The sequence below is a fragment of the Acanthaster planci genome, linkage group LG20 (assembly GCF_054643075.1).
Source record: "Acanthaster planci isolate LZ-2023a linkage group LG20, COTS_SCS, whole genome shotgun sequence".
NCBI classification, from domain to species: domain Eukaryota; kingdom Metazoa; phylum Echinodermata; class Asteroidea; order Valvatida; family Acanthasteridae; genus Acanthaster; species Acanthaster planci.
Window position 1 is genome coordinate 1,465,288 of NC_141796.1, and position 72,089 is coordinate 1,537,376.

The following is a 72,089-nucleotide window of genomic DNA, read 5'->3' on the forward strand; positions in this document are numbered from 1 at the left end:
TATGAATGACCCAAAAGCTAATAATATTGTATCACTGTTACAAGATTTCAGAGAAAATGGTAGCTAGCGTCTGCCCCTACGAATCGAAAACATCAACTATTTTTTTCTATTGTGATTCGAGTTAAAACGATCATTAAAATCTGAACTTCGACTTGTTTGCATTCTCCTTGATGCATTCCATTGAAACTGGGCATTTAACACAGAAAAATCACTTGTTAACGATAGCACAAGTAGCAAGATATTTCAAAATTCGTTTGAGAAAGCAGTTTCGACTTTTTTCAAAATTTTAACATAAATACATCAACATCAATGAATAACTTACAGTTCACCTTCTCGTCCTTCACTTTAATAGAGTCTTCGTCCAACGCCTGGTCTAGAATTTCTCCACACAGCTTAGAATGCCAAAACTGACACAAAAGGCACAAACTTTCACAGAGAAATTTGGCCACCATCGATGCCCAGCACGAACTTGAATTCCGATCAGGGGTCAACTTTACAAAATCAGAGCACAAAGCTCTGCCAGCATAAAGCATCAGCCGCCATGGAACACAGGCAACTAAAGACAGGGCAGTCGGATCCCACACCTCTGGTGTCTAGTAGTGTTCTTCTGGTGCCCCAGATTGCATTATGTACAACCCTAGAGACAAAGCATACCTTGCATTCAACTATACATTGCCTAGTCCCCTAGATTCCCAAATTTACAAGTCTCTTCAACTTTCTACACCAAAATCTAGATAACTCAGCTGGGAAAAAACAGACTAGCACCAAAATAAAGCCATCACATGATTCAACAAAGGAAAAGTTTAAGGGAAAAAAGAATATGTCCATGACACAATTCCATGTGGAAAGGAACAAAGGTAAGATGAATATAAAAATAATCTTTGGAATAACAAGCACAACAAATGTGGTACTGAAAGCCTTTTTGGGGTGGAATGCTAATGGATGGAAGGTGTTTTGGGGTAAAAGAATAAAAGATGGTTTGGGCTCATATCTTGTATTTTGGTTTTAATCAAAAGAGGTATTCTGCCTGATAATTAGATCCTTATTATAAATGTGCCAAAGCTGGGTTGCAAAGTGTTATCTTGGCAGCAACAAATTAAATAAACAAGATTGTTTGGCAATGGTTTGAACTTTTTCACTAAAAATTATTATCAATAGGTGTTTTAAAGTAAGCAGTTAGCAATACGTATGAATTGCTACAGTTGTATCCAATTTGATTAAATCTGTATTGAGTGCAAGGATATGCAGATTACCCCAAAAACCTTTACATGCATGCCCACTTTTCAGACTGGCTCCTTCCTGGAAGCAAGATGGCCAATAAAGGGCCTTTTCAACGCTACACACACCAAACGTAACTGTAGAAATGAGGTATATAGCATGCTTAAGTTTCTACCCCTTACCAGATCCTGCTGCGCACACGCTGCACTTTGCTGTGATCTCTACGGGCATGAAGGACAAATAAAGGAGCAAGAAGAGGACAAAGCTCAGGCTACCGGGGCCTCCATAGAGTGAAGGAGAACCGCCCTTGGTGTACTGAGGCTGCTTCTCAGCTACACTGACACACACATCACACGCTACTTGGTCAAAAAACGAGGTAGTGTTGGAAAACACTACTTTATTTTTGTCCTTTAACATATTCTTACCGAGACAAAAACACAATAACGAAGCTAAAAGTCAAATTTATGTTCTCCACAATGAAAGCACACATAGGCCTACTCTGAATTTTTACACAGCGTTAAAATCATGTGACTATAAAGGTCATCAAGGTCAATTTCCGTATTGTGTCCTTGTCCTTGATGACGTACGAATGACCCAAAAGAGAGACACGAGGGTGGTAATGTTCCAATGGAATTATCATACAAGGAACAAAAATTAAGAAGTGTATAATTTGGGATATCATGCACAAACGAAGATAACATTGTGATTATTAATATAGATGATCTGGTGATCTAGCTACATTTACGGGACTAGGCCTATCCAGTCGCGTATTCATCCGCGTGTTTACCAGACTGAAGAGAGCCCGGAATTCAGATTCGGCCAACGATTCAACAGTGCTCAAAATCCATGAATTGCGGGCTAGATTCAGAACGGTGCTAGTAAATCGATGATTTTCTGAGGGGTAATCCTTTGGTTGAACTAAGTGAAAAAACCCACAAAATATAGTTAATCCTATTAATCGAGATTTGTTCCAAGACAACATTAATGTATTTTTGACGTTAGGCCCAATGATGTTTTCTTTGAAGAAAAATGTCGAAAAGGTCAAGCACGACATGTAGTAAAAATAAATAATAATACAGAAAATCATTGCATTCGAAAACATCGCTCTATTTGACATGTTTAGCTCTTAGTGAAATGGTGCCTTATGCGTGCTTGACAAGGCCCAAATTGAATTAGACTTCAGAACCCCAAAATTGTTTTATTTTTTTCTGTTTTTACAAAATGTATTAATATAGCCATCAGGTGCGTCTCTGCTGGTACCCTACACATATCACTTTCACTTACCCCTTAAGATTTCATGCCATAACCTCCACAAAACTAGTACCGACAGGACTTTCAAAATATAGGGATCAAATACTAATAGCAACTTTGTTCGACTTACGATTGCCGGGGAGACATCTTTGCTGCTTGTTCCCAATTAACCCAAGTTGTGGTTGTTGGAATGGGTCGGATTTTGTGCCGTCAGCGCGCGTAGCCCGGGGGAAACAGCCGTGTGCCGCTGGTACAGTGATGACTGTACATAACAATCTTCACCTTATATCGCCTTCATGTCCAAATCTACTAAAATGGATTAGTAGAGTCCTCATTGCATTGCATTGATGCAAGGTACATGTACGTGGAGCCACATTCATCTGTGCTTTTTCAACATGCAGTAGAAGCCCTGCTCATTTCCTTCAACGTTGATTGTCAAAAATAAAATCAAATCGTCATCCAAAACAATTGCTGACCGACACGGATGATGGACATGAAATGGAGAAAGGGCCTAAATTACAAATATTTTATGTACTTAAATATGCTTCTAGTTCTAACTTCTAGCCCATTATTATTCCTGTCTTAATATTATGGTCTTATTAGTTGTTCTAACCAACTATGCTTAGAAAAAGTAATGACCTTTTACCCCACCAAAAATTCTAAAAAAAAACCCGATTTTATTCTTCCAATATTTTTATTGCTCCACATCACTCCAAAATTTGACCAACACAAGTTAACAGAGGAAATCACCACAAACACATTCCCCGATTTTCGGCAGTTGGAATGCCTCGGAAAGGCCACTTAATTTCATAAATATGGATTCATATTCTTCATAATTCCCCAATCATCCCAACAACGAAATTGTGACGAAACTTACCGATGGAAAGTTGGATTTTGACGATCAAAACATCAATCGTTTCAGAATTTTTCGGAGAATCACATAGAATACACTGCGCACGCAATATGGTGTGAAAAATGCTTCTGCGCATGCGTCTTAGTGATCGATCACGTGCATTTGTTTGTGCATAGTTTGTGAACTCCAATGATTTTGAAGCACGAACGTCTTCTGTGTGACCGTGAAGCGGCAAGACACACTGTGAGCAAAGGACCTTATCAGGGTCGTAAATCTGTCTCGCGCCCTAGGAGGTCTCCATGCCTTTTGCCCTGGTAGGCCAGCTTGCTAATTGGTTGCAAATTACCTCAGCGGGGGTTAAGCGGCCTGTTCGAACTCCTTGTGTTCCTTCCTCCATGGTTGAATGCACCAACGATTTTTATGTTTTAATTTAATCCATGACATACCAGCTTAGCCTATATTCTTATAGTAATGACGAGTTTTGTGGATTTTTATAGAAAACCCAAGAAAAAATTGTTCGCAGCCTGCGCCGCCTACACCTCCGGCAGCAACTAAAGAAAGCTGCGCATTTACATGCATACACAAGTTAATTCTGAACGAATAACTGAATGTATTTGTATGAATGAAGGGGGCAACGGACAGAAACCGTTCCCCCAGGAGCTAAAAAAATAACTCATAAAAGAAATGCAATTCTTTACTTTATCTTGTTTCTGCTGTTCTTCAAATCATGTATAAAAGCCACAAAATCCTATCAAAGTTTGCTTCTCAGCTGGATTCGCCCTGAATAACAAGCTGTTTGTTTGGGGTTTTTTTTCTACTTGGCCTAAATTTGCGCATCACATGCATCTACCTCCATGATTTGACGTAAAGATTTGGGATAGGCACAGTTACAGCTACAGCAAAACGCAGGGAGCTCAGACCTTGCAGGTCGATTATCCGGATCTACTTGTAATCAAATTAATTAACACCTCCCCGACAGTTTCTTATAATTTCTGTTGGTGTTTTGAGGCTGGAACCCAGCCGAGTTTCCAATAAAAAATCTTCGCCACTTACATTCAGAATAGGGAGGCCTCATCACTTGGCGATAAATATCAGGCGATCCATAGTTACTCCTGCAAGGCTGTGCCTCCAATCCGTTTCCTGCTGTACAAGTCAAAATCCAATAGAGCTTGAGAGGTAACTACAGGTCGTGCTCTCATAATATGACAGTCAGTTCCGGTTAAATGACACAAAAGACAGCACTCGTCTTGTGAAGCTATGTCCCTGGTGTGGGTATAATAATTATGTAGGTTGTGCGACCGCATACAGCACTGCGTGATTTTGGAGTGCATTCACGTGAATCTTGACCAGTTGTGTTTACAATGAGAAACATACAGGCTTTACACGAAGTACGAAAGTACTTTGTTCTGACAAACCACACGCGCCAGTACTTGCTACTTGGCATTGTAATGTATTGGAATGCGAGCAGGTGTTCGTCACGTGACAAGCTAAAGGGTTTGTTTACCCTCCATTCACTGGGTCATTGGTGATATACCCGCAGCAAGAAACGAGACCGAGGGGTATCCCCCAACTTGTCCAGTCGCACACTCCAGAATATTGTTACTATATAACACATCCCCCCCTTGTCTGAAAGAATTCCTCAGATTCCAGTAAAACAGTGACCAACACAAAGCAGGGGGGGGGTCTCTTCGTCTTACATCTTGCCTCAAATGACTGGCGAGGGAAAAGGAAAACTTTTTGAAAAAGAAACATGATAGAAAGCTTCTTATTTCATAATTCGTAAACTCAAACGGAATGAATTATTTCCAACTATGCTTAAGGTCATACCTGCAATACGGGGAGCAAGGTTCTTCGACGAGGAGCCTACGAACCCGTACTCCTGGTCAAGGATTAAGGAGCGGGTAAACGCCGTTCGTTTGTTTGTTTGGGATTTTTTTATATGTTTATTTATTTTTTTAATATTTTTTTCAAGTTAATCTGCACCCACGATCAGAATTCCTAAGTGGCAATTCTCTAAGAATTGAACATGTTTGTATATAACTGAATCGACTTAGCGAGTATTCACGAAACAAGTGGGGCATCTTAATCTAATAAATCAGGAGGTAGGCCTAACCGATATAATCCAAGGATACTAGAAACTCGTAGTTGACACCGCAAACTTTCTCTGGCGTACCTGTCTTTTGAAGAGTTTGACTTCGAATGACCTTTTTTATCCAAACGGTCTGGGATACAGCAGCTGTTGCTGGCGACGCGCCGCCAGCCTGTAGGCTATGTAGCCAAACTTGGTGTCATCCTCACCCGGGCCAATGGCCCAAAGTGCACCCTTCAGAATATTTCAAGTGGGGAAAGATAACTGTCCTTTTTTGGGTACATAAGAGTGCGACCTTTTCTTAAACCTTAGTGGTTTAGACGGATAGTTTTCTGAAGTAACAGCAGTACACCCTGCGATGCATGTACAAATTTCACATATCGAATGGAGAAGTATCCAAATCCAGTGGCACATTCCCGATACTGATATGTCTCGTTCGTTATTCACGACTAAGCACAGTGCTTTTTTTCCAAATATGACTATTTCCTCTGTCCAAAATTATGACTTAAAAATGAGAATGTATTTTAGACTTCAATTAACGTACCAATGTAGACGCGAAAGTGTCGTCATATCAAGCATAATGACGCACGCCCATCTATGTAATAATATACAGGACCGTATATCTCTGTCACCTTACGGGTACAGGTTGACTGCAATATTAAAGGTTACTGCTCGATGAAGTTTCCTGCCATGAATTATCAGTGTTACATAAGATGCACAGGTAAATTTACTGAGTATTTTTGTTTGTTTTTTTTCATTTTAAGGGGCTATAGAACACAGGCGTGCAGTGGACCTCGCAAGAGCGTTGTGTGCTCACCCAGAATTCCCTGTAGATCGTCGATTTTGCGCAAAATAAATTTTTAATTTGATGACCATTGACAAGGCTGCTATGTTTTCTTTGATTTTATGAAAGCACAGACCAAACGTGAAACAAGTAAATGAAAGCTGCGATTAATTTCACACCCCTTAATTTGTCAATTTCGAACGGTTGTAAGTCGAGTACTTTTTCCTAGTACTTAAATTGCTGAGTATAGTCCGAGTACTTTACCTGCCAAGTACAAAAACTAATTTTCAAGTACAAGCGCTTGTATCTCAGAGTACGAGTTCGACCAAGAGTGCTTCTAATTACAAGTAAAAGTTAGAGTACCTTAAATCTAGGTAAATAGTCAAACTTGTGTGTCAAAATTTTCAAATGGATGTGAACAATGGATCTACAAACATTTTAGCAACTGATTTTTTTATTTGAATCTGAGAATATGAACTACAATATGCCCAAGGACAACTGTTCCACAGATTCCTAGCTTCCCGCTCTCCTGATCGAGGACCATCAGTCACCTACACTCTTTCCTATTAACCAACTACATTGCCCACATCACCTACAATAACTTGCATCAACTACAAAGCCAGTATGCAAAGGCCAGTCTTCAGCCACTAAGTACTGATCATATCCACCAACAAAAACTATACAGGACCTGTTCAGATGTTCAATTGTCACAATAATGTTTACCGCTCTGGACTCTATCCATAAAATAATACAGCATAAAATCATATACACGTATCAATTAAAAAATAGGCCCAAGGGGAAATAGAAAATATCACTTTAACTTAAAAATAAAAATTGTTTAGCCCTGACATAATTTGTGACCAGCGGTAGGGTAGTTATCTGTATACCTACATTTCAAGTCAACCTGAACAACTTGTTTCAGATTTCGTTTTTTCTACATTTCTTTATGACCTGATATTGTGAGAAATTAATTAGCAATCTCCAGTCAAGAAAAAGTTTCCTGCTAAATTACTAAGAAACACATGGTTTTGGGTATCGACCACTTTAATGTAACGAATCAAATCGGGTCACTTTATCGCGTTTAAGCAACAAATGGGGTGGGGTTGTTGTTGCATCAAACCTGCAAGTTTGAAAAGTTATTGTGTTGGTAATTCCGGAAAATCTATTAGAGAAAGTCACCCCTTTCTGCAGCACTGGGAGAGGAAAGACTTGGCAATTTTTAAAGGTGTTACTTTCACTCAAAAATGAACACAACGACGCACTATTAATAAACTGCTCGGCAAAAACACTTCTGTTGAGAAGTTTTAAGTTTCACGAATGAAAAGTCAACACAAATTCCCAAGGAGTCACAAGTTTTACATTTAAATACGGTATTTGTAGTTGTACTTTGTGTCAGGTAGACAGAGTGGAATAAATACTATGAAAGTTAGGAACCTTTGACTGTTCCTGGGAATTCCTAAGAATATTGAAAAACAGTCTAATTGTGAGAGAGTTCTAAAGTTTATAGCAGGTTGAAAGAATTGTTGTGACAAAAGTCATTTTGACACTTCAATAAATAGGTAGGCCTATGATGGGAACACTGACGAAAGTGTGCATATAGTGATTTCCACTTACATGTACATGTATGTTTGGAATAAGAGTTCTTGAGAAAAACAGATGCTGCATAAATGTGCAGGGGTGAAAGCAATTTGATTAAATCTGTATTAGGTGCAAGGATATGCAGATTACCCCAAAAACCTTAACATGCATGCCCACTTTTCAGACTGGCTCCTTCCTGGAAGCAAGATGGCCAATAAAGGGCCTTTTCAACGCTACACACACCAAACTTAACTGTAGAAATGAGGTATATAGCATGCTTAAGTTTCTACCCCTTACCAGATCCCGCTGGGCACACGCTGCACTTTGCTGTGATCTCTACGGGCATGAAGGACAAATAAAGGAGCAAGAAGAGGACAAAGCTCAGGCTACCGGGGCCTCCATAGAGTGAAGGAGAGCCGCCCTTGGTGTACTGAGGCTGCTTCTCAGCTACACTGACACACACATCACACGCTACTTGGTCAAAAAACGAGGTAGTGTTGGAAAACACTACTTTATTTTTGTCCTTTAACATATTCTTACCGAGACAAAAACACAAAACGAAGCTAAAAGTCTAATTTATGTTCTCCACAATGAAAGCAAACATAGGCCTTCTCTGAATTTTTACACAGCGTTAACACCATGTGACTATAAAGGTCATCAAGGTCAATTTCCGTATTGTGTCCTTGTCCTTGATGACGTACGAATGACCCAAAAGAGAGACACGAGGGTGGTAATGTTCCAATGGAATTATCATACAAGGAACAAAAATTAAAAAGTGCATAATTCGGGATATCATGCACAAACGAAGATAACATTGTGATTATTAATATAGATGATCTGGTGATCTAGCTACATTTACGGGACTAGGCCTATCCAGTCGCGTATTCATCCGCGTGTTTACCAGACTGAGGAGAGCCCGGAATTCAGATTCGGCCAACGATTCAACAGTGCTCAAAATCCATGAATTGCGGGCTAGATTCAGAACGGTGCTAGTAAATCGATGATTTTCTGAGGGGTAATCCTTTGGTTGAACTAAGTGAAAAAAGCCACAAAATATAGTTAATCCTATTAATCGAGATTTGTTCCAAGACAACATTAATGTATTTTTGACGTTAGGCCCAATGATGTTTTCTTTGAAGAAAAATGTCGAAAAGGTCAAGCACGACATGTAGTAAAAAAAAAAAAATTCAGAAAATGATTGCATTCGAAAACATCGCTCTATTTGACATGTTTAGCTCTTTGTGAAATGGTGACAATATGCGTCTAATTATGAGAGAGTTCTAAAGTTTATAGCAGGTTGAAAGAATTGCTGTGACAAAAGTCATTTTGACACTTCAACAAATAGGTAGGCCTATGATGGAAACACTGACGAAAGTGTGCATATAGTGATTTCCACTTACATGTACATGTATGTTTGGAATAAGAGTTCTTGAGAAAAACAGATGCTGCGTAAATGTGCAGGGGTGAAAGCAAGATCAGACCTTTCACCCCAAGAGGGACGTTGCCTTGAATATGACCCTTAGGGCAACATATTTTGAGATTTCTACTTGCTGTTAGAATTAAAATAGCATAAACAAATCTACCACTGGATCTACCGTTATACGTATACGCACTTGATCATTAAAAGACAACGAAACAATTACAAGTAATAAACACCTTGCAACCTGGAATCATCTGCACCTCAGAAATGTCTTACGCTACAGAGAGCTGAAATTGTTAATCTAGGGTGCCTGTTTGATTCTCAGCAAAATATTTCCCAAGAGGGGAAAAATGTCTGATGCAATGTGTCACAGTTCAGAACTGGACAACTGGGACAATTTACAAACAATCGAGGACAACAAATCATATTACTCTCTTTGTATGGTTTATTGTTTACAACTTGTTTCCAAAGTTTTTACAAATATATTCCAAACCTAAAAATGTAAAATAAAATGAGAGGTTTCAATAGTCAGATTTCAAGTTTAGAAAATGTTCGGTTGAAATGTTCAATATCTTCTGATCACAAATACCTATCATTGGCAGGACATATTTGCGTTTTTACTGAATACTAGATGGTTATCGCCAGGTCGATCTTGGTCTTAAGCAATCTAAACTCCCCAATGATTTTAGAGTTTAAAATTGTCACATTTGATCTTTCTTATCCACAATTTGAATAAACCAGCAAGGACTTCAACACAAAATGTTTGCTAAAATGTCTCTACAATTTCCACGGTTAGAACTTTTCTGTACATTTACACTGAAATATAGCAAAAACAGCCTTATGAAAGTAGTCTTGTGTACCAAATTTATGTTGATTCATGCTACAGCGGAAACTGTAATTTACAATGCTTGTTACGAGGTTCTGTGGTAAGTCAAAAAAAATCACTGTAGAATCACAAAGTGTGTCTGCTGCAAAGATTCTCTGTAAAGTACTAATAGATTTTACAGAAACCCCCACGATTTTTAAGAGTGTAACTCCAACCGGTCTTTGGCAAACGAGGTCTTGGAGAACCACTGCTAGCCTAGCTGTGGACAGTCTCTAAAGAAGTTCTGCTTTGGTCCATTATCAAAGTGATAGGTAGCTCTGACCGGTCCTTGGCAAACGAGGTCTTGGAGAACAAGGTAGCCTGGCTGTGGACAGTCTCTAAAGTAGTTCAGCTTTGGTCCATTATCAAAGTGATAGGTAGCTCTGACCGGTTCTTGGCAAACGAGGTCTTGGAGAAGCAGGTAGCCTGGCTGTGGACAGTCTCTAAAGTAGTTCAGCTTTGGTCCATTATCAAAGTGATAGGTAGCTCTGACCGGTCCTTGGCAAACGAGGTCTTGGAGAACCAGGTAGCCTGCGGTCAGTCTCTACAGTAGTTCTGCTTTGGTTGACACTCAGTCCAGACTTTCAATACCAGGTAGTCATAGGGTGTCTTCAATACCCAAAGTGGTGACCATCTAAACATAAAGACATATGAATGACCCAAAAGCTAATAATATTGTATCACTGTTACAAGATTTCAGAGAAAATGGTAGGTAGCGTCTGCCCCTACGAATCGAAAACATCAGCTATTTTTTTCTATTGTGATTCGAGTTAAATCGATCATTAAAATCTGAACTTCGACTTGTTTGTATTCTCCTTGATGCATTCCATTGAAACTGGACATTTAACACAGAAAAATCACTTGTTAACTCTAGCACAAGTAGCAAGATATTTCAAAATTCGTTTGAGAAAGCAGTTTCGACTTTTTCCAAAATTTCAACATAAATACATCAACATCAATGAATAACTTACAGTTCACCTTCTCGTCCTTCACTTTAATAGAGTCTTCGTCCAACGCCTGGTCTAGAATTTCTCCACACAGCTTAGAATGCCAAAACTGACACAAAAGGCACAAACTTTCACAGAGAAATTTGGCCACCATCGATGCCCAGCACGAACTTGAATTCCGATCAGGGGTCAACTTTACAAAATCAGAGCACAAAGCTCTGCCAGCATAAAGCATCAGCTGCCATGGAACACAGGCAACTAAAGACAGGGCAGTCGGATCCCACACCTCTAGTGTCTAGTAGTGTTCTTCTGGTGCCCCAGATTGCATCATGTACAACCCTAGAGACAAAGCATACCTTCCATTCAACTATACATTGCCTAGTCCCCTAGATTCCCAAATTTACAAGTCTCTTCAACTTTTTACACCAAAATCTAGATAACTCAGCTGGGAAAAAACAGACTAGCACCAAAATAAAGCCATCACATGATTCAACAAAGGAAAAGTTTAAGGGAAAAAAGAATATGTCCGTGACACAATTCCATGTGGAAAGGAACAAAGGTAAGATGAATATAAAAATAATCTTTGGAATAACAAGCACAACAAATGTGGTACTGAAAGCCTTTTTGGGGTGGAATGCTAATGGATGGAAGGTGTTTTGGGGTAAAAGAATAAAAGATAGTTTGGGCTCATATCTTGTATTTTGGTTTTAATCAAAAGAGGTATTCTGCCTGATAATTAGATCCTTATTATACATGTGCCAAAGCTGGGTTGCAAAGTGTTATCTTGGCAGCAACAAATTAAATAAACAAGATTGTTTGGCAATGGTTTGAACTTTTTCACTAAAAATTATTATCAATAGGTGTTTTAAAGTAAGCAGTTAGCAATACGTATGAATTGCTACAGTTGTATCCAATTTGATTAAATCTGTATTGAGTGCAAGGATATGCAGATTACCCCAAAAACCTTTACATGCATGCCCACTTTTCAGACTGGCTCCTTCCTGGAAGCAAGATGGCCAATAAAGGGCCTTTTCAACGCTACACACACCAAACGTAACTGTAGAAATGAGGTATATAGCATGCTTAAGTTTCTACCCCTTACCAGATCCTGCTGCGCACACGCTGCACTTTGCTGTGATCTCTACGGGCATGAAGGACAAATAAAGGAGCAAGAAGAGGACAAAGCTCAGGCTACCGGGGCCTCCATAGAGTGAAGGAGAGCCGCCCTTGGTGTACTGAGGCTGCTTCTCAGCTACACTGACACACACATCACACGCTACTTGGTCAAAAAACGAGGTGTTGTTGGAAAATACTACTTTATTTTTGCCCTTTAACATATTCTTACCGAGACAAAAACACAATAACGAAGCTAAAAGTCAAATTTATGTTCTCCACAATGAAAGCACACATAGGCCTTCTCTGAATTTTTACACAGCGTTAACACCATGTGACTATAAAGGTCATCAAGGTCAATTTCCGTATTGTGTCCTTGTCCTTGATGACGTACGAATGACCCAAAAGAGAGACACGAGGGTGGTAATGTTCCAATGGAATTATCATACAAGGAACAAAAATTAAGAAGTGCATAATTCGGGATATTATGCACAAACGAAGATAACATTGTGATTATTAATATAGATGATCTGGTGATCCAGCTACATTTACGGGACTAGGCCTATCTAGTCGCGTATTCATCCGCGTGTTTACCAGACTGAAGAGAGCCCGGAATTCAGATTCGGCCAACGATTCAACAGTGCTCAAAATCCATGAATTGCGGGCTAGATTCAGAACGGTGCTAGTAAATCGATGATTTTCTGAGGGGTAATCCTTTGGTTGAACTAAGTGAAAAAAACCCACAAAATATAGTTAATCCTATTAATCGAGATTTGTTCCAAGACAACATTAATGTATATTTGACGTTAGGCCCAATGATGTTTTCTTTGAAGAAAAATGTCGAAAAGGTCAAGCACGACATGTAGTAAAAAATAAATAATAATACAGAAAATTATTGCATTCGAAAACATCGCTCTAGTTGACATGTTTAGCTCTTTGTGAAATGGTGACAATATGCGTGCTTGACAAGGCCCAAATTGAATTAAACTTCAGAACCCCAAAATTGTTTTATTTTTTTCTGTTTTACAAAATGTATTAATATAGCCATCAGGTGCGTCTCTGCTAGTACCCTACACATATCACTTTCACTTACCCCTAGTGCCGCGGCCATGAATACCTTAAGATTTCATGCCATAACCTCCACAAAACTAGTACCGACAGGACTTTCAAAATATAGGGATCAAATACTAATAGCAACTTTGTTCGACTTACGATTGCAGGGGAGACATCTTTGCTGCTTGTTCCCAATTAACCCAAGTTGTGGTTGTTGGAATGGGTCGGATTTTGTGCCGTCAGCGCGCGTACTTTTAGCCCGGGGGAGACGGTGCCGCTGGTACAGTGATGACTGTACATAACAATCTTCACCTTATATCGCCTTCATGTCCAAATCTACTAAAATGGACTAGTAGAGTCCTCATTGCATTGCATTGATGCAAGGTACATGTACGTGGAGCCACATTCATCTGTGCTTTTTCAACATGCAGTAGAAGCCCTGCTCATTTCCTTCAACGTTGATTGTCAAAAATAAAATCAAATCGTCATCCAAAACAATTGCTGACCGACACGGATGATGGACATGAAATGAGAAAGGGCCTAAATTACAAATATTTTATGTACTTAAATATGCTTCTAGTTCTAACCTCTAGCCCATTATTATTCCTGTCTTAATATTATGGTCTTATTAGTTGTTCTAACCAACTATGCTTAGAAAAAGTAATGACCTTTTACCCCACCAAAAATTCTAAAAAAACCCGATTTTATTCTTCCAATATTTTTATTGCTCCACATCGCTCCAAAATTTGACCAACACAAGTTAACAAAGGAAATCACCACAAACACATTCCCCGATTTTCGGCAGTTGGAATGCCTCGGAAAGGCCACTTAATTTCATAAATATGGATTCATATTTATAAGACTTAAAGGTTTCATGGTGAAAGAAACTAGATCTATAGTAAAGATTGCGGTAACACCATGTATTTATCTCTTCTTTGAGTATGTGTGGTTCTGAGAAGAACCGGGGAATAACTCGACGTTTCGAACAGTGTACTCTGTCCGTCTTCAGGAGACTGCAGGATTCTAACTGGGAGTGGAGCTTATATGGTGTAGAGAGGGATCCAGATGTAGGGATTAGCTCGGTGAGGTACAGGTATCTCCACAATACTTCCTTCCACCACCCCAAGATTAAGTCATCCGTCAACCAGGCCCTGGTCCGCAGGGCATACAACATCTGCGACAAAGAATTCCTCGGTCAAGAACTCCACCACATCACTGCAGCGCTGCAACGTAACGGATACAAGCCAAGCCAAGTCAAGACCCAAGATCCCAGATCCACCCCCAGCTGAAGGGTCTCCTATACCCAAAGCCAACTAGTTAGGGCCCCTAGTTCCATTACCCTCCCCTACTTAGGCAACACCTCCCACCACATCCAGCGGATTCTCCACAAGCACGGTATTAAAGTTTTTCACACAGCCCCACTTCAGTTGCATCACCTGCTTACTTCACACAAGGACCGACAGGACCCCCAGCGCAGACCGGGGGTGTACAGAATTCCTTGCCAATGCGGCAAAGTGTACATCGGCGAGACGGGCAGGGACCTCCCTACCCGAATCAACGAGCACAAAGCCCATGGTAGGAAGGGAGAGCTGGAAAAGTCATCAATAATTAAGCACTCCCACACTGAAGACCATCAAATCAACTGGAGCCAAGCTGAACTTATCACCAGCATCGAACGATGGTATCCCCGCCGCATTAGAGAAGCCATGGAAATCATCAAGCACGACACAGTTCCCCAAGACATCGGCTTCAACATCAGCGATATCTGGCGCCCCATCCTCACATCCCAGTCCAATGGGTCTCCTATACCCTAGGACTCCCTAGTTAGGTTTCCCCCTCAGTCAGCCTATGGGTCTTCTATACCCCTTGGCACCCAGCTATTCACTCTCCCACTGCCAACTCCAACTGACACGCTCCGATAAACACACATACAGGGCATGCAGCCCCAGGATCCAGTGCAGCATCCATTGTTCCCGCCATCACTGTTCCTGCCTTAATGCCTCACCGAGCTAATCCCTACATCTGGATCCCTCTCTACACCATATAAGCTCCACTTCCAGTTAGAATCCTGCAGTCTCCTGAAGACGGACAGAGTACACTGTTCGAAACGTCGAGTTATTCCCCGGTTCTTCTCAGAACCACACATACTCAAAGAAGAGATAAATACATGGTGTTACCGCAATCTTTACTATAGATCTGGATTCATATTCTTCATAATTCCCCAATCATCCGAACAACGAAATTGTGACGAAACTTACCGATGGAAAGTTGGATTTTGACGATCGAAACATCAATCGTTTCAGAATTTTTCGGAGAATCACATGAAATACACTGCGCACGCTATATGGTGTAAAAAATGCTTCTGCGCATGCGTCTTAGTGATCCATTACGTGCATTTGTTTGTGCATAGTTTGTGAACTCCAACGATTTTGAAGCACGAACGTCTTCTGTGTGACCGTGAAGCGGCAAGACACACTGTGAGCAAAGGACCTTATCAGGATCGTAAATCTGTCTCGCGCCCTAGGAGGTCTCCATGCCTTTTGCCCTGGTAGGCCAGCTTGCTAATTGGTTGCAAATTACCTCTGCGGGGGTTAAGCGGCCTGTTCGAACTCCTTGTGTTCCTTCGTCCATGCTGCAAATGAGACTTTGTCGACAACTTTACCTTGCGGGGCACGACGAAAAGGCTAGTCTGGTTCCCTGACCGTGTCCGAAACGGGCTTCCAGAGCTACGGCTAGGTCTATTGTCCACGCATTTCCAATGGACCTAGACCTAGCTCTAGACAAGAGATTGACTCCCGGACAAATCCTGATAAAATCGGGTATCGCCTACAGATATAAATAGATCATGACGCAAAACATGCAGGATGTGTTGGCACGAAGGTGCAGTCTACTAATTCATGAAGTGAGAATTTCTGGCCAGCTCATTAGCATTAAAAGTGCCCCACAGTATCTTTTGAAAAAAAAAAGAAATAATTGTTTGGCCCCCGAAATGGTGAGGCTGTGTAGATCTTTGCCAGGATCAATCCCTGAGTCTTTGAGCTTTCAGAGAGCAAAATGGCTAAAAACTACGGTTGAAAAATGGTCCTAGTGCCCGAAAAAGTCGAGGGTTGCCACTTAAAAATGGCTGCAATCAGACTTCGCAAAATCACCCTTTGGGGGTTAATTTTGTTTTGTGGGAACAGTTAAAAGTGTAATTGGTTAACCCACAGAAAATTGAAAAGAAATTGAAAGTTTAGTGACCAGGCAAGAATTTCATTTGTGTTTGAGAAATCTAAGGGATGATGTTGGCGTGCATGTTATTGGGCCCTGAACGGTGCTAATTTTACACCGTTTTTCAATGGGGCTTGAACTTACATGTACGTGAGTGATCAAACACTGTAAAACCACATTGCATGGGGGCTTGGATCCCAAACAAGGTTTGGTTTTCAAACAAAAATCAAATCTTTTCTGGAGTTGTAAATTTAATGTTTTCAATATTCGTTTTTGCCCTTCAGACATCATGGCACCGGATCCGAACAACGTACCAGAATGTGAGCATCATTCGACCAGAGCTCGATGACAACTGACGGATCCAAAGATCTCAAGTAAATCTCGGGTTTAAGTCACTTGGATTATGCTTAGTATCAATGCTTAATGGTTGAGCATTTATGGTACCTTGTCCAAACACAAGGGATCTCAATAATTAGTTTTTCTAGGCAGGGTTACGATCGAGGCGCCATTTTTTGTTGGTCCTTTTTCAAGGGTCAACACTTAGCAGATGTTTTAGCACTCATCCTCTGTCAACTTCCCACATGTCAATCTTTCCTCTAACTGATTCTGTTTTCTTGATGAACTCTGCTGCACGAGGTTCAGTTAAGTAATAATAAATATATTATAAAAATACCCAGTGACACAGTATACCGGAAGTTCAGTGTCTCAACTTACTCAGCAAAGTATATCTAGGCCTATTGAAAGTGTTTGTAGAGATATTTTGTATGTATACGCAATATAAGCTTTCACTGCGAACTTGACATGTATAATAGAAGCTACCGCCACCAACATTTACGTTTATATCAGAAAGCAGGGCACAGGATGTTGTTTTCCTGTTTATTACACTTCTCTTGCATAGCCAGCTTTTTGGTTGTTAGAATTTGTAGCCTAGCAATCTTATACTGATGGGGGTGGGTTGATAAGGGTATCTCTCGTAAAAGGTAAGCAGGGGTTTATTCACTGGTTCCCCAACACAGGCACGTAGGAAAATAATTTTTCCTGGGGGACCAGAAATCTTTCTACAATTTCTATTTTTCGAATGTGATCTGACTAAAATTACCATACACTGCTACAAATACTCCCCACTCCGAGAATTCAAATTACACAACTTGTGGGGGGGGGCTACGGGCCCCCGGTTCCTACGTGCATGCCTTCCCCAATATCCATAAAATCGAAAACGAGGCAAAGGGGTAAGAGTGCTGTTCAACGTGGAATGATATGCTACACAATATTGACAACCGTCTGTGTGGGAATACAACATTAGTGAATGGCAAAAGGGGCACTTTGGAATAGGCGGACGTAGGCCTATACGGGGTAAAAATGCTTGTTACCAGATATTTAGGGGAACCCCTTCCCCCAAGGTATGCTCAGGCTACTCCACTGATAATTGTACAAACACGTTGGACAACACTTGTGTAAATAGAAATTGACTTAACGGCATACAATTAACATTTTAAAAAAGTATTTTATTTTAAGCATTCAAACACCACAATTAAAGCACACTGAAAATTAAAATTACAAAATTAGACCCAAAAAGCGGGCTAATGTAGGCTAAAACGTCTGGGCCCTGCAGAAAATAAATAGAATGCAGAAAATAAATAGAATGATAGGCCTCTACAAAAAAATAAATGGAATGCCAACAGAAAAGTAATATCAAGTAGTATAATTCCATGCGCAATATTAGCACAATAACGGACAGCTTTGCCTAGGTTACCAACACACTTTGTTGTTCGTGGATCGCGCTCGAACGCCAGGAACAAACAACCGGTTATCGCTGGTAGTTAGTGACAAGCAGCATGCAACATGGCGGCGCCCATGTAGGCTACGTTTATTATTCGAGAGTTAATGTTTGGATGGGCTGAATTCTTTTCTATTTATAGAGAAACAGTCATTTCTGTGTGATGGAAAATAACCAATATTAATTTTGCAAAACTTCCAATTATCTCTGGCTTTGGAAGCCATCTCTCTAATTGTTGCCGTTCAAAAACCAAACTCTCACGAGTTTTCCCGTGTTTTCCTGTGTAACTCTGATGAGGAGGAGGTGTGTGATCCTGTTCCGAGAACAGTGTTCTTGAGTCGTGTTCCCGCCATTCGAGCGCGAGAACAAGAAACCCGTGTCAAGAATAGGCCTCCCAAACTCAGCCTTGGAGAAGGCTTCAACGAGGCTGGCATACACAATCTTCACTTTGTGTGTGGATAACCTTTCCTGTGTTCACAGGTCCACATTATAGGTATGTAAGACACTAACCTATTATAAAAAGAAAGAAAGAAATTGACTGGACTAGCGCCCCCCCCGAACGGAGACATTGACAAACGGGAAGAGCCTCAAATGTAGGGCTGGATAGCGCAGTTGGAAGAGCACTAGTGCGATGCTCCAGAGGTCGCAGGTTCGAATCCTACTCCAGTCAATTTCTTTGTTCATCTTAACAAAACAGTAAAATTAAAAAAGAAATAGTTTTTGAATAAAATTCTCAGATATGTCTGTATGTGTCGACTAATACGTAGGCAGATTAATGATACAGATACATATGTACGTAGGACCTCTACATGTACATGCCAGGTAGTATTAATGCAAGTTAATTAAAGCACAATAACCTGTATATGTATAATGTTACAGCTCTAAACGCAGTTTACTAAAAAAACAAAAAAAAAAAAAACAAAGCACGTCACAGTGTTTATAAAGTGTTACGTTTTTGCGTTTATATTAGTGTTTAGATTCTAAGCTCATGGTTTTACTTTGTATCGCCCATACAGCCGCGGGAACTGCTCTGCACAAATTCAGTTCGTGACAAGCCATCCGATTAAACTACTTTATACAAATTTGCTAAAGAACATAAATTCAGGAAACGCATGCGTGCGTAGCACTGTGCACATTTTAACTCAAATTCACCAAAAAAGGACCTTTTTTGCCCTCCTGATAACGACTGTTTTAACCTTCTCCAGTCATTCCATAAAACCCTCAACTCAGGCCTGTTATTGTATTGTTACTACATAAACAGCTGTATAATCGCCAAGCTAGCGCTTGGAGGATACCATATCTACCCCGTTGGAAGGGACATATAAAGCAAGATGTGAGACGCAGAGCACCACCCCCTTGCTTTATGTTGTTTCTGTGGAATCTGAGGAATGCTTTTCAGACATTTAGGAGTATGTGTCAGGTATAGGTATCAATAATCCACAGTGTTCAGTTCACTTTTCAAAAAAGATGTCAAACACTCTTCATACACTGGAGAAGAATACAGAGATACACAAAAAGTGATAATTCATTTCCTGGTTCCTTTGAACGATTGGAATTTCGTTCAGAAATAAAATAAAATAAAATACTTTATCATAATTAATCGACTTAAGGCTTAGTTTTCATCTCACAAAAATGTCCGATTGTCTTTTTTACATTATTATAGGCCTTCTATTGGCAACAATTTTACGGAATATTTATTTGATATAATAAGCAATACATGTATTTTTAATCGCTACCGATCTCCACTTTGTTGAGGTACAATACAATTTTTTTGTTGATAACAGCAATAACAAAATCAGTATACTCGAACAACATAGTAACATGCCTGTCCATATAATCATAATAATATGAACATAAAACTCATTTTCATTGGCGTCTGATTAAAATAGGTTTAAAGCAACATTTTCTGTTGACAGTACCCACCCAAATGTTACTGTCTTTCAAATCCTTCCACGATACTAAATCTCTACCACGTGCAAGAAAATGGCTATGCATGCTAAGACTTCTAAGCTGTAAATCAGTTCTACAAGTTTATAACATAAACGTGTGCAGTGTTCACACTGAACGCGAATTCACTTCAAATTTTGACACATACTAGGCCGACTGACTTCGCTACACAGAACGCCAATACAATACCTACCGGCAAATACATTGCACAGATATACCAATACTGTCTGGAATACGGGCGATTCACAATAGTGCACCAACAAGAGTTTGCAATGCGTTGGCCAATCATAACGCGCAAAATTTGTCGACCCTTTCCAACCGCGCAATGGGTCGACAAATTTCGCGCATTGTGATTGGCTAACGCGTTGCAAACTCTTGGTGGCGCACTATTGTGAAATGGCCGTATTGTGAAGCACATTCAACCTAATCCATAGACACAGACACTGTGCTACATGATATCAAGTTTGCCACAAATTAGCACACATCCGGGCAATTCACGAAACCGTATTAATGGCACACAATCAAGAGACTAGTGTGTGATCCCAATAAAGACAAAGAAACATGGAGTCCTCCAGAGAAGGCGAAGATTATTTGAACTCCCAGTTTTTTAGGATGCCCAGGAAGATGTGTCTTTGGACGACCCGGCACCTTCCAAAATGACTAGTAACTGGGTGTAATTTACCTACTTTCTGAGCAGCTGTGTGGAGCTGTCAAAAGAAACGACAGGGGAAGTTGACAAAAGTTGTCTTCTTTCACCACGACAATAATCGACACAAACAGAGGGAGCTGATTGAAGTGGGCGAAGTTTGAGCAAACAGAAAATAGATTACCCAAACCAGAAAGCCCTCCTATTTTGTCTGCCACATTTCAGATGGGCTAATCATAAATTGCGTTTTGCAATTTTTATTGAGTACAGTATTAACCACACACTAAACCGTACTTTGAAAACGCTACGATTATTATTTTACAAGCATGCATTAGAAAAGCCTTGAGAGGTTAAATACACAGAAAAGTCCCCCATGGGTGCCAAAAATGGAAGTATAAAATTGCACATCTAAGTAGCATATTTCTGTATAATTTCTGTTGATTTCAAGTTTGATGGTGTCTAACACCGACTACAGTTTGAAAAAAATAAAGCTGCCTTTAAGGCATGTTAAACAATTTGTGTCTTACAAAAAACTGCATAAACATTTGATGTGGATAATTGCAGGAAAACTATTTTGAACATTTTCGAAAGTTGTCCATTTGTTGCCATCTTGAAATACTCATTAGAAATGTACAAATGTAAAGAATGGAGTTGAAATGAACATATCTTAATGTCCCTAGTTATCCTTGTTTCATTTTAATTTTGAAATTCAATGGTAATGGACAACAAGTTTGGAAAACCCTGCAATTCACGTATATAATGAGTCAAAAACAGAAGAGATGAATTTCATACACCTGATGATAATGGCAAGAAGTTGTGAGAAACCATAAAGTTTGTAATGAGTCAAAAATGGAACATGGAAATTTAAAACATTTACTCATTAGAAATGTACAAAAATATAGAATGAAGTTGAAATGAACATATCTTAATGTACCTAGTTTCCCTTGTTCCTATTCATTTTAATTTTGAAATTCAATGATAATGGGCAAGAAGATGGGAAAAACATAAATTCCTGTTTATAATTAAGCTAAAATAGAAGAGGTACATTTCAAACACCTGTTCAGAGGTTTAAATAAACGTCTACCGCAATCCCACAATCGGACGTTGTGTTCACAACAATTTTGTTGTAAACAAGGGCAATATATCCGATTAAAATACTTTATCGATTTGTTTGATTACAACTTTTTTAGTTATGACGAGCAACAAGTTAATAAAAAGAAGCAAACAACCTTAAACCCTGAAGGACCTCCAAAGTGAAACCAGTACCAAATGACACGTCAACTGTTTTCAAGTAAAGTCTATGTAATTGTCCATGCACAACTAAAAATTGTCAACCACTTGTGATAATAGCTGCAAACTTTTTTTTGGGGGGGGGCCTTTTCTTCTTTTTTTTGCCACTGTTCTTATTTGATTAGGGGCTCTGTTTATTACTATCATTATTTTACAACTTTCCTACTGCTTCCATTTTGACACAGACAACTGAACAGTTTCCCTGCGATTGGTTTAAAAACCTACCGCTATGACGTAACAGGGGCAAGGTTAATAGGAGGAGTGGTCCCAGACGGAGTGGGGGTGTAGCCATGATGCTGTCTTCGCTCCCTGACAACCACAGCGGCAAGAAGCAGCAAGAAACAAACAATAGTACAGACGACGATGATGGCAAAGGCGGCCTCAGTGATGAACGGCTCACATGGACAGCTCACAGGGGTCGGCACTATAGTTGACGCTTTGGGAAAAAACATACAAAAACGTGAGTTGGGTAATCTGATCAGTGTTAGCTGAAAATAGGTGTATGACGACCGAAGTCCGTATTCTAAGGACGTGTCCGAAATGGGCTTCCCACATGCAGCAAGGTATGAGACGGAGAGAACCCCCCTGCTTTGTGTTGGTCATTGTCTCGCAGGAATCTGGGGAATTCCTTTCAGACATCTTTGGGGGATGTGTTAAGTAACAATAGTCTGGAATGTGTATAGGGATTGGACATGTTGGGGGGGGTACCCTTCGGTCTCATTTCTTGCTGGGTATAGGGCTTCCAGAGCTCCAGCTAGGTCTAGTGTCTGCGCGTCTCGCCGCATATTTCCAATAGCATGAAGACCTAGAGCTAGCTCTGGACAACAGGTTCGAATGCAGCCTTAATTGCTTGACCACACCACACACCAATTGCTCCCACCACATAAAAAAGAAAACACAGGGAATTTCGGATCTGACACTATGAACTTTCAACACCGTGAAGATGCAGTTTTACCATTAAATCACCGTGAAATTTTTGTCAAGGCAATGTAAGCCCGTTTTCACGGTGGAAAGTTGATCAGCTTGGGAGTGGATTAGCCTTTTCACATCAACATCTTGGTAGCTGATGGTCCTATTGTTATTCATAACGTACACCGGTCCAGCTTCCCACCGTGGAAGGTGTGAAAATAGCGGATTAACTGTCGAAGCGTAATAAAAGATTAGTGTGATAGACAGCCAGGAATTAGCGAAGCAGTTACCAACAAAAGGAGCGATTGAATACCCACAACCGGGATTTTTTTCACGGTGTTTTCACCATGTGAACTGCCATGAAGTTGCAGTGAAAAAACAATTTCACAATGAAACTACAAATTAACTGCAAATTCATGGTGCTGAAATTCATAGTGTGAGGGACTGCAAAAGGTTTTTTCACCCACTTTTACTTCCACCAGAATAAATTAACAACGGACGCAATAGTCGTCGAGGGTGAAGTGTACAGTGCGAATCTTAAAAACCACAAAGTGCAGTAAGTTGATGAAAAATGAATGAATGGCACGTTTAGGGCTTCAGGCTAACTGGAAGATGGTTTTATTGTAGAGGGAGAATATATAAAGCAGGGAGCGACAGGGAACAATGAAATGTGGTTTAAATTGGAAGGATTTGTAAATTAAAATGAGGTGACATAATATCTGGGGGAATGAAGATGGGAAGATAAAACGTAAAGTACAAATGGGTGCCTTATGGAAGGTTGATAGAGAAGGAGAATATGTCAACGACTGTTGTTTAATCAATTGAAGTACATACTCCTAATGTTCTTAAAAATAAATCAATAGCTGCTTACGTTCAGCCAAATAACTTTTCACGTCCACATAGGACCGAAGTAAAACCCCCTCCTCTGTGAAAATATGACACCAGTATCTCATGTCACCGTATCTGCTATAATTGCCCACTTGAAGGAATCCCTCTGGGGATATGCTGAAGGAGCCTGCGGATTCCGCACCGTCAGACATCGTCTTTGAACGCCCGGGTAGGGTCAGTGTACCAATCACAGTGGCCTTCTGCGTAGTGCACACGCCAAATGACCAGAACAAAGTGGCGTTGGTCCCTTGGGAGACGTGCGGTACAGCAGGGCACCGATGTTTAAAATCTTCACCCAGCTCAGCGGTCACACTTTCACGGGAAATAGTGCGGCCACCATCCAATGGGAAAAGGTTACCTGTATCGACCATTCCATGGAAAAACAGAAAAATATATAGAAAGTGTGCAATGCCCGGTTTTTGGGTGTATACTATTAGTCTGCTAATGATGATAATCTCACAAATAGGTACTCAACCCCCATGTTACATTTTGAGATGTCTATTTCGAATATACATCTGAATGGTTCGAGAAATTATAAGTCCAATTTTTGTGTCCCTGTCACGTATGACATATGATTTTGTCAGTTCAGAATACATTGTCCAATTTCCAAAATAGTAATAGTTTGAAAATCAATTACGGTGATATTTCCATGTCAAATAACAAAGATCAGATGAAACAGGGACACAAAAATGTCACACTTTTGGACCCCTAATTTCTGGAATTACTCATGTACTCTTAAAACCAACTGCCAAGTCTTTGCCTGTGAAATGGTAAATAGAAAGTGAGAAACACTTTCCTCCCTGCAAACAGAAGGTATGGGAAAATAACTCCTTCATTTTTGTTTTTTGGCAAGGTTAAAAATTCTCCCTTATGGGTCATTAGTAATTAGGGAGTTTGGGAAAAGTCTACTGTACAACAAGCTTCTGAAGGAAAAACTGCCTGCACACCTATCACTTGGACTTCGATGGTGTCATTTCCAACTCCACACTGGTACAATCCTGCGTGTTCGTCGTGCGCTGATCTAATCACCAAACCAAAGTCAGTGGCAAGATTGAATCCAAAATAGGAATCTACAGCACCGGTCGACAGGTTGTAACTGACGACAACTTGTTGATCTGTGGGGTCGAGCTTAAGCCACTCGGCCTCACAAAACGTGTCACCTGTCGACCAGCCATGGCAGGGGAGTACCTGCTCTCTGCCTTCTTGCAGGTAGAAAGATGATTCAGATGCCTTCAAAAGGCCAACTTTTGGCTGTTGCTGGTCTGTAATAAAGAAAAATGTGAGACTTCGTTATCAGTGGATTTAATAACGTCGGACAAAGGTTATTCAAAAAGTGAAATATTGAGATCCATTTTGAGGGTAGGTCCTATGCACAATTTCATTTTCGAAGAGGATTCATAATAAGGTGCTGTTAAAGATTTTACAGATGATGTTGACTGTGATTTGATCTTTAGGAAAAATTATCTCATATAATGAAGTCATTACTTCTTGGTCTTAAATGCAGTCTAATTTTCGAAGCCATATTAATTCTGTACTGGACGGATGTTTAGGATACATCCGGGTACTGCGAACAAGGATATTCTGTACCCAAACAAAGAAGTTTTGCGCAATTGTGGCGTGGCCGAACTTGGTGGTACTTTACACAATAAGGAAATGAAATGACCAACACTCAGCACCAGTATTTCGTGAAAGCCTTTAGTCAAAAGATAATAGTTATAACTTACATTACCTTTAAACTGGCTATCTATGTAGCAATTTCTAAGCGTCCCATCTGACTGAAATACATGACACCAGAATCGCTGGTTATCATGCACACCATTCAGGGAGTTGACTGTAAGCGAAGCGTCGCTACCAATGCTGTAATCAGCGCCATGTTGGATTTGCAGGGTGACGCCATCAGAGAAACGTGCACCAATGATCTCTGTATCTGTAGTGATGCCCTCTCCCATTGACCAGTACACTACGGATGGTGCGTCGGATGACTGTGACATGCACTGACACGGTAGCATCTGCCTGCGTCCTCTGTGAAGAGTGGTGGAGCCTGAAGTGTCATTTGGACTTGCAGGAAATGATATGTCTATGATAAAGCAAGAATAGGGTCGTGTTGTCAAGGTAATGATTTATTTCAACCGAAACCAGTTTTATACAAAGACCGTGCCGTGCAAAAACTACAGCACGCCATAACATTTTAAATTAGCCCCATCAAACTGTTTCATTCAATATCCTTCAATACGATATTTACACCTACACGAAGAGAGAATGACCTTACCAAGAACTTGCAAGTTTATTCCTTGAGCCCTAAATCCGGTTTCTTTGGGGATAACTTGACACAAGAAACTGCCTTCGTCACTCCCTTCGATGCCTTTTATAAGGAGGCTGAAATCAGCAGAGAAGGCGTATCTGTCGCTGATAGGGTAGTGACCACTGCCGGAGTGACTGATTAGACGAACCGTCGACGGGTCACCTACGACATATCCTTTGTACCAAACGACGCCGTCTAATTTCTCACCACGCCGAAACGTTGGGCACGGAATTTGATGCCATATCCCAAGCTGTGCGTAGCCACCGTTGCTGGTTAGCCCAAAGATATTTTCAATCTTCTCACCTGAATGAAAAAAAAATTGTATTCTAACAAAACTGCGAAATAAACTCCTGCCATGTTCTTTGCTATTAAGCCTTCATGACCTTGTCATTGCCGGGGGGTATGATTTAGTCAATCTGAAAGCAGTTGTGTATTTGTTAAACACTGACGGCACAGTATCGTGTGATAAAATACTTGTTTTGTAAAAACCACTGTAAATACGTGCGTTACAAAGTAGTGCACCTTCAAAGACGACCCAAAGTACGTTTGGAAAGGGTCGACAGATTTTGAGCGCTGTGATCGACCGACGTGCGTGTGTCGCAAAACTTTTGAAGACGCACTATTGTGAATCGCCCGTGTTGGGAATTTTGTTTTTAAATATCGCAATGTGAGCAATTTTGCCCCCAATATATGGACTGGAGAAATTAAAGAAATCAAGATATTTAAACTGCTATCTAATTTGGGTTTCTAATCACTGATGATCTGATAGAATAACATCAAAATTCATATTATTTTCGTGATATCTTTTACTACCCTAAGAAAACTAGCGTACACTAAGCTCATCAAATGGGTAAAAATCCGGTGTTCTCATTAATTTCCATTTTAGCATTGGTTTTAAAGGCGACAAGTTTGGGTCACAGTTTGAGAAATACTAATTGATTATCTTAATCGAAGCTAGGAATAATTTCGGGAAGGCAAATTCTAGGTTCTATTTCATATAACTAAAGTAACCCAACCATTTCCTATTGTGTTTAGGTCTACTTCGCTCTGGCATGAACTTTTCTCTTAGACGTGACCCTGACCTTTACATCAAAGTGCGCATTACAGATTCTTGGTTAACGCGGCATGACAGTTACGTCGCGTACTTTCACCGTGAATGTCAATGTTTCGTTTACGGCAAGTCAACAGGGCTAGCCGTGGACAGAAACGCACTGCATAATCTTTATTTCACCAAGATACCTAAAAAGATACCTAAAAAAATCATTCAGGGAAATGTTTTACATTTTTGTGTGTGACATGTAACAGATACAAATTTTGGAATAGAAAATTATGACTGACGATTGTCAATGGAAGACGTGGATTAGAACATGGCTTAGAATTGTTTGATCTCCTATGCACTGTTGTGTTTGCTTATAATTCCTGTGGTTGGGATCCCTTGGGATGTAAAAATAGCTCTAATTTGATGAAATGTTAGTCACTACTTTATCATAAGCTGTTGAGAGAAAGTTAAAAGCAGTCTTAGTCACTCTGTGAAAAATTTCTGCCAAGAACGGACGTAGTTTTACAAAACAAAGCAGCAAAAACGGCCCCGTGGAATTCCCAAACGCATTTTGTATCTACGAAGAGGGATTTCCCCGACGAATAAAAATGTTGCCATCCCAATATCACCCCATAAGCATAATGGTATGGTCCAAACCGTAACATGGCGGCCGTATCGCCATAACGCACAGCTAAGGGTTTTTGCCAACATCAACGATTTCAAGACAAGAAACTTCCTGTTTTTCCAAATATGATTTCCTCTGTCCAAAATTATGAGTTAAAAATGAGAATGGATTTTAGACTTCAAATAGGGGAGCCTAACGTACCAATATCGACGCGAAAGTGTCGTCGTATCCAGCATAATGACGCACGCACATCTATATAATAATATGCAGGATTGTACATCTCTGTCACCTTATGGGTATGGGTTGACTGCAATATTAAAGGTTACTGCTCTATGAAGTTTGCTGCCATGAATTATCGGAGTTACATAAGATGCACAGCTAAATTTACTGAGTATTTTTGGCTTTTTTTTTTATTTCAAGGGGCAGTAGAACACAGTCGTGCAGTGGATCTCGCAAGAACGTTCTGTGCTCACCCAGAATTCCCTGTAGCGATTTTGCGCAAAATAAATTTTTCAATTTGATGACCATTGACAAGGCTGCTATGTTTTCTTTGATTTTATGAACTTCAGGCACAAACCAAACGTGAAACAAGTAAATGAAAGCTGCGGTTAATTTCACAACCCTTAATTTGTCAATTTCGAACGGTTGTAAGTCAAGTACTTTTCCAAGTACTTAAATTGCTGAGTATAGTCCGAGTGCTTTACCTGCCAAGTACAAAAACTAATTTTCAAGTACAAGCGCTTGTATCTCAGAGTACGAGTTCGACCAAGAGTGCTTCTAATTACAAGTAAAAGTTAGAGTACCTTAAATCTAGGTAAATAGTCAAATTTGTGTGTCAAAATGTTCAAATGGATGTGAACAATGGATCTACAAACATTTTAGCAACTGATTTTTTTAATTTGAATCTGAGAATATGAACTACAATATGCCCAAAGACAACTGTTCCACAGATTCCTAGCTTCCCGCTCTCCTGATCGAGGACCATCAGTCACCTACACTCTTTCCTATTAACCCACTACATTGCCCACATCACCTACAACAACTTGCATCAACTACAAAGCCAGTATGCAAAGGCCAGTCTTCAGCCACTAAGTACTGATCATATCCACCAACAAAAACTATACAGGACCTGTTCAGATGTTCAATTGTCACAATAATGTTTACCGCTCTGGACTCTATCCATAAAATAATACAGCATAAAATCATATACACGTATCAATTAAAAAATAGGCCCAAGGGGAAATAGAAAATATCACTTTAACTTTAAAAATAAAAATTGTTTAGCCCTGACATAATTTGTGACCAGCGGTAGGGTAGTTATCTGTATACCTACATTTCAAGTCAACCTGAACAACTTGTTTCAGATTTCGTTTTTTCTACATTTCTTTATGACCTGATATTGTGAGAAATTAATTAGCAATCTCCAGTCAAGAAAAAAGTTTCCTGCTAAATTACTAAGAAACACATGGTTTTGGGTATCCACCACTTTAATATAACGAATCAAATCGGGTCACTTTATCGCGTTTAAGCGTTAAGTTTAATGGGGTGGGGGTTGTTGTTGCATCAAACCTGCAAGTTTGAAGAGTTATTGTGTTGGTAATTCCGGAAAATCTATTGGAGAAAGTCACCCCTTTCTGCAGCACTGGGAGAGGAAAGACTTGGCAATTTTTAAAGGTGTTACTTTCACTCAAAAACGAACACAACGACGCACGATTAATAAACTGCTCGGCAAAAACACTTCTGTTGAGAAGTTTTAAGTTTCACGAATGAAAAGTCAACACAAATTCCCAAGGAGTCACAAGTTTTACATTTAAATACGGTATTTGTAATTGTACTTTGTGTCAGGTAGACAGAGTGGAATAAATACTATGAAAGTTAGGAACCTAAGCTTTGACTGTTCCTGGGAATTCCTAAGAATATTGAAACACAGTCTAATTATGAGAGAGTTGAAGTTTATAGCAGGTTGAAAGAATTGCTGTGACAAAAGTCATTTTGACACTTCAATAAATAGGTAGGCCTATGATGGGAACACTGACGAAAGTGTGCATATAGTGATTTCCACTTACATGTACATGTATGTTTGGAATAAGAGTTCTTGAGAAAAACAGATGCTGGGTAAATGCAGGGGTGAAAGCAAGATCAGACCTTTCACCCCAAGAGGGACGTTGCCTTGGATATGACCCTTAGGGCAACATATTTTGAGATTTCTACTCGCTGTTAGAATAAAAATAGCATGAACAAATCTACCAATATATTGGGCTCACCGTTATACATATACGCACTTGATCATTAAAAGACAACGAAACAATTACAAGTAATAAACACTTTGCAACCTGGAATTATCTACACTTCAGAAATGTCTTACGCTACAGAGAGCTGAAATTGTTAATCTAGGGTGCCTGTTTGATTCTCAGCAAAATATTTCCCAAGGAGGGAAAAAATGTCTGATGCAATGTGTCACAGTTCAGAACTGGACAACTGGGACAATTTACAAACAATCGAGGACAACAAATCATATTACTCTCTTTGTATGGTTTATTTTTTACAACTTGTTTCCAAAGTTTTTACAAATATATTCCAAACCTAAAAATATAAAATAAAATGAGAGGTTTCAATAGTCAGATTTCAAGTTTAGACAATGTTCAATATCTTCTGATCACAAATACCTAACATTGGCAGGACATATTTGCGTTTTTACTGAATACTAGATGGTTATCGCCAGGTCGATCTTGGTCTTCAGCAATCTAAACTCCCCAATGATTTTAGAGTGTAAAATTGTCACATTTGATCTTTCTTATCCACAATTTGAATAAACCAGCAAGGACTTCAACACAAAATGTTTGCTAAAATGTCTGTACAATTTCCACGGTTACAACTTTTCTGTACATTTACACTGAAATACAGCAAAAACGGTCTTATGAAAGTGGTCTTGTGTACCAAATTTATCATGATTCACGTTACAGAGGAAAACTGTAATTTACAATGCTTGTTACGAGGTTCTGTGGTAAGTAAAAAAAATCACTTTAGAATCACAAAGTGTGTCTGCTGCAAAGATTCTCTGTAAAGTACTAACAGATTTTACAGAAACCCCCACGATTTTTAAGAGTGAAACTCCAACCGGTCTTTGGCAAACGAGGTCTTGGAGAAGCAGGTAGCCTGGCTGTGGACAGTCTCTAAAGTAGTTCAGCTTTGGTCCATTATCAAAGTGATAGGTAGCTCTGACCGGTCCTTGGCAAACGAGGTCTTGGAGAACCAGGTAGCCTGCGGTCAGTCTCTACAGTAGTTCTGCTTTGGTTGTCACTCAGTCCAGACTTTCAATACCAGGTAGTCATAGGGTGTCTTCATGCAATACCCAAAGTGGTGACCATCTAAACATAAAGACATATGAATGACCCAAAAGCTAATAATGTTGTATCACTGTTACAAGATTTCAGAGAAAATGGTAGCTAGCGTCTGCCCCTACGAATCGAAAACATCAACTATTTTTTTCTATTGTGATTCGAGTTAAAACGATCATTAAAATCTGAACTTCGACTTGTTTGCATTCTCCTTGATGCATTCCATTGAAACTGGACATTTAACACAGAAAAATCACTTGTTAACTATAGCACAAGTAGCAAGATATTTCAAAATTCGTTTGAGAAAGCAGTTTCGACTTTTTTCAAAATTTCAACATAAATACATCAACATCAATGAATAACTTACAGTTCACCTTCTCGTCCTTCACTTTAATAGAGTCTTCGTCCAACGCCTGGTCTAGAATTTCTCCACACAGCTTAGAATGCCAAAACTGACACAAAAGGCACAAACTTTCACAGAGAAATTTGGCCACCATCGATGCCCAGCACGAACTTGAATTCCGATCAGGGGTCAACTTTACAAAATCAGAGCACAAAGCTCTGCCAGCATAAAGCATCAGCTGCCATGGAACACAGGCAACTAAAGACAGGGCAGTCGGATCCCACACCTCTAGTGTGTGGTAGTATTCTTCTGGTGCCCCAGATTGCATTATGTACAACCCTAGAGACAAAGCATACCCTTGCATTCAACTATACATTGCCTAGTCCCCTAGATTCCCAAATTTACAAGTCTCTTCAACTTTCTACACCAAAATCTAGATAACTCAGCTGGGAAAAAAAAGCCTTTTTGGGGTGGAATGCTAATGGATGGAAGGTGTTTTGGGGTAAAAGAATAAAAGATAGTTTGGGCTCATATCTTGTATTTTGGTTTTAATCAAAAGAGGTATTCTGTCTGATAATTAGATTCTTATTATAAATGTGCCAAAGCTGGGTTGCAAAGTGTTATCTTGGCAGCTACAAATTAAATAAACAAGATTGTTTGGTAACGGTTTGAACTTTTTCACTAAAAATTATTATCAATAGGTGTTTTAAAGTAAGCAGTTAGCAATACATATGAATTGCTACAGTTGTATCCAATTTGATTAAATCTGTATTGAGTGCAAGGATATGCAGATTACCCCAAAAACCTTTACATGCATGCCCACTTTTCAGACTGGCTCCTTCCTGGAAGCAAGATGGCCAATAAAGGGCCTTTTCAACGCTACACACACCAAACGTAACTGTAGAAATGAGGTATATAGCATGCTTAAGTTTCTACCCCTTACCAGATCCTGCTGGGCACACGCTGCACTTTGCTGTGATCTCTACGGGCATGAAGGGCAAATAAAGGAGCAAGAAGAGGACAAAGCTACCGGGACCTCCATAGAGTGAAGGAGAGCCGCCCTTGGTGTACTGAGGCTGCTTCTCAGCTACACTGACACACACATCACACGCTGCCTGGTCAAAAAACGAGGTAATGTGGGAAAACACTACTTTATTTTTGTCCTTTAACATATTCTTACCGAGACAAAAACACAATAACGAAGCTAAAAGTCAAATTTATGTTCTCCAAAATGAAAGCACACATAGGCCTACTCTGAATTTTTACACAGCGTTAACATCATGTGACTATAAAGGTCATCAAGGTCAATTTCCGTATTGTGACCCAAAAGAGAGACACGAGGGTGGTAATGTTCCAATGGAATTATCATACAAGGAACAAAAATTAAGAAGTGTATAATTTGGGATATCATGCACAAACGAAGATAACATTGTGATTATTAATATAGATGATCTGGTGATCCAGCTACATTTACGGGACTAGGCCTATCCAGTCGCGTATTCATCCGCGTGTTTACCAGACTGAAGAGAGCCCGGAATTCAGATTCGGCCAACGATTCAACAGTGCTCAAAATCCATGAATTGCGGGCTAGATTCAGAACGGTGCTAGTAAATCGATGATTTTCTGAGGGGTAATCCTTTGGTTGAACTAAGTGAAAAAACCCACAAAATATAGTTAATCCTATTAATCGAGATTTGTTCCAAGACAACATTAGTGTATTTTTGACGTTAGGCCCAATGATGTTTTCTTTGAAGAAAAATGTCGAAAAGGTCAAGCACGACATGTAGTAAAAATAAATAATAATACAGAAAATCATTGCATTCGAAAACATCGCTCTATTTGACATGTTTAGCTCTTTGTGAAATGCTGACAATATGCGTGCTTGACAAGGCCCAAATTGAATTAGACTTCAGAACCCCAAAATTGCTTTATTTTTTTCTGTTTTTACAAAATGTATTAATATAGCCATCAGGTGCGTCTCTGCTAGTACCCTACACATATCACTTTCACTTACCCCTTAAGATTTCATGCCATAACCTCCACAAAACTAGTACCGACAGGACTTTCAAAATATAGGGATCAAATACTAATAGCAACTTTGTTCGACTTACGATTGCCGGTGAGACATCTTTGCTGCTTGTTCCCAATTAACCCAAGTTGTGGTTGTTGGAATGGGTCGGATTTTGTGCCGTCAGCGCGCGTAGCCCGGGGGAAACGGCCGTGTGGCGCTGGTACAGTGATGACTGTACATAACAATCTTCACCTTATATCGCCTTCATGTCCAAATCTACTAAAAGGGATTAGTAGAGTCCTCATTGCATTGCATTGATGCAAGGTACATGTACGTGGAGCCACATTCATCTGTGCTTTTTCAATATGCAGTAGAAGCCCTGCTCATTTCCTTCAACGCGTTGATTGCACCAACGATTTTTATGTTTTAATTTAATCCATGACATACCAGCTTAGCCTACATTGTTATAGTAATGACGAGTTTTGTGGATTTTTATAGAAAACCCAAGAAAAAATTGTTCGCAGCCTGTGCAGCCTACACCTCCGGTAGCAACTAAAGAAAGCTGCGCATTTACATGCATACACAAGTTAATTCTGAACGAATAATTGAATGTATTTGTATGAATGAAGGGGGCAACGGCCAGAAACCATTCCCCCCAGGAGCTAAAAAAATAACTCATAAAAGAAATGCAATTCTTTAGGGGGCCTACTTTATCTTGTTTCTTCTGTTCTTCAAATCATGTATAAAAGCCACAAAACCCGATTAAAGTTTGCTTCTCAGCTGGATTCGCACTGAATAAAAAGCTGTTTCTACTTGGCCTAAATTTGCGCGTCACTTGCATTTGACGTAAAGTCTGGGATAGGCACAGTTACTTACAGCTACAGCAAAACGCAGGGAGCTCAGACCTTGCAGGTCGATTATCCGGATCTACTTGTAATCAAATTAATTAACACCTCCCCGACAGTTTCTTATAATTTCTGTTGCTGTTTTGTTACAACTGAGGCTGGAACCCAGCCGAGTTTCCAATAAAAAATCTTCGCCACTTACATTCAGAACAGGGAGGCCTCATCACTTGCCGATAAATATCAGGCTATCCATAGTTACTCCTGCAAGGCTGTGCCTCCAATCCGTTTCATGCTCTGCAGGTCAAAATCCAATAGAGCTTGAGAGGTACATGTAATTACAGGTCGTGCTCTCTTGATATGACAGTCAGTTCCGGTTAAATGACACAAAAGGCAGCACTAGTCTTGTGAAGCTATGTCCCTGATGTGGGTATAATAATTATGTAGGTTGTGCGACCGCATACAGCACTTCGTGATTTTGGAGTGCATTCACGTGAATCTTGACCAGTTATGTTTACAATGAGAAACATACAGGCTTTACACGAAGCACGAAAGTACTTTGTTCTGACAAACCACACACGCCGGTACTTGCTACTTGGCATTGTAATGTATTGGAATGCGAGGAGGTGTTCGTCACGTGACAAGCTAAAGGGTTTGTTTACCCTCCATTCACGGGGTCATTGGTGATATACCCGCAGCAAGAAACGAGACCGAGGGGTATCCCCCAACTTGCCCAGTCGAACACTCCAGAATATTGTTACTATATAACACACCCCCCCTGTCTGAAAGAACGGTGCTAGTAAATCGATGATTTTCTGAGGGGTAATCCTTTGGTTGAACTAAATGAAAAAACCCACAAAATATAGTTAATCCTATTAATCGAGATTTGTTCCAAGACAACATTAATGTATTTTTGACGTTAGGCCCAATGATGTTTTCTTTGAAGAAAAATGTCGAAAAGGTCAAACACGACATGTAGTAAAAATAAATAATAATACAGAAAATCATTGCATTCGAAAACATCGCTCTATTTGACATGTTTAGCTCTTTGTGAAATGCTGACAATATGCGTGCTTGACAAGGCCCAAATTGAATTAGACTTCAGAACCCCAAAATTGCTTTATTTTTTTCTGTTTTTACAAAATGTATTAATATAGCCATCAGGTGCGTCTCTGCTAGTACCCTACACATATCACTTTCACTTACCCCTTAAGATTTCATGCCATAACCTCCACAAAACTAGTACCGACAGGACTTTCAAAATATAGGGATCAAATACTAATAGCAACTTTGTTCGACTTACGATTGCCGGTGAGACATCTTTGCTGCTTGTTCCCAATTAACCCAAGTTGTGGTTGTTGGAATGGGTCGTATTTTGTGCCGTCAGCGCGCGTAGCCCGGGGGAAACGGCCGTGTGGCGCTGGTACAGTGATGACTGTACATAACAATCTTCACCTTATATCGCCTTCATGTCCAAATCTACTAAAAGGGATTAGTAGAGTCCTCATTGCATTGCATTGATGCAAGGTACATGTACGTGGAGCCACATTCATCTGTGCTTTTTCAACATGCGGTAGCCCTGCTAATTTCCTTCAACGTTGATTGCACTAACGATTTTTATGTTTTAATTTAATCCATGACATACCAGCTTAGCCTACATTGTTATAGTAATGACGAGTTTTGTGGATTTTTATAGAAAACCCAAGAAAACAATTGTTCGCAGCCTGCGCAGCCTACACCTCCGGCAGCAACTAAAGAAAGCTGCGCATTTACATGCATACACAAGTTAATTCTGAACGAATAACTGAATGTATTTGTATGAATGAAGGGGGCAACGGACAGAAACCTATCCCCCCCCAGGAGCTAAAAAAATAACTCATAAAAGAAATGCAATTCTTTAGGGGGCCTACTTTATCTTGTTTCTTCTGTTCTTCAAATCATGTATAAAAGCCACAAAACCCGATTAAAGTTTGCTTCTCAGCTTGATTCGCTCTGAATAAAAAGCTGTTTCTACTTGGACTAAATTTGCGCGTCACATGCATTTGACGTAAAGTTTGGGATAGGCACAGTTACTTACAGCTACAGCAAAACGCAGGGAGCTCAGACCTTGCAGGTCGATTATCCGGATCTACTTGTAATCAAATTAATTAACACCTCCCCGACAGTTTCTTATAATTTCTGTTGCTGTTTTGTTACAACTGAGGCTGGAACCCAGCCGAGTTTCCAATAAAAAATCTTCGCCACTTACATTCAGAACAGGGAGGCCTCATCACTTGCCGATAAATATCAGGCTATCCATAGTTACTCCTGCAAGGCTGTGCCTCCAATCCGTTTCATGCTCTGCAGGTCAAAATCCAATAGAGCTTGAGAGGTACATGTAATTACAGGTCGTGCTCTCTTGATATGACAGTCAGTTCCGGTTAAATGACACAAAAGGCAGCACTAGTCTTGTGAAGCTATGTCCCTGATGCGGGTATAATAATTATGTAGAAGACTTAAAGGTTTTCATTGTGAAAGAAACTAGATCTATAGTAAAGATTGCGGCAACACCATGTATTTATCTCTTCTTTGAGTATGTGTGGTTATCTCTTCTTTGAGTTATTCCCCGGTTCTTCTCAGAACCACACATACTCAAAGAAGAGATAAATACATGGTGTTACCGCAATCTTTACTATAGATAATTATGTAGGTTGTGCGACTGCATACAGCACTGCGTAGCACTTCGTGATTTTGGAGTGCATTCACGTGAATCTTGACCAGTTATGTTTACAATGAGAAACATGCAGCTTTACACGAAGCACGAAAGTACTTTGTTCTGACAAACCACACACGCCGGTACTTGCTACTGGGCATTGTAATGTATTGGAATGCGAGCAGGTGTTCGTCACGTGACAAGCTAAAGGGTTTGTATACCCTCCATTCACGGGGTCATTGGTGATATACCCGCAGCAAGAAACGAGACCGAGGGGTATCCCCCAACTTGCCCAGTCGCACACTCCAGAATAGTGTTACTATATAACACCCCCCCCCGATGTCTGAAAGAATTCCTCGGATTCCAGTAAAACAGTGACCAACACAAAGCGGGGGGGGGGGGTTCCCTTCGTCTTACATCTTGCCTCAAATGATTGGCGAGGGAAAAGGAAAACTTTTTGAAAAAGAAACATGAGAGAAAGCTTCTTATTTCATAATTCGTAAACTCAAACGGAATGAATTATTTCCAACTATGCTTAAGGTCATACCTGCAATACGGGGAGCAAGGTTCTTCGACGAGGAGCCTACGAGCCCGTGCTCCTGGTCAAGGATTAAGGAGCGGGTAAACGCCGGTCGTTCGTTTGTTTGTTTGGGATTTTTTTATATATTTATTTATTTTTTTAATATTTTTTTTCAAGTTCATCTGCACCCACGATCAGAATTCCTAAGTGGCAATTCTCTAAGAATTGAACATGTTTGTATATAACTGAATCGACTTAGCGAGTATTCACGAAACAAGTGGGTCATCTTAATCTAATAAATCAGGGGGTAACTGATATAATCCAAGGATACTAGAAACTCGAAGTTCACACCGCAAACTTTCTCTGGCGTACCTGTCTTTTGAAGAGTTTGACTTCGAATGACCTTTTTTATCCAAACGGTCTGGGATACAGCAGCTGTTGCTGCCGACGCGCCGCCAGCCTGTAGGCTATGTAGCCCAACTTGGTGTCATCCTCACCAATGGCCCAAAGTGTACCCTTCAGAATATTTCAAGTGGGGAAAGATAACTGTCCTTTTTTGGGTACATAAGAGTGCGACCTTTTCTTAAACTTTAGTGCTTTAGACGGATAGTCTTGGGAAGTAACAGCAGTACACCCTGCGATGCATGTACAAATTTCACATATCGAATGGAAAAGTGTCCAAACCCAGTGGCACATTCCCGATACTGATATGTCTCGTTCGTTATTCACGACTAAGCACAGTGCAGACAAATCTTATTATCACACAATCTTAAGCTAATGCGTACCTCATTTCTTAGGAAACCTGCAAACGAGACAAGCAACATAGCAAACAAACTAATGTCCATCAGGCTATCACAAAGCCCAGATTGGAGAACAATCATCTTCAATATTTTGGGCTCTGGCAATGTTCTTTTCGTATATGATAATGAAAGACGCCTCCTTTTAAAGCCGATGAACAATTTGAAAACATTTTCATCACATGGGTTAGTGGACATCAATGGTGAGCAGTTTCTGTGGTGAAGAACGGCGAACCATTGTTATGCAAGTAGACGATGTACCTTGCCAAGTCCTGACGACAATTAGGAAGTGAGGGGGCTGCATCTTTGGCGCATCAGACACTATATGCTGCAAACGCCCTCTTGTATTTAGAAACACCTGTCGGTGCTCTGGAGGCTATAATCACAGGCTATATGTCTTTTGGGTAAGATATATCCCTAGGTAAAATGAGCAAAAGTAAATGACCACATTGCCGTTACTCCCGTGAAACAAAAGGGGATTTTTTCCCAAGTAATTGTCTCAGCCTTATCATCTCGGCACACAATCGAACAACATTCCCTCATCGTCTGTAAGGAGAACACTCAGTGGATTCACAACTCCTTTCTGTATTGTACAGAATTTGCCAAGTGGGTTATCTGTTCTAACTTCACGACCTGTAAAAGGCTCCATAGAGCCGTACACAAAGCACACCAGTCTTCATCTTGTTGGAACCAAACAACGAATTTTGGTTGCGCCCAGTGAAGATGTTCCAGGGATCATTAAACCGCTTCAGCAACTGAGCGGAGCCAGGGACAAGAAAGGGAGAAAAAGACTGGCCGGAAAGATGCAGAGGGCCAGGCTGGGATATCTAAGGTGCCTTAGGCTTTATAAACACTAACATACTTCAGTACCTGACTGACTAGGGAAATTGGGTGAACTAGCCAAACGATATGGCTGGTACCAATGCTTTGAATTAAATGTCGAAGTTTGTGGTTGAAATCATCGGCAAACCCATCGATTGTGTGCAGTTACCAAATGCTGTCCACAAATCTGAAAAAAAATACAGCCGAAATAACCAGTCAACGAACTCTATTTCTCTGCTCAGCTCATCTGCAACAGAATTATACTTGCTAGGGACTCACCAACTGTTCATATTGATTTAATGGGAATCACACACATTGAATATATCCATACTCGGATCATGTAATTAAGAGTGTAACTCCAACCGGTCTTTGGCAAACGAGGTCTTGGAGAACCAGGTAGCCTAGCAGTGGACAGTCTCTAAAGTAGTTCAGCTTTGGTCCATTATCAAAGTGATAGGTAGCTCTGACCGGTCCTTGGCAAACGAGGTCTTGGAGAACCAGGTAGCCTGCGGTCAGTCTCTACAGTAGTTCTGCTTTGGTTGTCACTCAGTCCAGACTTTCAATACCAGGTAGTCATAGGGTGTCTTCAATACCCAAAGTGGTGACCATCTAAACATAAAGACATATGAATGACCCAAAAGCTAATAATATTGTATCACTGTTACAAGATTTCAGAGAAAGTGGTAGCTAGCGTCTGCCCCTACGAATCGAAAACATCAACAATTTTTTCTATTGTGATTCGATATAAGACTTAAAGGTTTTCATGGTGAAAGAAACTAGATCTATAGTAAAGATTGCGGTAACACCATGTATTTATCTCTTCTTTGAGTATGTGTGGTTCTGAGCAGAACCGGGGAATAACTCGACGTTTCGAACAGTGTACTCTGTCCGTCTTCAGGAGACTGCAGGATTCTAACTGGGAGTGGATCTTATATGGTGTAGAGAGGGATCCAGATGTAGGGATTAGCTCGGTGAGGCATTAAGGCGGGAACAGTGATGGCGGGAACAATGGATGCTGCACTGGATCCTGGGGCTGCATGCCCTGTGTGTGTGTTTACCGGAGCGTGTCAGTTGGAGTTGGCAGTGGGAGAGTAAATAGCTGGGTGCCAAGGGGTATAGACTGGAGCCAAGCTGAACTTATCACCAGCATCGAACGATGGTATCCCCGCCGCATTAGAGAAGCCATGGAAATCATCAAGCACGACACAGTTCCCCAAGACATCGGCTTCAACATCAGCGATATCTGGCGCCCCATCCTCACATCCCAGTCCAATGGGTCTCCTATACCCTAGGACTCCCTAGTTAGGTTTCCCCCTCAGTCAGCCTATGGGTCTTCTATACCCCTTGGCACCCAGCTATTCACTCTCCCACTGCCAACTCCAACTGACACGCTCCGGTAAACACACACACAGGCCATGCAGCCCCAGGATCCAGTGCAGCATCCATTGTTCCCGCCATCACTGTTCCCGCCTTAATGCCTCACCGAGCTAATCCCTACATCTGGATCCCTCTCTACACCATATAAGCTCCACTCCCAGTTAGAATCCTGCAGTCTCCTGAAGACGGACAGAGTACACTGTTCGAAACGTCGAGTCATTCCCCGGTTCTTCTCAGAACCACACATACTCAAAGAAGAGATAAATACATGGTGTTACCGCAATCTTTACTATAGATCTATTGTGATTCGAGTTAAAACGATCATTAAAATCTGAACTTCGACTTGTTTGCATTCTCCTTGATGCATTCCATTGAAACTGGACATTTAACACAGAAAATCACTTGTTAACTATAGCACAAGTAGCAAGATATTTCAAAATTCGTTTGAGAAAGCAGTTTCGACTTTTTTTCAAAATTTCAACATAAATACATCAACATCAATGAACAACTTACAGTTCACCTTCTCGTCCTTCACTTTAATAGAGTCTTCGTCCAACGCCTGGTCTAGAATTTCTCCACACAACTTAGAATGCCAAAACTGACACAAAAGGCACAAACTTTCACAGAGAAATTTGGCCACCATCGATGCCCAGCACGAACTTGAATTCCGATCAGGGGTCAACTTTACAAAATCAGAACACAAAGCTCTGCCAGCATAAAGCATCAGCTGCCATGGAACACAGGCAACTAAAGACAGGGCAGTCGGATCCCACACCTCTAGTGTCTAGTAGTGTTCTTCTGGTGCCCCAGATTGCATTATGTACAACCCTAGAGACAAAGCATACCTTGCATTCAACTATACATTGCCTAGTCCCCTAGATTCCCAAATTTACAAGTCTCTTCAACCTTCTACACCAAAATCTAGATAACTCAGCTGGGAAAAAACAGACTAGCACCAAAATAAAACCATCACATGATTCAACAAAGGAAAAGTTTAAGGGAAAAAAGAATATGTCCATGACACAATTCCATGTGGAAAGGAACAAAGGTAAGATGAATATAAAAATAATCTTTGGAATAACAAGCACAACAAATGTGGTACTGAAAGCCTTTTTGGGGTGGAATGCTAATGGATGGAAGGTGTTTTGGGGTAAAAGAATAAAAGATGGTTTGGGCTCATATCTTGTATTTTGGTTTTAATCAAAAGAGGTATTCTGCCTGATAATTAGATCCTTATTATAAATGTGCCAAAGCTGGGTTGCAAAGTGTTATCTTGGCAGCAACAAATTAAATAAACAAGATTGTTTGGCAATGGTTTGAACTTTTTCACTAAAAATTATTATCAATAGGTGTTTTAAAGTAAGCAGTTAGCAATACGTATGAATTGCTACAGTTGTATCAAATTTGATTAAATCTGTATTGAGTGCAAGGATATGCAGATTACCCCAAAAACTTTACATGCATGCCCACTTTTCAGACTGGCTCCTTCCTGGAAGCAAGATGGCCAATAAAGGGCCTTTTCAACGCTACACACACCAAACGTAACTGTAGAAATGAGGTATATAGCATGCTTAAGTTTCTACCCCTTACCAGATCCTGCTGGGCACACGCTGCTCTTTGCTGTGATCTCTACGGGCATGAAGGGCAAATAAAGGAGCAAGAAGAGGACAAAGCTCAGGCTACCGGGGCCTGCATAGAGTGAAGGAGAGCCGCCCTTGGTGTACTGAGGCTGCTTCTCAGCTACACTGACACACACATCACACGCTGCCTGGTCAAAAAACGAGGTAGTGTTGGAAAACACTACTTTATTTTTGTCCTTTAACATATTCTTACCGAGACAAAAACACAATAACGAAGCTAAAAGTCAAATTTATGTTCTCCAAAATTAAAGCACACATACGCGTTAAAATCATGTGACTATAAAGGTCATCAAGGTCAATTTCCGTGTTGTTTTATTGTCCTTGATGACGTACGAATGACCCAAAAGAGAGACACGAGGGTGGCAATGTTCCAATGGAATTGTTATACAAGGAACAAAAATTAAGAAGTGCATAATTCGGGATATCATGCACAAACGAAGATAACATTGTGATTATTAATATATAGATGATCTGGTGATCTAGCTACATTTACGGGACTATCCAGTCGCGTATTCATCCGCGTGTTTACCAGACTGAAGAGAGCCCGGAATTCAGATTCGGCCAACGATTCAACAGTGCTCAGAATCCATGAATCGCGGGCTTGATTCTGAACGGTGCTAGTAAATCGATGATTTTCTGAGGGGGTAATCCTTTGGTTGAACTAAGTGAAAAAACCTTAATCCTATTAATCGAGATTTGTTCCAAGATAACATTAATGTATTTTTGACGTTAGGCCCAATGATGTTTTCTTTGAAGAAAAATGTCGAAAAGGTCAAGCACGACATGTAGTAAAAAATAAATAATAATACAGAAAATTATTGCATTCGAAAACATCGCTCTAGTTGACATGTTTAGCTCTTTGTGAAATGGTGACAATATGCGTGCTTGACAAGGCCCAAATTGAATTAGACTTCAGAACCCCAAAATTGTTTTATTTTTTTCTGTTTTACAAAATGTATTAATATAGCCATCAGGTGCGTCTCTGCTAGTACCCTACACATATCACTTTCACTTACCCCTAGTGCCGCGGCCATGAATACCTTAAGATTTCATGCCATAACCTCCACAAAACTAGTACCGACAGGACTTTCAAAATATAGGGATCAAATACTAATAGCAACTTTGTTCGACTTACGATTGCAGGGGAGACATCTTTGCTGCTTGTTCCCAATTAACCCAAGTTGTGGTTGTTGGAATGGGTCGGATTTTGTGCCGTCAGCGCGCGTACTTTTAGCCCGGGGGAGACGGTGCCGCTGGTACAGTGATGACTGTACATAACAATCTTCACCTTATATCGCCTTCATGTCCAAATCTACTAAAATGGATTAGTAGAGTCCTCATTGCATTGCATTGATGCAAGGGACATGTACGTGGAGCCACATTCATCTGTGCTTTTTCAACATGCAGTAGAAGCCCTGCTCATTTCCTTCAACGTTGATTGTCAAAAATAAAATCAAATCGTCATCCAAAACAATTGCTGACCGACACGGATGATGGACATGAAATGAGAAAGGGCCTAAATTACAAATATTTTATGTACTTAAATATGCTTCTAGTTCTAACCTCTAGCCCATTAATATTCCTGTCTTAATATTATGGTCTTATTAGTTGTTCTAACCAACTATGCTTAGAAAAAGTAATGACCTTTTACCCCACCAAAAATTCTAAAAAAAACCGATTTTATTCTTCCAATATTTTTATTGCTCCACATCGCTCCAAAATTTGACCAACACAAGTTAACAAAGGAAATCACCACAAACACATTCCCCGATTTTCGGCAGTTGGAATGCCTCAGAAAGGCCGCTTAATTTCATAAATATGGATTCATATTTATAAGACTTAAAGGTTTCATGGTGAAAGAAACTAGATCTATAGTAAAGATTGCGGTAACACCATGTATTTATCTCTTCTTTGAGTATGTGTGGTTCTGAGAAGAACCGGGGAATAACTCGACGTTTCGAACAGTGTACTCTGTCCGTCTTCAGGAGACTGCAGGATTCTAACTGGGAGTGGAGCTTATATGGTGTAGAGAGGGATCCAGATGTAGGGATTAGCTCGGTGAGGTACAGGTATCTCCACAATACCTCCTTCCACCACCCCAAGATTAAGTCATCCGTCAACCGGGCCCTGGTCCGCAGGGCATACAACATCTGCGACAAAGAATTCCTCGGTCAAGAACTCCACCACATCACTGCAGCGCTGCAACGTAACGGATACAAGCCAAGCCAAGTCAAGACCCAAGATCCCAGATCCACCCCAAGCCGAAGGGTCTCCTATACCCAAAGCCAACTAGTTAGGGCCCCTAGTTCCATTACCCTCCCCTACTTAGGCAACACCTCCCACCACATCCAGCGGATTCTCCACAAGCACGGTATTAAAGTTTTTCACACAGCCCCACTTCAGTTGCATCACCTGCTTACTTCGCACAAGGACCGACAGGACCCCCAGCGCAGACCGGGGGTGTACAGAATTCCTTGCCAATGCGGCAAAGTGTACATCGGCGAGACGGGCAGGGACCTCCCTACCCGAATCAACGAGCACAAAGCCCATGGTAGGAAGGGAGAGCTGGAAAAGTCATCAATAATTAAGCACTCCCACACTGAAGACCATCAAATCAACTGGAGCCAAGCTGAACTTATCACCAGCATCGAACGATGGTATCCCCGCCGCATTAGAGAAGCCATGGAAATCATCAAGCACGACACAGTTCCCCAAGACATCGGCTTCAACATCAGCGATATCTGGCGCCCCATCCTCACATCCCAGTCCAATGGGTCTCCTATACCCTAGGACTCCCTAGTTAGGTTTCCCCCTCAGTCAGCCTATGGGTCTTCTATACCCCTTGGCACCCAGCTATTCACTCTCCCACTGCCAACTCCAACTGACACGCTCCGATAAACACACACACAGGGCATGCAGCCCCAGGATCCAGTGCAGCATCCATTGTTCCCGCCTTAACGCCTCACCGAGCTAATCCCTACATCTGGATCCCTCTCTACACCATATAAGCTCCACTCCCAGTTATTCCCCGGTTCTTCTCAGAACCACACATACTCAAAGAAGAGATAACACTATGAACTTTCAACACCGTGAAAATGCAGTTTTACTATTAAATCACCGTGAAATTTTTGTCAAGGCAATGTAAGCCCGTTTTCACGGTGGAAAGTTGATCAGCTTGGGAGCGGATTAGCTCACAGCAGTTTCACGGACTTTTCACGTCAACATCTTCGTAGCTTATGGTCCTATTGTTATTCATAACGGTACACCAGTCCAGCTTCCCACCGTGGAAGATGGGAAAACAGCGATTTAACTGTCAAAGCGTAATAAAAGATTAGTGTGATAGACAGCCAGGAATTAGTGTAGCAGTTACCAACAAAAGGAGCGATTGAATACCCCCCTGTTTAGGTCTGGGCCTCTGGGAACCAGCGGAAACCTTGCATGAAGCAATATTGCGTGCGTGTTTTCGAAAACGTGATTAACGGAATGCGAAGGGAACTTGTGAAAACCACAAAACTTTCTTTCCACATGTTGTGAATGTAAAGCAGGTGTTTAGTGAACACAGGATCCTGTCTTTCCTAGAAAAGACAGGATTGATTTTTCCTTTTTGAGCTGTGAGAAGAGATGGATACACGTACGATGACTCAAATTTGCCGGATGCAGCTGAACAGTCGATAAGCACATTTTGCTTATGTAGAACCATGGAGGAAGGACACAAGTTTTTTTCCCCAGCTCTAAACTGTGACACGATTCATAAAATTCCACGAAACTTGGTGTTAGATGTCACAACACCCCCCCTTGACCACATACCAGAAGACATATGAATATTTCCAACTTTTGTGGGCAAAAGACACAATGAGTGGTGAAGTTGTGAAGTTACCACATCGAATTATGGAATTGCCAAAAGACTGTGAAACTGTATACAAAGTGGTGGAATAACAAGCAGCAGTGATGACTTTTTACTAGTCTTTAAGCAGAATTTTCACTAGTCCACGTCTTCCCCCAAATTTCAACATTCTTTTTGGCACTAGTGTTTTCTGCTCCAACATCATGCATAACAGTGTGCACTCGGTGCTGACTGTTGTTTAATTGTCGATGAGTAATCATAAATGGCCATGGGAATTATGAATTTCCAGAATATTCATGAGTATAACTCTACTCAAGCAAATTAAATAAAAATCACAGATATGCCACAAAATTGAAATAAATGTTTCTGTGAGGTGACATAATTTGTGGGGAGTCATTTTGCTGAAGTCCCTACAATGTTCTCATTCAGCTACAGGCCATGATGTAGTGTATGAACAACCTGGCCGGGATTACATGTACATTGCAAGGATGCGAACATTGTGATTGGGGTGTTCAGTGTACATTTACACCTGTCACCACCACAGTAAGAAGACAGATAATGGTACTTTTTATGAGACAATGGGTCCTTCAAGAATTTAAAGGATTAGCCCCACCGCAAAGTTAATGAGGAAGGCCCCCTAGATGGGTTCACTGCATTTTCATGGTGTTTTCACTTGACCTCAAGGTGTCGGCAAGGGGTCATATCCGGGATTATTTTCACGATGCTTTCACCACGTGAACTGCCATGAAGTTGCAGTGAAAAAACAATTTCACAGTGAAACTGCAAATTAACTGCAAATTCATGGTGCTGAAATTCATAGTGTAAATACATGGAGTAGTAGAGAAGAGCCGATTCTGGATCACACGCCCCTTTTTGCCCGGTTTTTGCTCAAAGCCCTTGGGTAGTACATCGACCCAAAAAATCGTCGAAACAATTTTGGTGGGGAAAAATGGGAGAAAATGCCGGAATAGTGCGAGATCCCCAGTTTTTTATCAAAGCCCTTGGGTAGTACATCGACCCAAGAATCTCGGGGGAATTTCCACTCACCTTTTGACCTCGGCGCCGCTCGCTTTGCTCGCTGGATAAACAACTCGTGACTAGCGCCGGGGATTTCCACTTCACTGACCTTGAACTTTTAACCCCGGCTGGCTAAACAACTCGTGACTGGCACCGACCTGCACAAACAAAAAGGGACTTTCCCTTGCTTTTCCGGTCTGAACTAGTGACCTTGGCTCTGTTCAAAGCAAAACAAACCGCCTTAAATAAATGCTCTTTATATAAAATAGTAGTATAAAAAAAAACATGTTGAATAAAATTGATAAAAATTTTATAAATCTATATATAAAAAGAGACATGAGCTATCAACAACATCGACCTATATTAACGAACTTTATTCGATTTAAGAAGGTGTTTTTGGAAGATTTTATTAAACGGTATAAGATCCCATTACCGTCACCTAGGCGCAAATATCATACACGATCAGAGCTAATAAAAGCTATCAGAGAGGATCAAAAACAATTTAGGCATCTCCCGCGTCAGTCATATCGGCAGCTGTTGAAAACAGTACAAAAATATAATATTCCTTATGCGAACAAAGACAGATATGTCAAACAGGACTTTATCAATGCGATTAAAGCTTATACACAACCTGAAGAACTCGAGGAAGTAGACATTAAACGTATATGGCGTTTTAAAAATAATTTTCGTAATTGGGAGTTGATTCCTCGCTTCTATGAAGATGACCTAATACATTTTTTTGATTTTTACAAGCAGTTGATAGAGAAAACAGCGTTAGCCGAACTCAAAGAAATCGGGAGTTACAAATTACAAACACATCTTAAAGTGCAGTTTAGATTGGAAAAAATTGACGAAACGATTGACTATGGCACCTTTCCCTTTCAGAGTGATCAAGACGTAGTAACGAGTAAACCAAGCGTTAAAAATGCACTTGCTAAGCAACGCAAAGAGCAAATCGAACAGGTGGAGGCACATACACAAAAAGGCTCGGGGTGGATCTTTGACAAGGTTGTCGCTTTTTACATCAACGTGGTTAAATATAATCCAGTCGGTTCTTCTTACATTCCGTTGCCTAAGGAACTGTTAGACAAAAAAGCAATCATAAATGTCCAAAATAAAGATCAAGAATGTATTCGATGGGCGTTGAGAGCAGCTTTGAAGCTGTATTCAGACGGAGTCAAAAGTCAGCTAGAAACAAATCCAAAATATAAAATAAATAAGGAGCGACCTTCGACTTACCGGTCAGAAGCAGACAGTCTAAATTTTACAAACATAAGCTTTCCAACACCGATTTCACAAATTCCACGTATCGAATCGCAAAATAACTTGGCGATCAATGTGTTTGGTTACACCAAAAAAGACGGTATTTACATTCTGCACAAAAGCAAGCGTCCAGAAGAAGGAGCGAGTGAAGCGAGCGGACTACGAGCGCAGCGAGAACCGATCAATTTACTTTATTTTACCCGAGATGAAGAGAATCACTACTGTTGGATTAAAAACTTTTCTCGGTTGACGAGTGATATCGATCATCACGAGCATAAGAAACACTGGTGTTTCAAGTGCATGTCGCATTTCCAAACGGAAGAAAAGTTAGCCAGCCGCAAAGAAGATTGCCAAGGCTTAAACGTTCCTACATGTAAAGTTGAAATGCCAGCCGAGGGTGAAAATATACTCAAGTTTAAAAATTATAAAAATAAGCAAGACGCGCCTTTTGTCATTTACGCCGATTTTGAGTCTGTTTTAGAAAAATTACCGCCAGCAGACACAAACACGGTGAAAACACAGATTCACAGGCCTTGCGGGTACTCATACGCAGTCGTCAGATGCGATGGAGCTTGCACTAGCCGAAAAACATATAGAGGCCAAGACGCAGCTGTTGATTTTGTAGAATCACTTTCTCAGGAAACAGAGAAAATAAATGAAACGTTTAAAAACAAAGAGCCGTTGATTTGGAACGATCAATTATATTCCAAAACCACCAGAGACAAAAGAAGAAAAAATCAAGTTTTGTCGTATAGTTAAAGTTGAAGGCAAAGAATACAAAGAGTTCAAAGAATGGAAATGTTTAGATTGCAAAAAGCCCATCAACAATTTTAGAAAGGTCAGAGATCATTGTCACGTGACGGGGAAGTACCGAGGCCCAGCGCACGCTAGTTGTAATCTCAAGTTAAGAATAGTGGTCGATCAAACACCTATTCCGACGATCTTACACAACTTGGAGAAATATGACGCACATTTAATCATGCAAGGCGCTCACGAATTTTACGGAAAATCAATCAAGTTGATCGCTAAAAATACTGAAAATTACATTTCGTTTTCTTTTGGCCAACTCAGATTTTTGGACTCCTTTCATTTTATGGCGGCTTCGCTAGATCGGTTGGTTAAAAATTGTTCACCAGATGATTTTAAATTACTTTGTGAAAGGTTTCCAAATAACCCAAATTTACTCTTGGAAAAGGGGGTTTATCCCTATGAGTATATAGACTCCTTTGATCGGTTCCAAGAGAGACAACTCCCACCAGTAGACGCTTTCTATAGCTCTCTGAAGCAGGGAGGAATAACCCAGCATGAATACATTCGTGCGGAAACAGTATGGGAAGCCTTTGGTTGTCAAAACTTGGGGGACTACCACGACTTATACGTGGAAACGGACGTGCTATTGTTAGCGGGTGTATTTGAGAACTTCCGGAAGGTATGCAAGAAGAACTATGGCCTTGACCCAGCCAACTACTATACTGCGCCAGGCCTGTCGTGGGACGCTCTGCTAAAACACTCTGAAATCCAATTGGAATTACTGACAGACATCGACAAGCACTTGTTCTTTGAAAGGGCAAAAAGAGGTGGTATCTCGAGTGTGGGTGCAAAGCGATATGCAAAGGCAAATAGCCCAGAACTACCCGACTATGACCCAAATAAGCCAGAGTCACAGATCATGTATTTAGACGCAAATAATTTATACGGCTGGGCGATGAGCAAATATCTGCCAGTAGGGGAATTTACCTGGGAAACAGACTTAGAAAAATTTAATTACTATTACATCCAAGAGTTGCGACTAACTGACGACTACGGTTACATGTTTGAGATTTCTTTAGATTACCCGGAACGTCACCATGACAAACACAATGACTTTCCACTTGCACCTGAGAATATCACGGTACCAAACGAATGGTTTTCGAGTTACCAACTGGATTTAATTGGTAATGGCGAGCAAGTGACCTCGGTAGACAAACTAGTGGCTACTTTGGGCACCAAACGAAAATACGTGGTTCACTATCGTACATTACAAAAATATCTCAAACTAGGGTTGTGGATCAAAGAAGTTCACCGGGTACTGCGTTTCCGCCAAAAGCCGTGGATGAAGAGCTACATCGATAAAAACACAAAATTGCGCAAGAAAGCAAAAAATGATTTTGAGAAAGACTTTTTCAAATTGATGAACAATTCGGTATTTGGCAAGACGATGGAAAATGTAAGACATCGAATTGACGGCCACCTCCTAAGGGACGAACAAGACGCCGCCAAATACAAAAAATTAACGTATAAACCGAATTATAAATCGACGGTGCCATTTGGGGACTGTTCTCTTTCGTTTGTGGAGATGTACCGAACCAAAACAAAATTAAATAAGCCAATCTATTGCGGTGTAAGTATTCTCGATATCTCAAAAACGTTAATGTACGATTTCTACTACAACGAACTAAAATCAACTTTTGGTGAAAAAGTAAACCTACTTTATACGGACACTGATTCTCTATTAGTTCAAATCGAGCAAAGCTCTGACGATTTAACTGGTTACCTAAACGAAAAGCGCCATTTGTTTGACTTTAGTAATTATCCACCGGGTCATCCGCTTTACAGCGTCAAAAATAAAAAAGTCATAGGTAAAATGAAAGACGAGTTTGGCGGTAAAACAATTTTAGAAGCCGTTTGTATCAGACCAAAAATGTATTCGATCTTAACTACCGATCAAAAGCGAGCGCCAGCGAGCTACGAAGCGAGCAAAGCGAGCTACGAGGAAAGCGAGTACTTTTCTTTAAAGAAGGCGAAAGGGGTCTCCAAGGTAGTAACCGAGAAACGATTGACCCACGAGATGTATAAAAGATGCCTATTTGAAAGGGTTTCTCATTTCAATAAACAACAACTATTTAGATCGGATAAACATCGGGTGTTCACCATTTCACAAAGCGCTACATATTGCCGAACGGAATCGATACGTTGGCTAACGGGCATAAGCGAGCGAGCTACTCCGGTAATTCGGTGTCTTCGGGTACTACCTGAAGTTCCTCTTTGACGAAACTCCTATTCGGGCCGTTTAAAAGGTAGTATAAAGTTGGGCCCGTTTTGACGCGTTTGCCTTTCACTCGTTTAAACTGACTAGTTCGCTTTTCAATTTGATAGACGTGCACGGACCAGATGGGATCTGTTGCCCTTCTGACGGTGCCACCCTCTTGCTCGCCCGGGTAATAGAGGTACCTGACGACTGCGTCTGGAGGAAGTTCTCTTTGGGTAGTTCTTACAGGTGCACTGGGTTCTTGGTTCACTCGCTTTGATTTTATAGCTTCTGCAGGAACGGTATCGATTAAACGCGTTTTTTCCTCGTTTAACGATTTCACGACCTGTGGCAAACGCTCTACCCATTCCACGTTACGCACACCCACGTTTAACATTTCTTGAGCGTATTGGTGGCCAAATAACCTTTCGGCTAAAGTGCGGTTAAACCTTTCCACGATTCCTTGAGATCTGTGTACCCCAGGTTCACCCACTTGAATTTGTACTTTATTTTTTGTCATTAACTTTTTAAACTCGCCTTTGAATTCAGATCCCGAGTCTACCATTATGAATTTGGGCCAGGTTAGAACGTTTTCCACTCGCGAATAAATCTTCTTTATTGCTTCACTCACTTGTTCGGCGGTTTTACTGGTCAACGGTTCTGCCTCTTTATACCGCGAACCCACGTCTACCACGGTTAAAGCGTACTTAAACGTTTTCCTTTTAACTCGGTCCCAGGGTAAATACAAAACGTCCATTTGATGCGCGTAATTAGGTTCAACCGATTCTGATTGCAACATTGTAGGTCTGGGTACGTAATCTGGTGCGGGTAAGTATATTTGCCAAACGGCCTGCTTTTTTAGCCACTTCCTAATAACCGATTTGTCTGCACCGGTTTTTTCGTGTAGACGATCGACAGCACTTTCTCCTCGCCAGTAACCCTGTGGACTGTAAAATAGTTTTTTAAAAGTTTGGTCCATTTTAAAAATACTAGTTTTTAAAGTTAAGCGTATGAGCTACGACCGAAGGGAGTACCGGTAAGCCAACAATCCGACTATCGCAGTTCCACCTAAAATCCAAACCAACTCGCGGGTTTTTTGGTCTTCTGAAGGCTCGTAAAAATCGGACAACCTAGGTTCTGGCGGTAACGGGGTAATATTCTTACCGGTTAATTCCGAATAAGCCCGCAACGCTTCGTCCACGTTTACAAATGTTTGCTGACTCGCGCGTTCTTGTCGCATTCGTTCGTTCAAAAAGTCTAGCATGTGTACGCGTTTTTGTTCCCACTCTTGTTTTGCTTGCGCCAGTTGCTCTAACGCGAGGTCGTGACGCTTTCGTTCTTCGTCGACTTTACTTTTTGATAAACTGCTAAATAAAAAATTTGAGCCCGTGAATGCCAAGGCGTTTACTATCGCTCCTCCAACCATCATCAATGCACTAGCCATTTTAAAATAAGGTTACTATTATATAAAAGTAAGATGTACACCAAAAAGCTTAACCCGAGTCGCAGACTTAAAGTTCCTCGCGCGATCAAAGGCGAGCGGCGCGAAGTCACCATTACGCACAACCCGAGTACCGTAGACGCGGGTCACACGTTAAACGTAAAATTTCCCTCTTTAGGTATGGACGAAGTCATTGTACCCGGTACTGCAAAGTTGGCTTTTAAACTCGACCTCGACGGCGCCTCAGACGACAACCGGACGGTTTATAACAACGTGGCGAGAAACCTGGTGTCGGAAATAAATATAAGTCTCCAGGGAAATAAAATCGTGAGTTACCGAGACGCGGACGTATTTCACAATTTCAAGGACAATTGGCTACCCCCGTCGCAGACCAAAAATATGGCGTATTTTGGACTAGAGAAAGAAAACGTAGCTAAGATACGTCTAGGAGCTGACGATGCAAATGCTGCTGCAAACGACGGTAAAGACAAGGCAATTGCCGACGCTTTTAAAAACAGGTACGCGATTCCACTAGACACGCCGATGTTGACGGACCATACCCCATTCTATTTTTCGTGGTTTAAAGAGCCTCTGACGTACCAACTAACTTTTAACGGGCACGACAAAGTGGTCAACTCGTCAGATACCGCCGCAGAATATCAAATTTCGGATCTGACCCTGGAATACGAAGTCGTCACCAATCGAGACCTGGCGCAAACCTTGAGAAATAAGAAGACGATGTATTATCTATTCGACCGTATTCACTCGTGGAAGAAGCAAGCGGTAAACAAGAGTGATACGCTATGGAATATAAGCATAGACCAGAGTATTAAAAGTCTAAAAGGAATTTTGATCCTGTTTAAAGACCCGACGATCAAGAACCCGCAAAAATTTTACAACCCGCATATCACTAAAACGATTGTGACGGTTGAAGGTAGACCTAATCAATTGTACTCACAGGGTCTGTTTGAATATCAACACTGGAACGAAGTTACAAAGTATTTCGGAGACTCGGATAAAGAATTGGCTAGAGGGGTCGTCTCGGACTTATCCTTGTTGGGAGTAGATATGGCCGACTACCTAAAAGATAAATATGGTTTGTGGCTCGACTTCAGAAGTTCCGACGACAATTCTGCTCACGGATCGGGTAGACCACTCGGTGGAGGAGGAGACATTTCTATACAAATGGAACGAACGGCCGAAACTGCTGGCGCGCTGACTATGTACGTGTTTCTGGTAATGGATTCTCAACTCACGGTGGAAGACGGGAATTTTAAAAATCTTGTTTATTAAAAATGAACGAGCGAGTGGAACGAGCGAACTACGAGCGAAGCGAGAACGACCGAGCGAGTTATGAAAGAAGTGAGAACGACCGGAGGGAGTACGAGCGTAGCGAGAACCAGATGTTTAAGAATCCCCACTGTGCCTTAATCGTGGGCAAGACGGGGTCGGGTAAGACTAACTGGATCTTAAATCTGTTAGAGACAGAATACCGATTCACCTTTGAAGCTATCGTGATCATATGCCCGACGCTATTTAAGAATAAAACATATTTAGAACGACTGTGGGTGTACACCGATGAAAATGTCTATCTTTGTGACCTGGATCGAGAAAGACTAGAATTAAACGAGGCAATTGAAATCTACCAGAAAATATTCGACGGGATAAATACGTTGTTTATCATCGACGATTGTGCAGCCGATCAGTTTATCAAGTATCGAAAGAAATCTAAGGTAAGCAGTACTTGTGCTTTGTCTAAAATGGCGTTCTCGGGTCGACATTATCTTCACAGCTGCTGGCTTCTAACGCAAAAATATAATTCAGTGTTAAAAGACTTCAGAGAGAATACCGCCTGGACGGCAATATTTCATTGTAAAGATCGTAATTCGTTTCATCAATGTTTGGACGAGAACGACGTTGTACCAGACGAAAAGAGAGAAGAAATTAAAAGGCATCTACGTGATGTGAAATTTAGTAAGTTGGTGTTGAATACCGAAGCGCCGGTTCATTTCTTTGTTCATTAAAAATGAGATAATGTATGAACGAATGTAATCTAATTTAAATGGAGAGTAAAATTTGTAAAAGATGTCTTAAGTTAAAAGCGCTGGAATTTTTTTAAAATTACAGATGGCGGTAAGCTTTGCTCCGGGTGTATTAGTTGTAACTCTGCAGCTAAAGTGTCTAATAATAGACATAAGTGCGAGCACGGAAGACAAAAATATCGTTGTAAAGAGTGTGATGGAAACGGTATTTGCAACCATGGAAAACAAAAACGTTATTGCAAAATTTGTAGTGGTCCAGTTGAAGTGACGACCCGAGGTTGGATTCGCAGCGCTCGAAAATCAGATAAGAAGTATAATCGGTTTGATCCAGACCGATTTATTGATACGGATTTCTGTCGCGGGCTAATTGAAGATTACCCCCATTGTTTTTACCCAGATTGCAAAGTCAAAATGCAATTTATAGAATACAAAGACGATTTATGTACTATTGAACGATTAGACAACAAAATTGGACACATCAAATCAAATTGCGTGCTTTGCTGTTTAAAGTGCAACAACGCTAAAAAGTCGGAGAAGTTAGAGATTGAATATTCCCACCATTACTATAAAGCTAGTTAACTTTTGTTATAATTGGGCTATGTTAGTCCAGTTGTAACTAAATAATAGCTTTGTTATAATACGTTTTAGCTAGTTATTAATTTGCTTTACTTTGTTGATTAACTAGTTACTAATTACTTACCCTTTGCTTGAGCATAGCTACGCCAGCTGTGCTCAAGTAAATTTATTTTTGTTATTAATAAAATGATAGCCCTGCTACAATACGTCCAGCTAGTTATTCAGCTAGTTATCGCAGTCAACCTGTCCTACTACACCTACGAGTACCTTTGCCTAAAGCACGCTTAGAGCAAATTTAAAACGTATATAATTAAATGGACGATATTAAATCTATACTCACTGAATCAAAAAGCGAATCAAACGAATCAACCTCAAACGTAAAGGATAGACTTTGCGCAATAACTGCCTCGGGCGAATCTAAAAAATACTTAGGCAAAGAATACTCGATCAAAGAAATTGAAGCCATGTCACCCAAAGAACAAGAAAAATTATTCAATTTGTACGAAGTTAAGTTTGGCAAAGAAATCGTCAGAACGCTCGGTTACTCGATTTTAAGTTTGTACTCCCGCTTGCTAGGAATAGCCACCCCGATCGATCTACTCGGATTCAACGTCAACTTAAAGTCCGAAGAAGCGCTGACTAAGGATTTAAACGACGACCCGATTATCAGTCAGACCATGGGTAGACTACTTAAAAGGTCTGTTACAAGTACGGTGTGTACTTGTCTCCACTTACAACTATGCTGATTACAACTAAACATCTAGAGCTCAACAAAAGTTCTGTTATATTAAAAGAAGATGTCAACAACAACAAACGAATCGAACCCAACACCGGCGAGCAACCAAGTTCAGACGGTAACTAAGTCAGTTACCAAAGCTAAAAATCCGAGGCGCGTAGAACAAGGTAAAAAATTAGCGGAACATAACAAGAAGATGAAGCAACAACTCGTTAAGATGAAATTAGCGGGCGAAGAAAGCAACGAAGAGAGCAAGATCTATCAAACGGTTACAGAGAACAGAAGCTTGATACTTGGTGGATTGGGTATCACTGGGGTTGTGATCTACTTAATTTGGAGAAACAAGTCGACCAGTGTCCAGCCCAGTTCACGACAAATTAGCGTTCAACCAAGCCGGAGGCTAGCCCATTACTCGGACACTCTCGATAGAAGCGACATTAAATTGATTGTACACGGACCATCGGTACCGATGGTCCGTGTACAAACCAGAATGGACCAATAAGGAAACAGCGCCCATGGCTTGTGTACTGCCAGAACGTAGCCAATAAGAGTGCCCATGCTCACCTTGCTCCACACCCACAGTGGCCTTCACGATCCAGAATCACAAGCACACAAAAAGCGGGATGCTGACCACAGGGTTTTACGAGCGCTGTGACTGCATGTGTTTTGTGAATTACCACTGCACTGACCTTCAAGGCGGTGGCTTGGTTTGTCAAGCACCCGAATATTCAAACATAAAATTCAGCAAGAGTAAGGAAAAATGAAGAACAGTGCAGTGGGGGAAATTTGCAAACTGCCTGGTGGAATTCGCAGCAAAACGAAATAGAGTAGTGCACACTTATTAAATTGGCTGTAAGGCAACAATATTGAATAATTGGCTCCCCGAGAATGTACACCTGCATGCGCTTTTAATTTTCGAACTGAACAATGTATTGTATGGCGAAACTGAACCATTGCAAACTAGGTATACTCTGTTGATTCCACTGGGCAACACAATATGAGAATCCAGAAAGACTGATAAAAATCATGTTCATTGAATATTTCATTCCTTATTCAGAACATCTTCAGGAACATCTTTAGATGGCTTTCATTAGTCTTTTTTCATTCTGTTCTGAATATTGAAAATTATGAGTTGATCACCTACTGGTTTCCACTAGGCACGCACTAGGCAAATTATACACATGTACATATACAACTGTAAAACACAGTAAAAATTATCCCGAAGAAAGTACTGAAATAATGAAGTCAATGTCAACTGCATTCGCAAAATGTCCCCGGTGTTTTTCATGTGTATGGGGTGATTTTAACATTAATATCAGGAGCCCCCATTCACTTATATCTTGTGGTTAGTTTTATTACCCTTCGTGGGCCAACTGCACCTTTCCCGCAACCAGTGGTAAGCAGGGCTCAAGGAGGACTAGAACAAGGGTGGATCCAGCCTGTGGTTTTATTGCAATCATAGGATCTGATAATTGCCCCTGCAGGATCGAGTACAGATATAAATGCAGTCTTGGTATTTCTCTTCCGTCTTTTCACCTGACGGTCATTCCAGCTTTAGCACAATAGTCCATATTTAGTATATGTTACTGCTCGTCATTATTTCGTCATTCTGTAGAAATATGAAATCCCCATTAACAGTCATTCGTGATATATTTGAGGTTAATGAAAACGGGCGCATACCAGTGAAACTAGCTCACGAGAAAGTGAGAGAAAAGTTGCCGCTCCTCAGCACTTGCAAGACAGGGATACTCCTTAAATCGGTATTCGGCCAGCACATCAAACGGGCGAAACCAGGGAAGAGTAAAGCAAACCCCCGACCCGTGTGGTTGTATTACGGAATCCAGCTAGCCGTCCCAATTGACAGCCCCTGCATCCCAGAAAGCTGGGGAGAACAAAACATCGATGGAACCTCGCCTTTACTGCCCGGAGTAGGCGAAATCATAAACCGAATCATGGTTACACCATGCACACCGCCAGAAGTGAGGAAACTCCATGATGAGAACCGTGCGTTGAAAGAGAAGATCGAAGAGTTATCGAAAGCGCAAGAGGAAGACAGGAAAAATGTCTGCAGACTAAAGAGGGAACTTTCTGAGAAAACTGCAGGCAAAAGGGGAATCCCAACATGCATGCATCTAAAGATGGATGACCTGGTACATGGCGAGGTAGGCCTGTTAGGTCAAGGAACATTTGGATCATGCAAAAGGTCGACGTATAAGGGAATTTCAGTGGTAGTAAAAACTATGCTGAACCCAGAGCATCTGTCTGCTGAGGAGCTCCGCAGAGCTGTGGAAAAAGAGGCACAAACAATGCTGATGTTGGAGGCATCCCCCCATCTCCCCCTCTTGATCGGAGTTAACACCAAGCAACAACCATACAGTATAATAACTCAGTATTGGGGTAGAGTGACGATCTGGAAAGCCCTGAGGGACAAACAACTCCTTGGTGCTATTCCTTGGGTTAACGTCCTTAAGCAGGTCGTGGATGGATTGGCGGCAATCCACAGAAGTCAGGTGATACACAATGACTTAAAAGGTAAGCAAGATCCGTCGAATCCTGCTCCATCGGAACATTTCATTGTTCGATGACATTTTCGTTGTTGACGGCAGCGTAAACGCGATTTTTCATGTTACACCCTATAACAGAACATGTAACATTTCAAACAATAATTGGTGGTCATTGTAAATATTGACATTTAATTTCAGATTTTCCTTTATATATCAGTAAAATGTGTTACCAAAAGCACTTTGTGCATGAGTAACGGACATAATCTTCCGAGTGTACTTCATTGTGTATTTTCAAGATTAAATTTAATAGACCTAGGCCTATATACACGTATAAATTGCTGTCCGTAATTACTATCAGTTATGAATTTTAATTCCAATCCCTCACTATGCAGCCTATCTGCAGGCATGTAAGCAAACAAGAAAACAGGGGCGGTTCCGCCCTCCTTAAAGTGACCATTAGGCCTTCGTATGTTTATAGTACATCATGGGTATGAACCGATAATACACTCCAAGCTTTCAATTTCATGATAAAGGCGAATAGGGATGAAAGAAAACAGCTGGATGAGCAGAAAAAAAAATCACACAAAAATTTGAAAGTCCTCAATCCACTCTGCCTCCTCTGGCTGGTGCCGAGTGGCGGGTAGTAACCGTTAACGTGGTGGTAGTATATAGAAATCCGCAATTCTTATAAATTTACATGTAAATAATTTTACTGACTTCTTTTGTCTCCGCAGACGACAATGTCGTGCTTCGTAAGGATTTCAACTACAGTCCTCTTATCATAGACTATGGGAAGTCGGAGGTTATTGGCTCTACCAAGAGTCACCCAAAACTCTGTGTCAAAGAGCAAGTGATTTACCGGAGGCGGTACCCTTGGGTGGCTCCTGAACTGACCGCCAACGGGGAGCACGCGTCTACGAGCACGGACATATATTCCCTGGGCTACCTCATCCACTGTATTACATCAAAGCGAGCGACTAGACGCCTACTTAACGCCAAGGCAGTGACGTACACTGATAACCCAGGCAAACGGGCAAGTCTAGAGTGCGTCTTGGACGTTTTAAACTCAGATTAAATTGATGATGATTGCTGTAACCTTAGCCAGTTTTAGCCAACTTCAGACGAAAGGACCCCAACGATATGAGAAATCGTTTTTTTCAAAGATTTCAAGGATATACTTTGCGTCGTTCATTTGATTACGGGTTGTGGCTTTACTACGCGAATTTTATTAACTTTGTATAATATTGTTTTGTTATATAGTATTGTCCAAGTGTTTGTGAAAAGAATCCTTGTGCTTGCTAGGGTGGGACTCAAGCCCAACGTGGGTTTGACGCAGCCGAGGAAGCTCGAGGCTTTTTCCCCAAGCACTAGGAAAACATGACATGCACACAGTATTAACAAACTAACAAATTTGTGATAAACATCACAAAACATCACCAAAAAACTGTGATGTGAAAGCACAGCAGTTAAATAGCCGGAATTGATTTTGTTGTTGTATCAAATCATGCTTAAGTAGCAAACATTAATTGCTTGCAGATATTTACAATTACTTCCTAACACGCAAATTCTACTTCGTCCCAGAAATATACCATCATATGGATAGGCCTAAAAGACTAAGAACACATTCATTCTTGGAACTCATTGTTGCAAACCACTATCTCTCTCAGTTAAAGTTTATTTATTTCACCGTGTTTAGTCTGAATTATATTACCAAAATGTGTTTTGCCAATCACAGATTTTTGCGTGTTTTTTAAATTGTTTCAGCAAGGAGTTTAAGTTCAGTTTTAAACAGTATACTAAATCGGAATAATGCCCTGCGCATATACGCAGTAGCCATTCCACGTTGATCACTTTTGGATACACGAAACACGTTTTAATCCACATGGCGAAAACAGTAACACAGATTTGAATTAAGGAATTAATTTGCATGCAATTTATTGGTGTAAAATAATAGTAAAATTAAACAGCAGTGTACAGTGTTGAACAAAGACTATGTGTTCCACTTGAATTCTCGACAGATTTAAGAAATAAATCGCGTGCGCAAGTGCGCTCCTATTTCGACTTGGTTACCAGACTACTAACATTTGCATGTACATATTAACCACAACAGTCCTGAATCCTCTACGGGTTACCGTTAAAGTACAATTTTACGCAGCTTCGAATAAATTGAAACATTTACTCAATTGCTCTATACTTGTATCTTTCACATACAATAAACATCAATTCCCAATAACAGTTCAGGTCCGTATTTCTTTTTACTTTTTTTCTCTTTTTTGGCAAGGGGTGGTAGTTTATTTATTCAGTGTTTTATTGCTTTGTTTTCTTCATTTGGGCGAGAATTAAATAAACAAACGACAGCTGAATGGCGTTCATAAAAGAGCCTTTCCCTTTTTTTTAATTATCGAATCACTTTTTGTTTTGTTGTTGGCCGACGGACCAAGGCACACAGACATCAGGTTCACCCCCGAAAAAAGATACCCCCCCAAAAAAGACACCCCTTTCCTTTTCTGACTTGTAGCTATAGTCCGCTCCATTATTGGAAATACATGTTCCAGGTTATACTATCTAAACTGTGGTATATACTGTACAAGTAAAAGGGGGAACGGTATCTGTACAAAGAGATTTGTTAATGAAGTAGTGTTTATAAATACAAAATACCAAAAGTATTCCGTGACAATGCCGAGAATAAATCTATATGCCGAAAAAGAAAAAGACAAGTTCACCTCACAAAATTTGTAATAATGCATCTGAACCTATATCAATATTGTAGCCCTCAGGATGCATGTCTGGGTGTCGCACGACGAAGACGCCTTTGAGAATATTATGAGAATAATAAAACAGGAAATTAGTGTTATCTACCCAGTCTTTTTATAATTAAATATATGCTACAGATACACGGAAGCTCAGTGGTTTGCATTTTGAGTCTTCCATCCTTCTAACTAGTGTATAAAATATAGTTAAAGACACACTCCCCGTGTCTTTGGGCGTGGCACCTCGAAAAATAGATTTTCAAATTGATTTGACAATTTGTAGGATTGCATTTGTTATGAAATTTACAATGAGCCATCACTCAAACAAAATGGTCCACGACTTAGTAATCAATTAATTTCAATTTGCTTAACCGGAGCGTCCCACTCCTACTGCGAAAAAAAGGACGTAGAGCCAGTGTGCACATATGAGTACATGTACATTTACAGTACTAGTACATAACGCACAATGTACACGTAGTTTGGCATATACGTCTTCAGTACATGCATATTTTATAGAAAAACTATCTGGCAGAGCGCGGCATTATCGCAATATTTCAAAATGCTTCTTACAACTGTATCAAGGACTGCAATGCAAAAAAGCAAATAATTTGCTGCAGTACACTATAATTGTTAAAATTTCGTTCGGGAAAAGAAAATTTAAATTTCTGAAAAAGCACTGGTAGGCCTACTCTATCTTTAACAGTTAGTGTATGAAATACAGTCAACTCTCAAAATAGTCCATGGAACATGAAAAATACCCGTCCAACACACAACTCGGTTTAGGATTCAAACAGGTTACTGGCATGTATTGTTTGACGTAGTGTGTCTTCCCTATACTCTGGACGCCAGTTTAGCACAGACTGCGATATTAGCTTGGCAATAATTTCAATTTCTTGTGTCACGGGAATGAGCCTGAAACTTAAACGGTGAATGTAGGCGTACCTGTCAGTGCCTTTCAAAGTCCTACAGTCCCATTGTTGCCCAAGTAAACGATCAAGAGTAACAAAGCTCTCTGGGGAGTATTCCTCTCGGAAACCATTCCGGGCATTTAACCCAAGTAGTTTTCCATCTACCCGATTGTCGTAAGGAATACTAAATTTCACATGTCTCTTTTTCCCGGCCAATCCTCTCTCCAGCTGCCTGCCAATGATTCTCCTCAGTATGGAGCGTCGCTGCTCGATGTCTCTGAAACTCGCTTCTCCTTGCTGTTGCATTCTTTCTTCAGCGGCAAGTTGAGTGGCGCGAATACGTTCTCGCCAAACTGAATCTACAGTCAACAATGCATGTTTGGGGTTTTCTAGGAGTCTGGAAAACCTTCCGGACTGAAGGATTTTTCGGTCACCGATGCGCCGGATAGTATGTCCAGATGCTTCACACTGTCCTTTTCCTTTAATTGTTAGTGTTTCGACAAAGTGGAAAATGTTACTTTCTTCTGTTTCCAGGAAATCGCCACAGCTCACAATGCAGTCGGCCATAGATATCTGCGTCACTTGACTTAATTTGGTCTGACCCGTGAGTTCAATGTTAGCACCGTCATGGGAATTAAGTGATTGTGATTTGCGTTGTTGGACGGCTGTGTGTGATTTACGGCCTTGTTGAAATCGATGGTGTTTTCCCTGGATCTTTGTATTTCTTTGCACACCTTTACTAGAAGCATCGTGGTTTTTCCTCTTGGTGGCTGATATTCCGTTGTCATTGACATCAACATCCTCTCCCTTTGTGCCGATGTTATCGTAGCTCACCCGTACAACTTCATCCTTGTTGTTGGTGGGGATTGTCGCTTGTATGAGTCGCATGAAAGGGTCATTAATTTTGACGGTAGCTTTGACGACCTTTCCATTTTCAAAGAACACAAACTCATCATCTTTCACCATATAACACGGATCAAGTTCTAGTTTGGTTCTGAGAAAACCCTCCGTTTCACGAAGGCCTACAGGCTTGCGTCGCTTTCGCTTGCTCGTGAAGTGAGGAGTATTTTGACGTATACGACATAGTGGCAATCTCTCATCAAACTTTTTAGACCACCCTTCGTAATGAATGAGACATTCATGTTCTCCAGCTTCAACAATTGATGCCTTTCTCCAAATACCAGACTCCAAATCAAGGGCCTCCACCGACGTTAACCCATTCAAAGTAGAGCTGAGTTCCATGGCGGAGGTGCGTGTGGTCAGCATCGCGTACCACAGCACAATGATTCAGCGCCCACGAATAGCGTCTTTTATACATGTACATGAGTATATGGATGTCCCGTTGAGCGCCTCCGACAACAACACAAATTGCAGAGCAGTCAATGTGACCTTGGACGTAACTGAAGTAGCAGCACCGTTTCTCATTTCTGAAACGAAGGGGAATTTTGGTTTTTCAATTAAAACAACAGAGAGTATAATCAAACTCTGAAGAAAAAGTAGTGGGCCAGCGAAAAAAGGATGTGGATATAAGTTTGCAGTGTTTCAAGTCTTCAGTTTTGTCTAGACAAACAGGGGTGCAAGAAGGGAAAAGAGAGGTGCGAGAAGGGAAAAGTTGGGTGCCAGAAGGGAAAAGAGGGGTGCGAGAAGAGAAAAGAGGGGTGCGAGAAGAGAAAAGAGGGGTGCGAAAAGAGAAAAGAGGGGTGCAAAGAAGGGAAAAGAGGGGTGCGAGAAGAGAAAAGTGGTGCGCAGGAGCGAATTTGCAGTGTGTTACGCCTTCACTTTGGTCGAGTCGAAAGCGGGATGCGTGAAGGGAAAAGAGAGGTGCGAGAAGTTAAAAGTTGGGTGGGAGAAGGGAAAAGAGGGGTGCGAGAAGAGAAAAGAGGGGTGCGGGAGCGAATTTGCAGTGTGTTGCGCCTTCACTTTGGTCGAGTCGAAAGCGGGGTGCGTGAAGGGAAAAGAGAGGTGCGAGAAGGGAAAAGAGGGGTGCGAAAAGAGAAAAGAGGGACGAGAGAAGAGAAAAGTGGGGTGCGAGAAGAGAAAAGTGGGGTTTGGGAGCGAATTTGCAGTGTGTTACGCCTTCACTTTGGTCGAGTCGAAAGCGGGGTGCGTGAAGGGAAAAGAAAGGTGCGAGAAGGGAAAAGTTGGGTGCGAGAAGGGAAAAGAGGGGTGCGAGAAGGGAAAAGAGGGGTGCGAGAAGAGAAAAGTGGGGTGCAGGAGCGATTTTGCAGTGTGTTACGCCTTCACTTTGGTCGAGTCAAAAGCGGGGTGCGTGATGGGAAAAGAGAGGTGCGAGAAGGGAAAAGAAAGGTGCGAGAAGGGAAAAAGTTGGGTGCGAGAAGGGAAAAGAGGGGTGCGAGAAGGGAAAAGAGGGGTGCGAGAAGAGAAAAGAGGGGTGCGAGAAGGGAAAAGAGGGGTGCGAGAAGAAAAAAGTGGGGTGCGGGAGCGATTTTGCAGTGTGTTACGCCTTCACTTTGGTCGAGTCAAAAGCGGGGTGCGTGATGGGAAAAGAGAGGTGCGAGAAGGGAAAGGTTGGGCGCGAGAAGAGAAAAGTGGGGTTTGGGAGCGAATTCGCAGTGTGTTACGCCTTCACTTTGGTTTAGTCAAAAGCAGGGTGCGTGAAGGGAAAAGAAAGGTGCGAGAAGGGAAAAGTGGGGTGCGAGAAGGGAAAAGAGGGGTGCGAGAAGAGAAAAGTGGGGCGCAGGAGCGAATTTGCAGTGTGTTACGCCTTCACTTTGGTCTAGTCAAAAGCGGGGTGCGTGATGGGAAAAGAGAGGTGCGAGAAGGGAAAAGAAAGGTGCGAGAAGGGAAAAAGTTGGGTGCGAGAAGGGAAAAGAGGGGTGCGAGAAGAGAAAAGTGGGGTGCGGGAGCGATTTTGCAGTGTGTTACGCCTTCACTTTGGTCTAGTCAAAAGCGGGGTGCGTGAAGGGAAAAGAGAGGTGCGAGAAGGGAAAAGAAAGGTGCGAGAAGAGAAAAGTGGGGTTTGGGAGCGAATTTGCAGTGTGTTACGCCTTCACTTTGGTCTAGTCAAAAGCGGGGTGCGTGAAGGGAAAAGAAAGGTGCGAGAAGGGAAAAGAGGGGTGCGAGAAGGGAAAAGAGGGGTGCGAGAAGGGAAAAGAGGGGGGCGAGAAGAGAAAAGTGGGGCGCAGGAGCGAATTTGCAGTGTGTTACGCCTTCACTTTGGTCTAGTCAAAAGCGGGGTGCGTGAAGGGAAAAGAGAGGTGAGTGGAGGGAAATGTTGGGTGGGAGAAGGGAAAAGAGGGGTGCGAGAAGAGAAAAGTGGGGTGCGGGAGCGATTTTGCAGTGTGTTACGCCTTCACTTTGGTCGAGTCAAAAGCGGGGTGCGTGATGGGAAAAGAGAGGTGCGAGAAGGGAAAAGAAAGGTGCGAGAAGGGAAAAAGTTGGGTGCGAGAAGGGAAAAGAGGGGTGCGAGAAGAGAAAAGAGGGGTGCGGGAGCGAAGTTGCAGTGTGTTACGCCTTCACTTTGGGCGAGTCGAAAGCGGGGTGCGTGAAGGGAGAAGAGAGGTGCGAGAAGGGAAAAGAGGGGTGCGAGAAGGGACAAGAGGGGTGCGAGAAGAGAAAAGTGGGGCGCAGGAGCGAATTTGCAGTGTGTTACGCCTTCACTTTGGTCGAGTCAAAAGCGGGGTGCGTGATGGGAAAAGAGGGGTGCGTGAAGAGAAAAGTGGGGTGCGGGAGCGAATTCGCAGTGTGTTACGCCTTCACTTTGGTCTAGTCAAAAGCGGGGTGCGTGAAGGGAAAAGAGAGGTGCGAGAAGGGAAAAGAGGGGTGCGAGAAGGGAAAAGAGGTGTGCGAGAAGAGAAAAGTGGGGCGCAGGAGCGAATTTGCAGTGTGTTACGCCTTCACTTTGGTCGAGTCAAAAGCGGGGTGCGTGATGGGAAAAGAGGGGTGCGTGAAGGGAAAAGTGGGGCGCAGGAGCGAATTTGCAGTGTGTTACGCCTTCACTTTGGTCTAGTCAAAAGCGGGGTGCGTGAAGGGAAAAGAAAGGTGCGAGAAGGGAAAAGAGGGGTGCGACAAGGGAAAAGAGGGGTGCGAGAAGAGAAAAGTGGGGTGCGGGAGCGAATTTGCAGTGTGTTACGCCTTCACTTTGGTCTAGGCAAAAGCGGGGTGCGTGAAGGGAAAAGAAAGGTGCGAGAAGGGAAAAGTTGGGTGCGAGAAGGGAAAAGAGGGGTGCGAGAAGAGAAAAGTGGGGTGCGGGAGCGAATTTGCAGTGTGTTACGCCTTCACTTTGGTCGAGTCGAAAGTGGGGTGCGTGAAGGGAAAAGAGGGGTGCGGGAGCGAATTGGATGTGTCTTCACGTTTGTCGAGGAAAAGAACAAAGGGACTGCATGTGGTACTTTTAACCGGTTCTTTGTCTGTAAGTCAGTCATTTTTTTTTCCTTTTTTTTTAGCTTTGTTGGATCGTGACCTTTGTTGTTGCTTCATAATTTTACCCAAACACATACTCAAAACATCAATCCCGAGGGTCTTCAGCAGCGAGAGCTCTTCTGGTGTAGTTTTCTTTTTCTTCCTCTGGCAATGCACGCCACTCCTCGCAAATGTTTTGATTTGCAGCTGTAAAATTCAACGTACTCGCTAGAGCCTGTTGCAAAATAAATAAGCAGAATTTGCTAATACGTGTAAAGTTAAATGTGTTGTCTGTATGTGTAAATGTTATCTATGGTGCAGGCCGTATACGGCCGTTTTCTAGTTCCAGGCTTTTTTATACTCTCTTCGAATAAAGACCGTTCGGTTGGTCGCGTTTATACGTTTTTTCTAACCAGGAGTCTGCTAAGAAAATAGGTCCTATTATTATGAAAGTCCTTTTATAAGAAAATGGTTTGAGATAGTTTGTTTAAAAGATAATTTGGCCGGATGATGAATCACACTGTGCCGCGAATTCATGAAATTTTGGGGAGCCGGGTACTGCGGTTACAACACTGTAATTTGAATTCATGTTTTTTTCCCAGTTCTGGATCGTGAGTGTAAAATATGAACAACACGCGCATAATCGTTTGAGCGACATGACTGACGGACAGCAGTTTGTGGCCCATGGCTGTTAAAAGCATTTACAATTGGCACGTTTTAAACATCTGCCAGAATTCTGCCGCATGAACTGAATTTCCAAAATCAAGAAATTATACTTCATTGGAAAATCTGCTTGTCGGTAAGCATAGGTGAAAAATAGATTGGATGCTTGAAGTTTTTGATCCGAAATCGAACTGGTTTAAAGTGACAATACGAAAATTCAAATATGGACATCAGTACATTCGACAATTTCAGAATGAAGAAACGTAAATTTGAAAAACAGTACACGGTACTAGTATATCCTTCACACAGTGTAAATATTCATCACATTTATGTTGAATAGTTTGGCCGAAATTAGCATGTACATGCACCTTTCACAACCCAGCACTATTGGAAGATGAGTGTATTTGTGTAGTTGTCATATCGGCTATGGTATGCCATAGTTCGGATATTGAGGACTACACCATATACTCCAATAATTACCCTAGTCCAGTAAAATTTGAACGAAACACAAGTAATTATTTGCATGCGTTTTATGTTTAAATGAATAGAATCGACAAAGGATCCAATAATAACAGATCTAGGATACATGCTGAAACTTGGCCTTCTTGAAGACATTAAATCCCGTAGGTAATCTCGCCGGTCTTCGTTGATTATTCTCTCTCAACACTTGTCTATGTGGTTGACATGGTTGGACTACTCCCGGTCTCTTTTTCAGTTGGCGCTTTAGCCTGGTTAACGCCGAGATCCTGAAACAGGACATTCATTTCTGTAATGACACTGTTAAGTCTCCCTTGAAACTATAACATGCTAAATTTATCAACAGTTCGCGTACATTTTGTTAACGTTTAACGCTAATATTTTGATAACGGCGACTTTAAGCCGTGGTCTCGAGATTTCGTATTATTGGATTGACATGTTACGAGTTCACATATATGAGACGAGAAACGGTGCTTTTTTAAGCATCATCGTCAACGTCAAATGGATTTCTCAATGAACTAAAATCATAGCAAGATTGTTGCTTGATCAAACTTCATTTTTACTATATTTTAGAATGACATTTTTATGACACGTGTACGTTTATTACCGTCTGTTTCTTCTCTCTGTGATGTCACCGGGGGCAGGTAGATTCTTCAGTGATTGGAGCAGTTGTGGCGGAGCATCCTTTAGTTTTTGCGTGTCAAGTTGGTAGTTATCGACACCTATATCATGGCCAACTCTGGCACAGTGGTTAAAGTAGTCATCGGATATAACAATCCACCCCCTCCGAAAACCTTCTGCAAGGTTATGTGCAACGTGTCGTGGATCCTTATTGCACTCAGCTTGAGATGACACAACTATCCATCTTAAAGGAATTCTTTCATCTGGCAACGTGCTACCTCTCCATACCCTTCCACCAAGGCGTCTTATCTCAGAAGATACTGTATCCTGGGAAGCACTCAGCTTGCCAGCAAGGACGAACATTTGGTTAGCTAGAATGCTCTTCGTCTGCAGTGCGTCTTCATTTCCAGTGCCGTCTTCAGATGCTTGATCTTCGGCCATACTCAAAGGTTGGCTTTCTCCATCGCTGTGACTCTCTTCATCAACATCACTCATTGTCAACTGGTTTTCAACAAACTCATCAAAAGCCACAACAATTTCAGATGGACAATCCCTGATACGATGCCAAAGACATCTCCACTGCCATTCGAAGAGAGCTTGCAAAACTGTGGGTCTGTTTTTACCGCCACCTCTCAAAGTGTGTTGATAAAAATATGTCATGTTCAAGTAATGCCGGTGCTCACCGGCTTCTGTCGCTAGCCTCATCATGGAATGAAAAGGGAAATTCTCCAACAGTATTGGCACGACGTCGATGAGTTTCATCATGTACGGAGTTAGGTTACTGGGACCATACGTGAAGCACATCAAACGGTGGAATATGTCTGCGTGGTTTCGATAGGATACAATATCGTTTGCAGAAAGACCGAATGTGAAGTTGTCTTCATTCTTGTTGTGCAGATCATCGTGGGGTGCTGTCAGAGTAACGGGGTCTATTGTAAGTAATTTATACATCTCCCATAAGTGAAGATGGGTCATCTGAATTAGGCTTTTGTGTGTGACCGTTTGCTGGTTCAGGCCAAGAAGAGCCACGATGTCTTGTGGAAGTGGTTGGATATACTCGACGTCGGGAAGGACATTATCCAGAATATCCGAATAATGTATTTCACCCCCAAACTCCGATGGGGGTGCTAGGATGACTTCCGCACTTGTGGTATTTAAGGTAAAATCCCGTATGTCTCCGTTGTCATCAAACTGAAGGGTAAATACACCCTCTTTGCCACGGTGGACGTCACGTTCGGCAATGTTGGAAATTAGATTACGCAAAGCAAGTACCCTTTGCCGCTTACCTTCTCTGGCAGACGCATGCGATGCGATATCTGAAATGCTGTGTACGAGAAGTTTTATGAGCTTCTCGACAATTCGCGATATTGCATGATTTGGGTCGACAGCGACGTGGTCCGTATCAATGGGCAGAAGTCTGTCTTCGTGTGTGCGATCCAGTGAGAGTCTTAAGTCTGATCGTCTTCCTGTCAACAGATCGAATTTCCCTTTGTCTGCTGTATTCATGAACATGAAAAGATTCCATCCGTCTGATGTGGTTGGACCAAGTTTACCCCCAAACACCGCATCACAAAACATTGAATCGGCCGAAAGGTACACACCGTGTCCCATTGACTTCATGGACTCCACAAACTCCCCAAGCCGTCCTCCTTGCTCACCCAGATTCGCCTCCAGATTGGGCCGTGTATCTTTAAGAAAAAAAAGGTTGGTCATCCATACCTCTTTTGGACTATGAAGTTTCACACCATTTAGAACCTGCGAGTTGTTGATGCAAGTGAGGCCTATCAGACAGGTTTGCTCCCTTCCTAACTTGCTAGCATCACCAAAGAGCCGCCACCACTCTTCTTGACCAAGCCAGTGGTACAGATATAGAAGGCATTGCCTGAGTTGCCAAGGGTCGATGGACATTCCTGTTGCCGTCTTTTGAGGATTTAGCACTTTCATTTTAGAATTAATCGTTGCTTTTAGCCGTCTCGTTTCCCTTTCTGGGGCAAAAAATCCAGGCATACTTCTTCGTAAATGACTAAAGATTTCTTCAGTGCTCATGGTGTCCGTCATGAGTAGTATCTTTTCAGCTGCCACATAGAAACGGCGCGAGGCGTGAACATTTACCAGTTCTTCGTATAAGCTTGAATTAGTACCATTCGATTTCACTTTAATGTTTTTTAAAATATCAATGACATCATCTGTGTACAGTTTGCCGTTCCAATGTTGGTCTGCGCCCTCAAGCCTTTGTGTACCTTCCTTTACGCTCATCGCCAATGCCAAACTAAAGTCTTCCTTCCCCCCATTGTGCACCTTTGCCGCTATGTTAGCAATTTCCTTTTCTTGTGCGTAGACTCGTTTTCTAAGAGTTCTGAAAGCCTTTGCCCGCCCATGTTCTTGAGATCGGGCTTCTGCACGAGCTTTGAGTGTCACGGAGGATAGAGTACGCCTCCCGGTGCGATTCTGCCCGTTTTGCTCGGGCTGACCAGCTTCTTCTTCGTTTATTTCTACCTCATTGTCTTGAAGTTCATTATTATGACCTATGTCCTCATCATCTTCATCACTCACTTCAACTCTGACCGCACGTTCGCCATCGACCCCATCATCAACGGGAGGGAATCCTCCTATCAGAGACTGAACACACTGCCCTCTTAGCCACGCAATTTGTCTAACAATTTGTGCCTTTCCCTCTTCGTTCACAACACCCTCGCGATCTTGAAGTGGAGCTCCACCAAACAGAAGGGCAAGAAATGCCTCAATGGACAAAGCTTTCCTGTAATTGCCAGATTTGATAATATGGTTCTGTACATTAAGGTCTTGTTTAGCCAGAAACTTTTCGAACGGACCCCAACCCTTGTTTTTTCTTCGGTTATCTTGTCCCAGATAACGAAGAGCTTTCTTGGAGTCAATAAAAACTGTATCATTGACTCTGTAAGCCCCGAAGTTCTCTTGCCAGAAGGGAAACGACAGCATGTTAGAACATCGTTTTCTTGTGTCGTCTACGTGTACATGTACACTATTTATTACACACGCAGTAGACCTCTACATAATTTGGGAAGTATGACCTGCAGAAAGCTTTCCCAGACGGATAAATTATTACAACGTGTACATGTACTGTACTGTACTACTGTGTACATGTATATCAATGGAGCTGTTCGGTGAAATAGCACATGCCCAACCACCAACTGCTTGTATAAAGCTTGGAAGGTCAATCAGTGGTAAATCACGAAACAACATGCCGTCGTAAAAACCCTGTGGTAAAGCTCCCCCCGCTGTGCATGTGCACTCTTATTGGCTACGTTCTGGCGGTACACAAGCCATGGGCGCTGTTTCCTTATTGGTCCATTCTGGTTTGTACACGGACCATCGCTACCGATGGTCCGTGCACAATCAATTTAATGTCGCTTCTATCGAGAGTGTCCGAGTAATGCAAACCAAGAACCAGATTTGGTTATGGATTAAGAGTTCCTTATTATTAAATATGAGTAACGCTAAATCAATCGACGTAAACGGAATCGCCAATACAGTTTACCACGGTGCAGTTGTTTCAGGAATCTCACTTGGATACGCCATGCTGTCGAATAAGCTATTCAAAATTAAACCACCGGATTTCAATAAGTTGTCCGCCGAAGATGCGTTAAAATTAACCGCTTTGTCCAGCGGCGCATTGGCTACCCAAGGTTGGTTGGTGGCGCAGGGTATCCTAC

At 41.3% G+C, this 72,089-nt stretch overlaps 1 protein-coding gene and 3 long non-coding RNA genes across 8 annotated transcripts in view; all 4 read right to left on the reverse strand.

The window, feature by feature from the left end:
- Window positions 1–3,963, reverse strand: part of LOC147795822 (uncharacterized) — a 4,932-nt gene extending 969 nt beyond the window's left edge. The window contains exon 1 of the long non-coding RNA XR_015423554.1: window positions 323–3,963. This is a non-coding gene — a long non-coding RNA (uncharacterized LOC147795822). The remainder of the gene's footprint in view (window positions 1–322) is intronic.
- A 5,108-nt stretch (window positions 3,964–9,071) lies between these two features.
- Window positions 9,072–12,301, reverse strand: LOC147795823 (uncharacterized). Its single transcript, XR_015423571.1, has 3 exons — window positions 12,108–12,301; window positions 11,030–11,344; window positions 9,072–10,692 (listed from the first exon to the last, which is right to left on the reverse strand). It is a non-coding gene; the product is annotated as an uncharacterized LOC147795823 (long non-coding RNA).
- A 5,564-nt stretch (window positions 12,302–17,865) lies between these two features.
- Window positions 17,866–42,761, reverse strand: LOC147795824 (uncharacterized). Of its 5 annotated transcripts, XM_087130501.1 has the most exons (10): window positions 41,060–41,942; window positions 37,011–39,778; window positions 35,642–36,678; window positions 34,544–34,635; window positions 32,429–33,772; window positions 26,108–26,443; window positions 25,568–25,915; window positions 24,786–25,100; window positions 23,822–24,196; window positions 17,866–22,477 (listed from the first exon to the last, which is right to left on the reverse strand). In XM_087130501.1, exons 5-10 carry the CDS (start codon window positions 32,655–32,657, stop codon window positions 22,269–22,271), a joined length of 1,812 nt encoding a protein of 603 aa, XP_086986627.1. In that variant the 5' UTR covers window positions 32,658–33,772; window positions 34,544–34,635; window positions 35,642–36,678; window positions 37,011–39,778; window positions 41,060–41,942; the 3' UTR covers window positions 17,866–22,268. The 5 variants fall into 5 exon arrangements, with proteins under 5 accessions (XP_086986627.1, XP_086986629.1, XP_086986628.1 ...); XM_087130503.1 differs by lacking the exon at window positions 32,429–33,772 and having other exon boundaries at window positions 36,587–36,678; XM_087130502.1 differs by lacking the exon at window positions 32,429–33,772.
- LOC147795825 (uncharacterized) lies at window positions 30,322–32,422 on the reverse strand. Its single transcript, XR_015423473.1, has 2 exons — window positions 31,510–32,422; window positions 30,322–31,172 (listed from the first exon to the last, which is right to left on the reverse strand). It is a non-coding gene; the product is annotated as an uncharacterized LOC147795825 (long non-coding RNA).
- Window positions 42,762–72,089: the final 29,328 nt, after the last annotated feature.

What these genes read in the sequence shown, in the direction of transcription:
- LOC147795824 (XM_087130500.1), bottom strand. Translation starts at nt 42,371, where the DNA reads ATGTTAAAGGACAAAAATAAAGTAGTGTTTTCCAACACTACCTCGTTT. An exon ending in CATAGATAGCCAGTTTAAAG is followed by an intron (nt 25,101 to 25,567) that starts GTAATGTAAGTT and finishes TCTTTATTACAG; the next exon opens with ACCAGCAACAGCCAAAAGTT. An exon ending in CATCGAAGTCCAAGTGATAG is followed by an intron (nt 24,197 to 24,785) that starts GTGTGCAGGCAG and finishes TGGTCGATACAG; the next exon opens with GTAACCTTTTCCCATTGGAT.